This window comes from Maniola jurtina, chromosome 21 (assembly GCF_905333055.1).
Source record: "Maniola jurtina chromosome 21, ilManJurt1.1, whole genome shotgun sequence".
Lineage (NCBI taxonomy): Eukaryota > Metazoa > Arthropoda > Insecta > Lepidoptera > Nymphalidae > Maniola > Maniola jurtina.
This window is the reverse complement of record NC_060049.1, coordinates 9,082,707-9,154,795: the sequence shown is the minus strand read 5'-3', so window position 1 is coordinate 9,154,795 and position 72,089 is coordinate 9,082,707. Positions and strand designations below refer to the sequence as shown.

At 36.4% G+C, this 72,089-nt stretch overlaps 1 long non-coding RNA gene across 1 annotated transcript; it reads left to right on the top strand.

Annotated features, from left to right (window-relative positions):
- Positions 1 to 28,550: 28,550 nt before the first annotated feature.
- Positions 28,551 to 49,022, top strand: LOC123876176. The gene is made up of 3 exons (XR_006798276.1): positions 28,551 to 28,564; positions 34,445 to 34,449; positions 48,961 to 49,022. It is a non-coding gene; the product is annotated as an uncharacterized LOC123876176 (long non-coding RNA).
- Positions 49,023 to 72,089: the final 23,067 nt, after the last annotated feature.

The following is a 72,089-nucleotide window of genomic DNA, read 5'->3' as shown; positions in this document are numbered from 1 at the left end:
CCCCCGACCAAAAAAGAGGGGTGTTATAAGTTTGATGTATGTATCTGTGTATCTGTCTGTGGCATAGTAGCTCCTAAACTAATGAAACGATTTTTATTTAGTTTTTTTTGTTTGAAAGGTGGCTTGATCGAGAGTGTTCTTAGCTATAATCCAAGAAAATCAGTTCAGCCGTGTGAAAGTTATCAGCCCTTTTCTATTTATTACTGTAACCTTCTCTTTGCGAGGGTGTTATAAATTTTTAATTTATTTATATTCGTCTTTATTTACAAATACTATAAATACAATTACAAAACAAAAGTGTCATCCAAATTACTGTAACAAGGCAGGGTGCCCAGAACGCTGGCTGCGTTACCTCGTTGAATGGCCAGACTAATTTGCTGACCGAGGTAACTGCTAGACCTCCGGTCACCCGTGGACTCCACAAGACGGGATGACAGGTCCTTAAAAAAGGACCTGGCATCCTCGAAGCTTCGATTTAATAATAAATTTTCTTAATGCTTATTGTTATTAGCACCGAAACAAGTCAATCTACAATTTCCCCACATTTACTTTCTAAATTGTTAATACTGTAAGTTCACACCAAGTAGAAAGTTTGATTTACCTGAAAAAGAAAAAAAATTACATTATTTTCTTAACATAACTTTCCCGCATTTTCTATTGTATTTTTAGTGCAGATGTAGACCTTACAATGCCTAATTGAAATTAAGCATTGTAAGGTCCACATCTCCTAAGGATGCTCATGTGTCGGGGCGAAACGTACGTCGAGTGGTTTGTCTGATGTAGCGGATTATAGCAAACTAGCTGATGCCCGCGACTTCCTTCGTGGGAAAATCCCGTGGGAACTCTTTGATTTTCCGGGATAAAAAGTAGCCTATGTGCTAATGCAGGGTATAATCTGTCTCCATTCTAAACAGCCCAATCCGTCCAATAGTTTTTGCGTGAAGGAGTGACAAACATACACACACACACACACATACACACAAACTTTCGCCTTTATTATTGGTTCCGCAGCGAAAAACGCGCCGTGTATAGCAGCCCTAACAGATACAATATCTTACAATAGCCCCTTGAGAGAGCCCGCGCTGCGATATTGCGAGCTACGACGAGAAATCTCTTTACAACGCTGAAAGCGGCGACGTCGTTCCAAAACATTGTGGTAAATAATATAATTAAATCGTACTAAAAAGTCTTTTCAGTAACATTACTAAATCCTAATAATATTAAAAATATGAAAATATGTTACACCGGCTTCCCATGGTGCGTGATAGTGCGGACGGACGCGGACCAGCCCGCACCGACGCACCATCGAAAGAGAATCATCCGTGGTAGCGCAGACAAGTCGTCCTCGGCATCCGAGCCGTGTGCGCGGTGCGTGGCTGTCCGTGATCGTTGGTCGTGCGTGATAATCCGCAGAATCACGCACCGTGGGAAACCGGCGTAACTGTTATCTTTCCACGCTGATTTTGACGTGGTATAGAAATAGCGTCCTGGCGACGGGACTAAACTACTTTTACTCGTAATTCCGGAAAATCAAAGTTCCCGCGGGATTTTAAAGATCTAAATCCAGTGCACAGTACAATAGTAATATAGTATAGTTTTATAGTTATATAGTACAATTTCGTCGATTGAAATTATACTATGGTTTTGCGACTTTGAAGGCCCTCTTAGAGTTGAAGTCTTTATTAAATTAATATCATCAGAATTGAAGATATCTACCTATATCGCATGCTTTCTCTCTAATAATTTTTGGAATAATCTTTTTCAGAGAACTGAGATTTTTGTTACTGTACGACTGTAACATTAAAAAGTCTCTTGCTTAGAAAAGATAGATTTACCTCCTGTAATCTATTCCAATCTGGAAAGTCTTACTAATACAAGAGTCTGGGCAATTCTAAGACTTTAAGTTTACCTTTGGGAATCGCAAACCATGTCACAAAAGTATATTTCCAAAGATAAAGACATTTTTAGTATAGACTGACCATCCTAACCGTTAGAGAAGCAAAAACATTGAACGATAGCACCAAAGGTCTCTTGGATCTTTAAGCCATAACATTTCAGAGGGTTAGATTATACTAGCGATATGTCGCACTACAAATAGTTGCACTATAAATCGTTGATGTTTGGTAAAATAGCTAGGTAACTCATTCATATAACATATGTATATATTTAATATGATATTTTAAAAATATCAACTACTCGTCGAAACCAATCCCATGAATTTTGGTTCATTAAACTTAGGCGTAGGATACTGCGTAACGCACTATACGGTGTAGAATGGAGTCAAAGCGTAGCGTCTTTTTAATAACAACTAAATTTTTTTGAGATTTTTTTGCATGTTGAGAACGCGAATCATTAGATTAGCGCTGCTTGGTTTCGATTGATTTCTTTAGTGGCATGCGTTATACTAATAGCTTTTAATGAGAGCTCAGGAGCAAGACAAAACGTTTCGCAACAAAAAGTCTTTAGTGTGATCCAAAGCTAACTATGAAAGGACGGCCAGAAATTGCCTAAAATAACACATTTCCCTATTCTATATCTTGGATCCCTTCTGATATCCCTTAAAGGATCTTTCCTAACCAAAAGGGAACATACATATGCAAAGGATTTGTAGGTCTGTGATGTTTCATTTTATGATAATATCGAGAGGACTGCGGTTTGGTTATCTGTCGGTTTGTTTCAATAGTAACCCTTTAAGGCTGGGTTCACATTTACATGTAGGCAAATTAATGTACCTCGCTATGTAATAGTCGGGGATTCGCTTAACCAAAGGGAAAATGCTTGTAGAATACGAGCTGATGCTCGCGACTTCATCTGCGTGGATTTGTTAAAAATGCTCTAGAAACTCTTTGATTTTCCGGGATAAAGTAGGCTATGTCACTCTCCAGGACTTTGCTACGTGATTTGAGAACAAACGAACAAACATACACATCACCAGGCTATCTGCTATCACCGCTTAAGTACAGCCACCGATGATCAGTATCACATCACACTGATATCATAAAGGCGAAAGTTGTGTGTAAGTGCGTGTGTGTGTATGTTTGTTACTCCTTCACGCAAAAACTACTGGCGGATTGGGCTGAAATTTAGAATGGAGATAGATTATACCCTGGATTAGCACATAGGCTACTTTTTATCCCGGAAAATCAAAGAGTTCCCACGGGATTTTTGAAAAATCTACATCTACGCGAATGAAGTCGCGGGCATCAGCTAGTGATAAAATATAAGACTAACTTGGTGCCTACTATTAGACCACTCATCTCATAGTCTATAGGTACTAATATTATAAAAAGGTAAAGTTTGTAAGTTTGTTTGTTTGGGGTAATCTCTGGAACTACTGAATCGATTTTGAAAATTCTTTCACCAGTGGAAAGCTACATTATTCCTGAGTGACATAAATTTCCTAAGAAAATTATAATAAGTTACCCGTGCGAAGCTGGGGCGGATTGCTGGTAATCAAATAAAGTTCGAAAAATTCGGTTACTTAAATTCAATTTAGAAAAAAAAGCCAATCCAAAAATGCCTCACGATTTTATTAAGTAACCAGTCGCTTTGTTTTAAGAGAGCTCGGAGAGGGCTGAGAGGGCTTTTGAGATCGAACTCTGAGATCCGTGAATTGGTCCCCGTTTAATTAAACGTTTTGGGAGAAAACGACATTTTTAAGATTTCCTTAATCATTTCGCTAAGAGCCGCTGTGTGATTACTTTTCGATTTATTGGTAGATTTATTATCTATGGATTAAAATGTGGAAACTGTAGTCTAGTCTTGAAGTAAATCTAGCCAACAATTGCCTGGTTACAGCGATAAGGCTGCCTTTGCATGCTACTACTTAATTTTTACTATGATGCTCGTAACTTCATCCGCATTGGAATTAGGTTTTTAAAATCCTATGCAAACTTTTTGGATTGTCCGGGACAGAAATCTGGAAAACCACAGACATAGATATTAGTTTCTAGAATTTGTCTGCAAAATTTCATGGACTTTGGTTGCTTAATATTCAAATGAAATTGGAACTACGATTGTATGAAACGAGTGACGGAGAGAACCCTCTTAAGTAATTAGAATATTTTATTTAGAAAAACAACAATGTTGCATGCAAAAATGTATTCAAAAGATCCATATCCTATCTAGATGGGATGCAGGTTTTGTACTAAACGTCATAACTTTGGACGTTATCTTAAATTTAATTTTGGCTTTTACTAGATATTGCGGCTGGCGAATTAGTATGCATGAGAGGGGTAGGGACAAATTAACAATAAAGAGCAGTTAGTGCTTATAAAAGGAAATATATGCCCTTTCAGCGTAATGGCTCGTTTTAGGGCATTAACCATTTTTTTTAATAAGTGCCTACCTAGTTTGTTTAACCACAGTCTTTAATGAAACAGTTGCTTTTGTAATTTATTTTATTTATTTAAACCTTTTTATGGCTTAATACTATGACAAAGAATAAAATACATGATAGATTTAAAAGCAAACGGCGATCTTATTACTACAGGTCTCTCTCTTACAGGCAACCCATACCTACTTGAGAACTTATAGAACTGTAAGACGGACACTGGATAGTCGCAATGCAACTATAGGACATCTAGGTCCATTGCTGGACCTAGATGTCTTATAAGAACTTCCACACGCTACGGCCTAAACCCAGAAACTCCAAGCATAGCTCTATCTAGCATGATTTTAGGCCAACGGGAGTACCCTATAGGTTTTCTTGACAGACACGACAGACGGACAGACGGACAGACAGACAGATGAAAAGACGAACAGACGGACAGACGGACGGACGGACAGACGGACAGACAACAAAGTAATCCAATAAGGGTTCCGTTTTTCCTTTTGAGGAACCCTAAAAACGATTTCCAAATTAATTACTTTAATTATTTTAATTTTTCATTATTTTAATTTTAAATTTTAATATTAATTTTAATTTACGTAATTTAATTTAATTTGTATAAAATTATGGATACAATTTATTACTGTCTGAAATAAAATATTTTTATTTATTTATTTATTTAAATTGTATCTTTAACTTGTACTCTATCAGTGTACCATCTAATAAAGTGAACACTAAAAACGTCCTCATTCATTCATTCAGAAAGTGCAGAAAAGGTACCGAAATGAACGTTGAATTATATAAAAATCCATGAAAGGCTATGAAAAGCTTGTTATCGTTAGAATCGCGACAATAAGTGCAAAGCGAGTGCGGCCCAAACAAAGTGCTCCGACGTAATTTGGCAGACGCGATAGCGACGTGACCTATCGCGCTTAATAAACCTGTGCAGTTTGGACCTTGGTCCAACTTAGGAGAGCCAAATTAATATTCATCCATATATTTATTCTTTCATGACCAACCCATTTCTGTCCCACTACTGATTACGGGTCTCCCCTCAGAATGAGAAGGGTTTAGGCCATAGTCTGCCACGCTGGCCCAATGCGGATTGGTAGACTTAACACACCTTTGAGAACATGGAGAACTCTCAGGCATGCAGGTTTCCTCACGATGTTTTCGTTCACCGTTAAAGCAAGTGATATTTAATTGCTTAAAACGTACATAACTGAAAAGTTAGTGGTGAGCCTTCGGGATCGAACCCCCGATCTCCGATTAGGAGGCGGACATTCTAACCACTAGGCTATCACATTTATTCTTTGGTAAGGAGACAATCCTCATGGACGTTAATAGACATGCACGAATATGGTCTTGGATTGAAGACTGTAGTAACAAAATAATGTCATGTTTGCTAAAGCGGTAATTTTTTGGGTTAGAATTTATTATTAAAGAGAATGATTAAATAAAAAATCATGATTTTTATTTATCATTAACATAATAAATTATTTATTACGTATTAATTATTTATATAGTCACGGAATACGGAAGTTGCAAAAAAAGAGTCACTATTTAAGATGCTAGAAGATCCAATATTCTTCTGTAAATTAATTAAACACAGGTGAACAGTCCAAAGAGCAGCTCTACGATTTATTTTAACTTTATTCAGTAAGTATGAAGTGTGTTCAATATAAAAAAACTAAATTAAAATCGGTTCATTCGTTTAGGCGCTACGATGCCACAGACAGATACAAAGACACACAGATACACAGATACACACGTCAAACTTATAACACCCCTCTTTTTGGGTCGGGGGTTAAAAACCATTGTCGCTATCTCTTGTAACTCAGTACACCGCGATACTTACAAGCCTTCTTAACACTTTCAATTTCAATCAATATCGAAGTTCGTGCGGGCACATATTATTATACGATAATCATTTGTTGGTTAGACTTAAAAATAAATTGTATAGCTCTGGGTTATACAATATACACGTTTTTGGTGATATGCAATAGAGAATATTTCACTTTTTACTTATTATGAGAGAGAAAAAGTGTGAGAAAAGTCATCATAATCTTCTTAAGACTGTCATTGCCGGCCCACTACTGAGCTTGGGTCCATCTTAGAATGAAAAGGACCAAGCCCTTATTACATTACACTGGCTCTATCAGATATGCAGGTTTCTTCGTGATGTTTTCCTTCACAGTTAAAACATTAAGTAATACTAGCTGATGCCCACAACAACTTCCTCTGCGTGGATTTAGATTTTTAGGAATCCCGTGGGAACTCTTTGATTTAATCCGGGATAAAAATGATGCCTATGTCCTTCCCAGGAATGTAAGCTTTCTCTGTACCAAATTTCATCAAAATCAGTTAAAATATTGGGCCGTGAAAAGCTAGCAGACAGACACACAAACAGACACACTTTCGCATTTATAATATTAAGTAAAATATGACAGACAGACGGACACAGTATGGATTAATATGGATATATTGGTATCAACTCCGATAAGTAAGAGGTGAGGGTGAGTAGGATTGAACAAGCTATAATAATAGCACTCATAATAATTTACGAAAGAAAGGTACAATATTATGAATTCCGAGTCCTTATAAAATATTATCATTATTTAAAGTGGAATTATTTCGAACAACTCCCTATAATGCCGGATCAGAACATAGCGCACTTATCTTCTAGGGCGGATTAGTTTAATCCTTACTGACGTCCGGAGAGTATTCTCGGATCCACGGGATATTCATTTCCGAAATTCAAATTTCACTTACTTTTATTCTTATTCATAGTAATATCACAAAATACTGTACTATTAGGTACTACGCAGTAATCCACACTGGTATTATAACAAGTGTAAATTATAAATTTATAACACCCCCGACAAGTGAAGGTTACAGTAATTAGAAAAGAGCTGATAACTTTCAAACGGCTGAACCGATTTTCTCGGGTTATAGCTAAGACACTCTCGATCAAGCCACCTTTCAAATAAAAAAAATTTAAATTAAAATCGGTTCATTAGTTTAGGAGCTACGATGCCACAGACAGATACACAGATACACACGTCAAACTTATAACACCGCTCTTTTTGGGTCGGGGGTTAATAAATGCGAAAATGTGTCTGTCCGTCTGTTAGCAGACCGCTTTTCACCGCCCATCTGTTTAACTGATTCTGATATTTGGTGCAGAGTTAGCTTACATTATTGTATATTTCATATAGGAGATATTGGTTCGCTGAAAAAATATATCCTAAAAGGTTAACCGTTACCACTTAGCAACTACCCGCTATTTTTGTTCTAACTCATAGGGGTGGTGATAAAAGTTTACGACTGCAATAAAAGTACTACACTTAGATGAAGTGGTGTGCGTGATAGAAATTTAGCTGTATTGCGTTTGATATAAGAGCTTTTGATGTGGTGAAATAAGAGAAATCTTCAGTTTTTTTCATCTTTTTATATAAAAGCTAGCGATTGCCCGTGGCTTCGTTCTCACAGCGCCCGAATTTTGAGAATTCTAGTCCTATTTCTGGTCTACATTATACAGGGACTTTAATGTTGCTGTATCGTGTTTGATATAATAGCTTTTGATGAAGAGAAATAAGAGAAATTTTCAGTTATTTTCATCTTCTTTTATAAAAGCTAGCGACTGCCTCTGGCTTCGCTCCCATAGCGAATTTCAAAAATCTGATCCTATTTTTGTCTGCATTATGCTGCGGCTACAATAAGGTTAACGTCAATGCCCAACAACGCCATAATTATCGCGATAATCAACGCGTTAAACTGAGTGGTCACACTTGAACGTCTAATGCCAATTGAATTAGGGTTAGGGCGTCTAACGCCAAACGGCATTGTGAATGCCGTTGTTCGTTGATCGTAGCTACATCTACGTTTAGCTTTTCAGGTCTAAGTGTTTGGGCTGGGAGATGATAATGATGGGAATCAGTGAGAAAGTGGTGAAAGCTAGGCCTTTTCTTTTTATGTATGAGATCATGAGATTAATGCTTGCGCGTTCGAATTCTATGCGTTTACGCATCGTTCATCCGATATCCGTTCCTGCTACATTTAGCCATAGTCCATCACGCTGGTTAAGTGCGAATTGGTAGACTCCACTCACCTTTTGAGAACAATAGTAGGCATACAGGTTCCCTCACGATGTTTTCCTTCATCGTTGAAGCAAGTGATATTTTAAATGCTTAAAGAGAACGTTACCACTAAAAGTTAGAGGTACGTGTCCGGGATCGGACTCTCGATTTGAACTGTACTGTTGTAATCTCAGTCAGTTAGTATTTCCCTTTACGTAAGTACATATAAATAATTTTCACAAAAAGCCGTGTAGAAAACGGATGTACAATTCACGAAGAACGCACGAAACATCTCAAAATACGTGAATGAAATTCCTCAGAAGACCGAAACCCTATAAAGTTTCCCGTCTTCACACAATGGGGAGGTCAGTTGCTCTCAAATTGGTCGATTCATAGCGTGAATGGCAAAATCAGGACACAAACCCGTTTATTTACTACAATGTGCATATTTACCTACTGTATTATATACCTATACCTAAGTCCTGAGCATCTTTCTAGTTTATATTTCTGGTTCGATCTCTGACTTTAGTCTCAGCTGAAAATCAGTGCTTTCGTAGCTCTGTAATCTATATTTATCTATACTTAGTAAATAAAATTGAAGTGTCTGTCTGCAATTTCGAAATAACTAAACAATATTAAACTTATGTATGCCTACATACACCGAAGTCTCCAAGATTTTTGAACCGATTTGCATAGTTTTTTTAAAATCGATAGAAAAGCTTTGCGACATTGTCTTATAAAGAATTTGGATTCCAACTCCTCAATCCTGATGCTGCAGGGGTCCGGTCGGTTATAATTTGATATTGGAGATATTTTTCTCCTAGGTTAGTGAAGTCTGCCAATCCGCACTGGGCCAGCGTAGCAGACTATGGCCTAAGTCTTTCTCATTCATTGACTCGCGCTGGGGTGAGTATGACGATTATAACGTCGACGAAGTCGCGAGCAACTACTAGTACATGAATAAGAATAGTCGGAGTTATGTGCGTTTTAAGTAATCAATATCTATTATCACTTTATTTATGGAGAAGGAAAACATCGCGAGGAAACTTTCATGTCTGAGAGATCCTATAATGTTCTCTAAGGTGTGTAAAGTATGCCGATGTATGAAGTATGCAAGCGGAGTGGACCATAACTAAATCCTTTCTCATTCTGAGAGGAGACTTGTGCTTAGTAGTAGATCGGCGATAGTCGTAACTTGTAATGACGATGAGTATCTATCTACCTCTCATCTTAAACGAGAAAAATCAATATAAGGCTTCCTTTTACGAGCATCGTAAAACAAGTAATAAATTGTTGCAATACGCTCTTATTAGGAGGATCATCAAACAAACATAATAAAAATATTATATATTTGTACATCGCGTATAGGTATTGTAACTACATAATACATTTTTAACCCCCGACCCAATAAGAGGGGTGTTATAAGTTTGACGTGTGTATCTGTCTGTGACATCGTAGTTCCTAAACTAATGAACCGATTTTAATTTAGTTTTTTTTTTGTTTGAAAGGTGGCTTGATCGAGAGTGTTCCTAGCTATAATCGAAGAAAATCGGTTCAGCCGTTTGAAAGTTATCAGCTCTTTTCTAGTTACTGTAACCTTCACTTGTCGGGGGTGTTATAAATTTTTAATTTACACTTGTAAGTAGGTATGTTTAACGCATCAACTTGGGCTATCTAAGCCCTAAACATAATATGCCCTAGACACAGATACTAATACTAACTAATTTACACTTGTAATATTTGTTTTTGAACTCAAATTGTGCGTTACCTATACCTAATGTTCTTATAGGTCTGGAATGAACCATTTTGTATCTTTAATTACAGTAAAAACTTATAAAATTAACTGCAACAGATTACAGTAGTGTAGTTTAGTGTAATAATGTTAACATTGTAGTCTAGAATCCGGTGCAGTTTTACGACAGTCGCTTTATGGCCTTCGACAGTCTACGGTTTACTACCATCAGGTGTGCGAAGTGGTGTCGCTGAAATACCGTGGCAGTTAACTATATTAAGGTGCATGAGACGGGACTGACCGAAAAATTGATATTTAATTTGGTTTCTCGCAATTTGTAAACTAATCCGACAAAATATCATTTTCACAGGAATACATAAAAATCTTTACTTGAAATTACTAAAGAACCGGCCAAGTGCGAGTCAGACTCGCGCACTGAGGGTTCCGTACTCGGGTACTTTTCCAACATTTTGCACGATAAATCAAAAACTATTATACGTAAAAATAAATAAAAATCTGTTTTAGAATGTACAGGGAAAGCCCTTTCATATGATACCCCACTTGGTATAGTTATCTTACTTTGAAAATTTAAACAAATTTTAATTTTTTCTAAAGATGTACCACACACAAAACGGTTTTCGGATCTTTTCCTGTACTTGTGCTATAAGACCTACCTACCTGCCAAATTTCATGATTCTAGGTCAACGGGAAGTATCTTATAGGTTATTTTGACAGACACGACGCGGGACGGATGGACAGACAGACGGACGGACGGACAGGCAGACAACAAAAGTGATCCTAAAAAAGTTCAATTTTTCCTTTTGAGGTACAAACCCTTAAAAAAATTGCCTTATTTAACTCGAACCCAGAACCTCCTGATTCACAGCTAAATAAGTTAACCACTAGACCACCGAGGTAGTTAAATAAAGCGTATTCATCATCAGAGTGCAGTTTTATGTCAGTTAGTTTATGAGCTGAGACACTCAACATTTTACTAGCGGATGCGACAGACGGGAAAGACTGAAAAGTGCTGTTTTATTTTAACTGTCTTCTCTTGTTATTTGTCTGTTATGTTAACTTGCTACTCTTTTGTAGTTAGGTACATCACTAATTCATATTACATAATATGTAAAATGTGTTTGTTTAGTGGTTTCTTGGTTTGTCCTTCAATCACGCCGCAACGGAGTAACGGATATCTAAACATGATTTTCTCCATGGATGTAATAAACACCTGAAAAGTGAAATAGGCTTTCACGGACTTTTTGTCTATGTACCATTTCTAACCCCGACCCAAAAAGAGGGGCGTTATAAGTTTGACGTGTGTATCTGTGTATCTGTCTGTGGCATCGTAGCTCCTAAACTAATGAACCGATTTTAATTTAGTTTTTTTGTTTGAAAGGTGGCTTGATCGAGAGTGTTCACGGCTATAATCCAAGAAAATCGGTTCAGCCGTTTGAAAGTTATCAACTCTTTTCTAGTTACTGTAACCTTCACTTGTCGGGGGTGTTATAAATTTTTAATTTACACTTGTTTTTAAATCGGTTAAGCGGATGGACAGTGCAAAGATAATATACTTTTACGCATTTATAATATTAAAGTATGGATTTAACTGTTTATCACCCAATAAATATGTAGGTACTTATACCTAATCTCAAAGTCACAACTTCAACGCAAACTTGCGTTAAGGCTTGAGTCTTATCTAAGAACAACTGAGAATTTATTGCCGCCTCCACGGCAGCTAGAGACCTGGTAAAAGACAAAGCGTAGTGGCAACGATGAGCGATATTAGCAGCTTCTCAAAGCGTCACATCCAATGTCTAAACAGTTGGCGTTAGTTGGCATTACATAAATAGAACTTGAACAGTGAATGATTTATTGATGTATTTGGTAATACGAAATAAGGATTAGGTACAGGCTGAGAGGTCTATTCCGTCGGATATTGGGTCGTTATTTTATATTTAACGGCCTATTTGTAAGAGAAGTTTAACACAATACTTTTTTTTTGCGCACAAATCATCTTAGTGCAATAATTTTTGAAAATTATGTTTTAGACTAGTATGTGTAGGTACTTTACGCATCTATACTACATACATACGTTGTGTACGCTACATTTATAAGCAACTTTGCAAACCCTATTTTTATAACGTAGAAAAGATTTTGTCTTGCGTAGCTGCTGTTGCGTCTTCGCGTTGTGTCTACCCAAGCCTTTATTGTACGCCTTTGTGTACAGCAGTTAATTTAAGTTGCGTTTGTTTCGACAGATAAAGAGTTTCCAAAACTTGTGCTCCGCTGAATTTAATTTGCTTTTCGGTACGGATTACTGGAGTTAGGGAGTTAACAGGGCTCTCTCCGTCACTCGTTTCATACAATCGTAGGTCCAATTTCATTTAAATATTAAGCAACCAAAGTCCATGAAATTTTGCAGACATATTCTAGAAACTAATATCTGTGTCTGTGGTGTTTTAGATTTTTCTAAAAATATGTAGTTGTGTAAAAATATGTGTGTTGTTTTCTAAAAATTACAGGGGCTCAAAGATTTGTATGAAAACTTTTAAGACCGCGTAACTTTGAAACCGAATATTTTAACAGAAATCTGGAAAACCACAGACATAGATATTAGTTTCTAGAATATGTCTGCAAAATTTCATGGACTTTGGTTGCTTAATATTCAAATGAAATTGGAACTACGATTGTATGAAGCGAGTGACGGAGAGAGCCCTCTTAAGAAGTCCGCTCTTACGGATGATTTGGTTTCCCTCTGAATAATTCGATAAACTCTTTAATGGTGATTACTGATCAGGTTTAATATTTATTAAGTAATTTATTATAATTCATAACTCTGAAAAGGTGATAATTTGATGTGTGTATCTGCGTATCTGTCAGTGGCATCATAGCTCCTAAACTAATGAACCGATTTTAATTTTATTTTTTTTGTTTGAAAGGTACCTTGATCGAGAGTGTTCTTAGCTATAATCCAAGAAAATAGGTTCAGCGGTTTGAAAGTTACCAGCTCTTTTCTAGTTATTACTGTAACCTTCACTTGTCGGGGGTGTTATAAATTAATTTACACTTGTATAATAAAAACATGATCACAGAAGCTGCAAAACGCGTCTCTCACAGGCCCGAATCTTGCTTAATAAGTTAAGGAATTGTTCAACAATTGCTCGCTAGTCATATGCTAAAACTTGGGAATTGTGGCGCCGAAACAACAAATGCACGCCAACAACTTCTTGTTCTTAAGAGCGTGTTTCACAATTTCAAACAGAAGTTTTGTTCGTCTTAGAATACGAGGTTTTCACGACGTAGTGGTGCAAATGCTTCTTAAATTATACTATCTGACGCCCGCGACTTCGTCCGTGTGGATTTAGGTTGAAATCCCGTAGGAACTCTTTGGTTTTCTGGGATAAATAGTAGCCTATGTGCTAATCCAGGATATTATCTATATCCATTCCGAATTTCAGCCAAATCCGTCCGGTGGTTTTTGCGTGAAGGAGTAACAAACATACACACACACACAGACACACAAACTGTCGCCTTTATAATATTATATATGTGATTAGTGTGAAGTGTGACTAGTACCTACTAGTCGATGCCCGCATCTTATGACTAAATATGGCATTCTAAGAGCAATAAGGGATAATTAATAAGGGAAATAGGCTGCCCAATAACAAAACATTGGTGGCCACGTCCGGGCGACTAGAGTTGCCACGGTAGGCTACTTTATTTGTATACTTTGTTCTAATATTACTTACATAATTATAATGAATTATTGTGATTAGCACAGTAACTTTATTTATGGACTGTTTTTAACCCCCGTCCCAAAAAGAGGGGTATTATAAGTTTGACGTGTGTATCTGTATGTGGCATCGTAGCTCCTAAACTAATAAACCAATTTTAATTTAGTTTTTTTTTGTTTGAAAGGTGGCTTGATCGAGAGTGTTCTTAGCTTTAATCCAAGAAAATCGGTTATTCTGTCTGCCCTCTCTTTGGGTTTTAAAAAAATGAAAGTCTAGTAATTTTTAATGTCAAACAGTGTCACATCTAAACACAATTTAGTTCTGACGTCATACAATTTTAAGCAGCCGGGCAAGTCAAGGTTAACGTTTAGCTAACAAAAGCCTCCCTAGAGAGTAGGATAGTAATGTAGGTAGTAGCGGCCGATGACGTAATGGACTTTTAATTAGATCATTTAGGAATAACCGCAAGTGTACGGTTTGTTATAAATGTGGGTACAGTAAGACAAAATGTCACATCACACTAAAATTATAAAGGCCAAAGTTTGTGTGTATGTATGTGTGTATGTGTGTGTGTGTATTTTTGTTACTCCTTCACGCAAAATCTACTGAACGGATCGGGCTGAGGAATGGAGATAGATTCTACCCTGGATTAGCACTTATGCTACTTTTCATCCCGGAAAATCAAAGAGTTCCTACGGGATTTTAAAAAACCTACATCCACGCGAACGAAGTCGCGGGCATCAGCTAGTTAAAATATAGATACTTAATGACTTTGAAGTGGCAATAATAATGTCCTATCTCGATTTTACTTTATGCTATTTCGTACTCCGTAGTGTCACAGTTCACGACAGAGCTGATGTACTCTAGTGAGGTTTCACGTACACTTCACTGGCAAGCGTATACAATTACTATTTAGCTGAAGAAAGCAAGTTTTTAACCCCCGACCCAATAAAAGGGGTGTTATAAGTTTGACGTGTGTATCTGTGTATCTGTCTGTGGCATCGTAGCTCCTAAACTAATGAACCGATTTCAATTTTTTTTTTGTTTAAAAGGTTGCTTGATCGAGAGTGTTCTTAGCTATAATCCAAGAAAATCGGTTCAGCCGCTTGAAAGTTATCAGTTCTTTTCTAGTTACTGTAACCTTAACTTGTCGGGGTAGTTATAAATTTTGATGACGGACGGACGGACGGACGGACGGACGGACAGACAGACAGACAACAAAGTGATTCTACAGGGTGTTTGGTAATTAGTATATAATGACGACACGTACCCATGCTACTTTGATCTGATAAATACAATGCTGAAGTAAAATGACGATATAAAATTATAAAAATTTCCATACAAAATTTTAATTTTTTCTATGACCAAGTTTTCATGGCCCTAATGTGCCCTAACTCGCTGAGATCTTTAGATAGGCCTCGGCCTATCCCAGATGGCCAACGATCTCAGTGAGTTAGGGCACGTTAGGATCATGAAAACTTTGACATAATTTTTTTTTTTAAATTTTGTATGGAAATTTTTATAATTTTATTTCGTCATTATACTTCAGCATTGTATTTATCAGATCAAAGTAGCATGGGTACGTGTCGTCATTATATACTAATTATCAAACACCCGTTTTTTCCTTTTGAGGTACGGAACCCTAACAACATCGATACGTTGCGCGTTGCTCCATTGTGACGTGATTGAATGACAAACCAACAAACAAACAGACTTTCGCATTCATGGGAGCAGTGATGTGTAATCTTTACGGTTAACTAATGCTAGTTACAGTCTTTACCGCCAAGTTACAGCAATCATCATTAACATAAACTTGCGACTATCCATCACTGTCTCAATGTGTTAAGAGGGGTCTCTCCGTCACTCGCTCCATACAAACGTGGTTCCAATTTCATTTGAATATTAAGCAACCAAAGACCAAAGTCCTATTCTAGAAACTAATATCTAGGCTTGTGGTTTTCCAGATTTCCGTTAAAATATTCGGTTTCAAAGTTACGCGGTCTTAAAAATTCACATACAAATCTTTGAGCCCCTATTAAAACTACACATTTTTAGAAAAATCTAAAACACCACAGGCACAGATATTAGTTTCTAGAATATGTCCACAAAATTTCATGGACTTTGCTTAATATTCAAATGAAATCGGAACTACGATTGTATGGAGTAAGTGACGGAGAGGGCCCTGTTAAGTCACTCGCTCACGCAACTTGTCAGCGTCTGCGGCGACCAACTTGCGTGTACAACTCAGTTATCTCAAATGAGATAATTACGTCCATTAAGTCCTCCTTAATGTGTTTTGTACAAGAATAATGAAGTCTTTACTAGCATTTCACGGAACTAATTTTGTTGACACTTGAATTTACAGAGCTGAGTCAAAATGTGAATCAGAAACAATAAATATATCTTATTTAACATTAGTCTAAGAAATGACGAGCTTCACCCAAATTATGTTAACAAAATGAAAAGCATCTTTTAATAATCATCCTACTAATATTACGAAATAACTTCAGATAAGCATACTTTGACTTTACGTAGACATAAAACGAGACAGATTTATGTCGATCACATAAGTCTTTCTCATTTTTAACCCCCGACCCAAAAAGAGGGGTGTTATAAGTTTGACGTGTGTATATGTATGTGGCATCGTAGCTCCTAAACTAATAAACGGATTTTAATTTAGTTTTTTTTTGTTTGAAAGGTAGCTTAATCGAGAGTGTTCTTAGCTATAATCCAAGAAAATCGGTTCAGCCGTTTGAAAGTTATCAGCTTTTTTAACCCCCGACCCAAAAAGAGGGGTGTTATAAGTTTGACGTGTGTATCTGTGTATCTGTGTGTCTGTGTATCTGTGTATCTGTGTATCTGTGTATCTGTGTATCTGTCTGTGGCATCGTAGCGCCTAAACGAATGAACCGATTTTAATTTAGTTTTTTTTGTTTGAAAGGTGGCTTGATCGAGAGTGTTCTTAGCTATAATCCAAAAAAATTGGTTCAGCCGTTTAAGAGTTATCAGCTCTTTTCTAGTTTTCTTGTTGAAAAGAAGGTTAGATAACCTTTAGGTTCTTAATATTATGTCAATTGACAAATGTCAAGCTGTCAAGATGGACGTTGCCTAAATACATAATTATTTATTTGAAAATGATGTTTTGGAAAACTCAAATACTTTGGATCGTCGGGGGTGTTATAAATTTTATAATTTACACTTGTTCTAGTTACTGTAACCTTCACTTGTCGGGGGTGTTATACATTCTTAATTTACACTTGTAATTGTCTTAAGTCTGAGGAAAACCAAAATTAGGCTCAATAGATTACAGCCTTCGCTTAAGAAACTACACAGAAACTAGAACTTAACAAGAAATAACAAAGCCTTTGTTATATATAATACGAAATACATATTTGTAACAATTTACTCAGTTCGCGAATCACCCAGAATTGTCGTAATGCAGATACTTAGGTAGTACTAAGCAAACTAAGCCGCGTAAACCGCTTTATCCCGGGTAAAGATGGCGGCAAATATTTATTTTCTACTCCAAGCGATATTCACTACGCCCTACAATAAATTTCTAGATTCAATCTTTTACTGCTTTGTTTTACTGGACGTTTATGTTAGAGAAAGTGGAGCTCTAAAGTACAATAACTTTCTTTGTATTAGAAATTATTGAACGAATTTCTATCATTTTGCGGCTTTGCCTTTGAAAGTGGGCGGGCGGTATCTAATGCACGCAAGTGTAAATTAAAAAATAAGAAAAGTGCTGATAACTTTCAAACGGCTGAACCGATTTTCTTGGATTATAGCTAAGAACACTCTCGATCAAGCCACATTTCAAACAAAAAAAAAACTAAATTAAAATCGGTTCATTAGTTTAGGAGCTATGATGCTACAGACAGATACACAGATACACACGTCAAACTTATAACACACCTCTTTTTGGGTTGGGGGTTAAAAATGTTTATGATAGCGCTGCCATACGCACACGACTATTTTTCAGACTTCCATACCCGACGAATGCCATATTACTAAGCCTCCGCTGTACGTTAGTCGGTCAATCCGTCTGTCTCTCATGGACTGTATCTCGTGAACTGAAATAAGAAGAGAGTTGAAATTTTCTCAAAATGTGAATATATTCCATTGCCGCTTTTTTGCGATACAGCCCATTGACAGACACACAGACGGACGGACAGCGGAGGCTTAGTAATGGGGTCCAGTTTTCACCTTTCAGGTACTAAACCCTAAAAAGAATAACTTTTTGACTCCTATAATGTTTTCTGAGAAGCTACGCTCGCTAAAGATACACTTGTTGTTAGCGTGTGTACAGAAAACTCATAACTCACCGACATGAAATCATAATCTAGTTTGTTATAGCCAACATTTTACTTATGTTTCAATGTTTTCATCAAGTAAACTAACTTTTATATAAGTTATCCTGATAGCTTAATATGAGCTATTACAAGTAGGTCACGTGTGCCCCTCGAAATAAACCAATGTTATACAAGTGTAAATCAAAAATTTATAACATCCCCGACAAGTGAAGGTTACAGTGACAAGAAAAGAGCTGATAACTTTCAAACGGCTGAACCGATTTCCTTGGATTATAGCTAAGAACACTCTCGATCAAGCCACCTTTCAAAAAAAAAACTAAATTAAAATCGGTTCTTTAGTTTAGGAGCTACGATGCCGCAGACAGATACACAGGTACACGATACGTCACGATGTATCTTTAGTAAACACTAGCTGATGCCCGCGACTTCGTTCGCGTGGATGTAGGTTTTTTAAAATTCCCGTGGGAACTCTTTAATTTTCCGGGATAAAAAGTAGCCTATGTGCTAATCCAGGGTCCATCCTAAATCTATCTCCATTCTAAACAGCCCAATCCGTCCAGTAGTTTTTGCGTGAAGGAGTAACAAACATACACACACACACACACACACATACAAACTTTCTCCTTTATGATATTAGTGTGATGCTTTTCAACTTCTAACCTACTGCCTCAAAAGCATAGATACAATTTCTATTACGTACGTGAAAAAAAAAGAACTGTTTACAACGCATAAAAATCATTGACTACGACGAGCACTTATTCCGTCAAGGTAAATAAAACTCTATTTCAATGGAGTAAAATTGATTTTTATTCGCACTTAAATCTAGGCTACTTTCTCCACAACAAAGTAATGCCAATGTCAGCTTGTATTTTCTTCGTCATTATAACATTATACAATCCGTTATGCGAACGTTGCGCAATCGCCGGCACGTGGAATCGATACGCGAATCGATTACTTTTATTCGATTTTTATCGTCTTCTTTTACGCGACACGCGTAATCGATTTTGGATTTGCAAAGCTAATAAATGTTATGGTGTTGATTAACATTTGTATTTAGAATATTAGTAGGGTAATATTGTGTGTTCTAGCTCAAGTCTCTAGATGACGCGGCGCGCCAGCGCGCCGGATCTATAAGACTTAAGCTAGAACACACAATATTTTCACAATAGATATCAGTTACAAGAGAATGATCAGGTTATTGTTACTAACTCATGTAGAAAGATGATTCAATGGTTGATTTAGCACATTCTTAAGTGATGCAACTAGTTACGATACTGAGTTGGAATATTTTATAGAAATTCTATTCTTAAGCATCGATTAGATTATTTAGAATAATTTATATTTTGTACTGGAACCCTTAAGAACCTACCTAATGCAATTAATGTAGCACTCATCTCAAATTTATGTTAAGCGGAGGTTCAGTTTAAGATGGGAGCATGTTAAAGCGGAACAGGTATGTCAGTTTATTAATATAAGTAATTAGTAACCACACTCCTTTATCGTAAAGTAAAAATTCAAGTGTTGCGGTATAAAGGTTCAAACACGATCGTTCAATTATTCAATCATTCATTTATTCATTTATTCAAGTATTCAACTCATGGTAAGTGGTGTGTCAGTTTAAGATGGAAGCATACTAAACCAGAACAGGTACGTTTGTCAGTTTATTAATATAAGTATAATTAGTGACCACACTCCCTTACCGAACATTCAAGTGTTGCGGTATAAAGGTTCAAAGACAATCGATCAATCATTCAATCATTCATTCATTCATTTATTCGAGTATTCAACTCATGGTAAGTGGTGTGTCAGTTTAAGATGGAAGCATACTAAACCGGAACAGGTACGTTTGTCAGTTTATTAATATAAGTATAGTTAGTAACCACACTCCCTTATCGAAAATTCAAGTGTTGCGGTATAAAGGTTCAAAGACGATCGTTCAATCATTCATTCATTCATTTATTCAAGTATTCAAAACATGGTAAGTGGTGTGTCAGTTTAGGATGGAAAGCATGCTATGCCGGAACAGGTAAGTATGTCGGTATATAAGTATCAATAATAATAATAATTACTAACCACACTCTTATAATAGAAGGTTAAAATTCAAGTGTTGTAGTATTAAGGTTCATCCAATTCATTCATTCATTCTAGTGTTATGGTATCCCACTAAAGCAAGTGTCCGAGTCAGAGGTGCATGCCCGGGATCGAACCCCTGCCCGACTTATAACCGGAGGCAGCGGACGTCTTAATCACTATGCTATCATGACTCATAGAGTAGATCGAGTTCGGTTGATAGACCTACTATTCCATAAAATACTTACATTAACACCTTTCTACCTAACTATTTTTGCCGATAAAATCATATTTCATATAAGTAAGTATAAGTACTTTTTATTCTCTAAATGGACGATAATTTTTATAAAATTATTATTAATCGATCCGCTTTTGGTAAGTAACTAATGAAATATTATATTGTATTTTGGCATTACACTATTTCAACTGCTGTAAACATTACCTACATAGTGCATAATATGCATACTTATCTAATGTAGAAATACAGAACAGACGCCATAAGTGTTAAAAAATAATATCAAAGTAGGTATAGTCGGGATACATCATGTGTTAACTAAAAGTGATTCTTTTTCGGTGTCTAATGACTCGTATTGCAGGATTGCATATTTGCAGTTAGCTTCCTAATAGGGAATCCTAAACATGCATGCGGCATCTTATGTATGTGTGTAATAATGAGATCTTTGAATGTCATTCTAATTACTTTTATGTTTAAGAGTCATTATTCTATGCAAATACTATGAACTTTTGACTTTATTGATTGACTATTAGAAGAACCTAAATTCTGTAAGCACTGTTTTCACTACGCATTTCTTTTGTGAGCACTTCAACGAGCAAACGTTTACTTAATTCACTTAAAAAATCATTTTTTAAATTTCAAAAAGCAGTTGTTTAGCTTCAGTATGTATGTATTTTTTTTATTTTTTTTTTATTTTTTACATATTTTAATGAAAGAGTTGTTGCATCTACAGAGAAATAATATTTTTTTTTTTAATATTAACTTCTTACCTAATAGTATTTTAAAAAGTTACATTAAGTACATACATGTTTAAATTTCATTTCACCAAAAAATCTTTAATTGTTTCAGAACTAGATAATAGTATGATGTAACAACATTAAAAAAATGTTTTTTCTATAACAGGGCTTCGAACTTTAGTAATAATCCTTTTAATTCGGATGACGAATTACCTATAACTTCAAATTCAACTTCAAAGAGTAAATCACTCAATAAATTGAAGAAATCAAAAAAGCGGCAGTCAGATTCAGAATCTGAACCGGAACCACCTGTAAAGCGTAAGAAAGCGCTTCAAAAAAAGCCTGTCAAGGCTGCACGTCCTTCATGGGAGTCTGAGGTGAGTTATTACACTTTATTTTTACTGTAAATATAATATTATTACAATTATTTTCAAGAAATATTAGAATTCTGACTGAATATAAGCATCAACTAAACCCTTTAAGAAGATATTAATGGTTTTTTTACATCATTATATTTAATTATTTAATTATTAGTTAATATTAGCTTAGCACGTTTGAATATGGAGCCTAAGGTCTCAAGTTCGATTCTTGAGCTGGATCAAATAAATTGTTAGCTTTAGGGAAGGTTTCGCAACTCAACTCTGGGTTGTTGAATTTATTGATGGAAACCTATAAACAGTTTATTAATAAACATTTTATTAACTGAGTTAATATTTTTTAATAACTAAAAATATTATTTTTGTCTTTTCAGTACGAAGAAGAAGTGGTGCAAAAGCTTGAACCACTTAAAAATTTTATCACCAAGAAAATAGCATCAGGGTATTCTACACAGCGAAAACCAGAGAAATTAATAACGGAAGGCGATTATTACTTAGAACTCCGCATCTATAACGCTGCTGAAGCATCAAAGATAAGCCCGGGTAATCGATGGCGTCACGCCCTTTTTACTTATAAGTCATGTATGGATACCAACTCAGAAATTTGGCAGGCAACGAATCGCTTGGTCGCTGCTGCTAAGGAAGATTTTAAAGGGGTTAAACCTACACTATACCCAGCATGAAAATTTTAACTGCATTTTACTAACTTCAAATAATAAGTACTCTTACTTAGTATAATCTCATAATGACTTTTTGTGATATTTGTAATATAACAGTGCCAAAATACTTTTCACACAAGAAAAGTTATATTCATAAGTCTAATTGTTTACTTCGCACAGAATTCGATAATGTTCAAATAATTGGAACTGCTTTTAAGAACAGAATACTAAGCTATCGTGTATGTCCATCAAAAAAATTTTTGTTACCTGAGCAATTTTTATCTGAAGTTGTAAATACGATATGTAATTTAGTAAAAAGAAGTCTTGAGAAACATAATGCTCTTAAAATAAATTTTGAATTATTTGCGACTTTTACTTTGCCAAAAAATAATGAAAAATCTTTGAAGTCGTTTAATACTAAATATGTACAAATTTTTCAATCCACAAACATAAAAAATATATATTTAGAGTGTGTAAAAAGCCTGCTTAACAAATTATCAGAGTTTGAACATTCAGAATCAGGCTGGTCTTTTGACTCTTTGAATAATTTAGAAGTAAACATTAATAAATACAATCCTTTAAGGACAGGCTCCTATATTCCACTACCAATAAAAATTCTGAAAACTAGATCTTGTGTAAATATTAAAAATAGTGATGATAAGTGTTTTCTGTGGAGTATATTAGCACATATGTATCCCACCAATAAAAACTTTAATAGAGTATCTTCATATCCTCATTATTCAAAAGTTTTAAAAATAGATGGTATGTCGTTTCCACCATCTTTTGAGGATATCACATTATTTGAAAAAAATAATTCTGACATAAGTGTTAATATATACAGTTTAGAAAAAAATGGTGATATTAACGGACCTCTGTACAAAACCAGCAAGCGTAAACTTGTTCATGTTAATTTGCTTTACATTACTAAAAACAATAAAAGACATTTTTGTTTGATAAGAAACTTTGAACGGTTGGTTCATAGTCAACTTACTAAAAATAAGTCTAAAATTTTTTTATGTGAGGAGTGCTTCATTTATTTCAATTCAGAAGAAAAATTATGCAAACATAATTGTGCTAGAATTAAAACTGTTCTTCCAGAGAAAAATAGTAAATTATATTTTGATAATTATGAAAGAACTCAAAGAATACCAATTGTGATTTATGGTGATTTTGAAAGTTTATTAAGAGAATATTCTGATAAAAGTAAATCTGGGCATACTGAAACCATACAGGTTCATGAAGCCACATCTTTCGCGTACTATATTTGTTGTGAATCTAAACCTGAACTTAATGAACTGGTTTCATACATAGGAGCTAACTGTGCTCAAAAATTTGTAGAAACAATTTCAAATGATGTCAAACGATTACATGCAATTTTGTTAGAAAATAATCCCATGAAACTACTTACTGAAACTGAAAAGAAATGTTTTCATAATGCAAAAGTTTGCTGTATATGTAAACAAAAATTTACATCCACAGATAAAATTGTGGCAGATCATGATCATTTTACAGGGGAATATAGAGGCGCGGCTCACAACATTTGCAAGTTGAGTGCAAAGAAATGTCCTTTTATACCTATTATATTTCATAATTTAAGTAATTACGATTGCCATCTTTTTATTAAAGAGTTAGCGAGTATTAACGGTCGTATAAATATTATTCCGAAAAATAAAGAAAAATACATATCGTTCACAAAATTTATATCAGTTGATTCAAAAACTGCTGCTCAACTGAAATTCATCGATTCTTTTAATTTTCTCAGTTGTAGCTTAGATAAATTAGCTAGATCTTTACATCAAGACGACTTCGTAAACTTGCGTAGGTATTACAGTGATCAGTATTTATTTGATTTGATTTGCAGAAAGGGTGTGTACTGCTATGATTATATAGACTCTTTAAAACGTTACGATGAAACTGAGTTACCAAAACGAAAACATTTTTTTAATAAACTTACTTCAGAACTTATTTCGGAAGAAGATTATAAACATGCATTGAAAGTTTGGAAAACTTTTAAAATAAAAAATTTAGGCGAATATACAGATTTATATTTAAAATGTGATGTACTATTACTAGCAGATAGTTTTGAAAAATTCAGGAAAATTAGCTTAGCAACCTATTGCTTAGATCCGTGCTATTATGTTTCTTCACCTTCTTTAAGTTGGGATGCAATGCTTTTGCATACCAATGTAAAATTAGACCTTATAACTGATGTGGAGATGTATCAAATGATTGAAAAAGGTATACGAGGTGGTCTAGCTCAGTGTTCATTAAGATATGCTAAAGCTAACAATAAATATATGTCTGACTATGATATCAACAAATCAAGTAGCTTTTTGGTATATTTAGACTGTGTGAACCTGTATGGTTATGTAATGATGATGAAACTTCCTACAAGTAATTTTAAATTTTTGAACAAAGACCAAATTGAGACTTTTGAAATTGATTCTATTACTGTTGACAGTAACATTGGGTATATACTTGAAGTAGATCTTAGTTATCCATCTGAAATACATGACGCTCACTCAGATTTACCATTTGCTGCTGAAAAATTTACACCTTTTGGTCATAGAAATGCCAAGCTTATTGCAAATTTATACGACAAATGTTCCTATGTTATTCACTATATCCATTTAAAAGAATGTCTTAAAAACGGTCTAAAATTGTTAAAAATTCATAGAATTCTATCATTTGAACAAAAAGAATTTTTGAAACCATATATTGAATTGAATACCTCTTTGAGGCAAAAAGCAGAGTCTGAATTTGAAAAAGACTTTTTCAAAAAACAAAATAATGCTATTTTTGGTAAAACCATAGAAAATAAAAGAAAACAAGTAAATGTAAAACTTGTTAATACATGGACAGATAAGAATAATAAGACAAACAGGATTATTGGAGCAGAAAAGTATGTAAGTGCGCCTAACTTTAAATGTTTGTCGATATTTACAGATAATTTGGTAGCAATCCAATTAGAACAAACGAAATTAATTTTGGATAGACCAATTTATGTGGGGTTTACTGTTTTAGAGTTAGCTAAAACACATTTATATAACTTTCACTATTCTATAATGAAACCATTATATAAAGAAAATATTGAACTTTGTTATACTGATACTGATAGCTTACTATATCGCATATATACTGATGATTTTTATTCAGACATGAAAAAGAATATTAAGTTTTTCGATACCAGCAATTTTAGCGATAAAAATGTTTACAATATCCCTCAAGCAAATATGAAAATTCCGGGGTTTTTTAAAGATGAGATGGGTGGAGATGTTATTGTTGAATTTGTTGGCTTACGAGCAAAATTGTATTGTATTGAATCACAAAAAATGTCTATTAAAAAGGCAAAAGGAGTGACAACATCTGTTACCAAAAGGTTGGATATAGATAAATACAAAAATGTGTTATACTACAATCAATCAGTCAGAAAGAATATGTGTGTTATTAGATCTAAAAATCATAATGTATATACCCAAAAAATTAATAAGTTAGTTTTAAATAGTGAAGATGATAAAAGACAAATTTTAAAGAAGCAATTTAAAACGTTGCCGTGGGGGCACTACAGTACAATTTTTTAGTTGTTAATTTGTACTAGATTTTATGTTATTCATTACTGTGCAATTTTGATTGTTCATGTATGCATGCAAATATTGAAATAAATATTTACTACTCATCATCACTGACATTTTATTATTTTACCTTTCAGTTTTTTATTTTTATATTTATCGAGATCAATAACTTGAGTTATAGTGATATCATAGCAGGTGATAATGTTTGCTTACTGACCTTTACGTTTGTTTATATAGACCTTCAATTTCAACATTATATCCTTATCACCTTGGTCAAGAAATGAAAATGCAGTAAGCAAACATTAAGCAAAATTAAAAAAACCTTTACATTTAAGGGAATCGAACCCTTGAAATATTTGAAAAAACTTGATTGTACTACCTAATATTTACATGGAATACGTTAATATTATTAGGTACTTAGTACAATCATAATGTTTTCAATTAATAATTTAAAATTTAAAAAAACAATTTTATTCTTTAAACCACGTTTATTTCATAAATAATGAATTCATGCTACAGCTCCTTACTCTAAAAAACACTATTTTTATAAACAAAAAATATGATGATATTTAAAAATAAGCAAATTACATTTCAACAATAGTTCACATTTATATGGAGTGAGTAATTTTTGACATTATTTTACCTATCAAATTTTCTGTAGCATCCATAACTTCATCGTAATTATCCTTGACTACATACTGTGCACTAACACTAGGAGTATCACCATTTATATTTTCATCTTGTTCTCCTCCATTTAGTCCATAAATATTTATTTTTATTAAATGAAGCCGTCTTCCAGTTGCTTTGCGAATAACATAGGATGTTGATGTAGAAGTCGGGGGTGAAACAGGCTTCAATAGTGATAAACTGCATTTTTTCTTTTTTTTCATCTCCTTACTAGATGCTTGAACTGGTTCTGCTGCTTGTTTTTGAGCTAAATCCTCGCAAAGTCTCTGAAATTCAGTTTCCGCGAACCCGTTTACATCTTGTGCGTAGTAAAAAGGATTTGTTAGATTTTCGTTGGGTAAGATAGGAGTCGACATAATTCTGAAACAAAAAGAAAAATAATTAATAAATAACGGTAAAAAAATACATGCTTTATTAAAAGTCAGCACATTGTTATAAAATAATTATAATAACTTACCAAGTAAAATACTCGATATTTATTATGATAAAATTATGAGCGCGGCTACTGTTTTCTTCGGGAGCTGTAGCAGGAATGAAGCTTTAATAAATAATAATTAATCTAATACTGTCTTGCGATCTAAAACGATGTAATTTGAGCAAAACGAAAACATAATGCTTTAGTGACACAGCATCACATTCCAAGTTTTTCCCGAGAGCTGTAACAGGAATGAACATGCATCGATAGTAAAATCTTATATAATCTTGTATTCTCAAATGGGTAATTTGAGCAAAGTGAAAACAAATCTTTAGTGATACAGCAACGCATTCCGAGTTTACACGTGTATGGTGTCATTTCTTTAAATTGGTTATTAACATTATGTTACATTTTAGTTATAAAATTATATAGAATATAATGTGAAGACTTTATAACAGGATTTTATCTTTTTTAACAGAAAACACAATGAAGTTGATCAAACAACCAGTAACATTGGAAATTAACAATTTAAATATAGAAGCGTCATCAATCCAAAAAAGGCATAGTTTGCTGTTGCCCGATACGATTCGCTGTATAATATGTGGACCGTCAAATTGTGGCAAAACAAACACAATGTTAAGCTTATTACTACATCAAAATGGTCTCAAGTTTCAAAATGTTTACCTATATTCTAAAACAACATTTCAACCAAAATATTGTTTTTTGAATAAAGTTTTAAGCATGGTTCCAGCTGTTAAGCTCTTTACCTTCAAAGATGATAAAGAGGTTATTCCTCCTACTGAAGCCTTGAAAAATTCTGTATTTATTTTTGATGATGTTACTTGCGAGAACCAAGTAAATATCCGAGATTATTTTTCAATGGGTAGACATAAGAACATCGACTGTTTTTATTTGACTCAAACATATTCTAAGATACCAAAACAATTAATTCGAGATAACGTAAATTTTTTAATAATTTTTAAACAAGATGATATAAATTTGAAACACATCTATAACGAACATGTCAATTCTGACATGACTTGGTCAGACTTCAAAAAATTATGTTCAGATATATGGAAAGATCCATACACATGTTTAATAATTAACAAAGATTGTGAATTAAACAACGGTAGATATAGAAAATCTTTCGACGTTTTTGTAAAATTTTGAATGAAATTATTTAAACAGATTGTAATTTAAAATTAGTTTCATTTTAATTTTTACTACATAGTTCAATGGTTGTGTAAAATAATTAAAAAAAGAAATGGAAACAAGTTTGAAAAAAGAGTTAATTAAATCAGTAAAGGCTATTAAAAGTAAAGTAAAAAGATTACGTGATGAAGATGAAGAGTTAGAACTGAGGCGGAAAAAAATATTTAAACCACTGTCTGATCCTTTGAAAGCAATTGTTACACTAAGTAAATATGCTACAAACAAATCTTATCACGAAACTAATTGTAACAACGCAAGTGTTGGAAATAATCAATCGCCTGAAATTCCAAATATAAACTCAAAACAAGATGGTGATATTGAAATTACTTACAACGATAATAACTTTGAAGAAAATCCGAAAAAACAAGAGGAAATGTCTGAACCTTTGGAATTTCTAAATGATGAAGTCAATATTTCCGAAACACTGGCAGACAATGATCTGTTTGGCGAGCAAAGCAATGTATCTATACCATTTGGTATACGTCGCATTAACAAAAAATTGATGATAGGCAATACCCCCGTCAAATTTTCAACTGTAGATGATATGTCTTCAAACAAATTAACGTTTATTACTATTGATGATAAAAGTTATGAACTAACTGCTGGTTTAATAGAACTTTTATTAAGAAATAAACCAAACTTGAATAAAGTAACTGAAAGTGATAAAATCACATATAAAGATATCTTAATTAGTACTAGTGCTCATAAAAGAGATTACAATCCTGCTAATCAAATTAAAGGTGACAAAGGAAAAAAATATTCTCAAATCATCAAACCATTATTTTATGAAAAGGATATGTGTGAAACAAACAAATTAAAGTACGGTGGTAGGCTACCAGTTTTAAAGAAATACAAAACTGATACTGATCTCATCTATTGGGATGATCCTAATGAGTTAATTGAAAGATTAAGATTGATTATTGCGTCCAGAGACGCTGGCAACACTAATCATGATAATGAAATTCTTTCGATTATTGAAGAGTTAAAAGAAGCGGGTATAATAAAAGAATAAAAGAAAGCACATTTATGGAGTGTGTTCAGTATTGATAAGCAGGTTGAACATGAAAGTTGATAAGTTTGGACATCATGTTAATAAGATGCGAAGAATGAAAGGAGTGTTATTAGAATGCGCTTTGAAGTGTACAAACAATAATTTGGATGCTCAGCATAAAAGAGTAAAAAATCTTGCGCAACCGGTAGATTCTAACGATTGTGTTACAAAAGAATACGTTGATGTTTTGGCAGACAATCTTTCAAAAAAAATATCATCAATTAATCAGTTTATTACAGAAATAAATATTAAAGTAAGTAATTTGATCGAAATCACCGAGGCTAGTAAAGTAAAACATGAGCAAAAACAGCGTCGTAAATGAAATACATAAAAATGCAAGAGTAAACTTTCCTCGTCGACATGTTGTCATGAGAGATATAGACGATTTATGGCAAGCTGACTTGATTGATATGAAATCTCTTTCGAAACAAAATTCAGGTTATAAATATATTTTAGTTATAATTGATACATTCTCAAAATATGCTTGGGCATTTCCACTAAAGTTTAAAAATAAAGATCAGGTCTCTAAAGCGTTTGAATCTATATTAAAGAAAGGACGTATTCCAAAAAACCTTCAAACTGATTTTGGAACTGAGTTTTACAACGAAAATTTTAAAACGATAGTCAAAAAATTTAACATCAATCATTATTCTACATATTCCACTAAAAAAGCTTCTATAGTTGAAAGACTTATAAGAACTTTAAAAAATAAAATGTATAAACAATTCAGTTTCCAAGGAAACTACACTTGGATTAAAGGTGTGCTAGAAGAAATAGTTGAAAATTATAACACCTCTAAACACAGAACGATCGGTTTATCTCCTAACGAAGTTAATGAAAATAATAAGAAACTTATACTTCAAAGATTTAATGTAGGAAAACAGTTAAAAATCCTTAAGAAGAGAAATTTAAAAGTTGGAGATTTTGTGCGGATTAGTAAGTATAAAGGTGTTTTTGAAAAAGGTTACACTCCTAATTGGTCCACCGAAATATTCCGTATTAAAAAAGTACAGAAAACGAATCCTGTTACTTACCTTATAGAAGATGCTAAACATCAGCCAATTTTGGGCTCATTTTATGCAGAAGAACTTCAAAAAACAGAAAATCCTAATGTCTATCTTATTGAAAAAGTTTTAAAAAGAAAAGGAAACAAGATATTTGTAAAGTGGTTAGGATTTCCATCGAGTGAAAATAGTTGGATAGATAGAACGAATATTTTATAACTAACTTGTTCCCAATTTATTTATTGTTATTTAAGTGATAGTATAGTTATTTTACATTCATTGTAATAAAAGTAATGAAAGAGAGCAGTATTCTCAATTGGTTTATAAATCATTTACCATTTGAACTTCATCTACCTGGATATAATTACTGTGGTGCTGGTACAAAATTGTATAAAAGGCTTGCACGGGGAGATCAAGGTGTAAATAAATTGGATGAATATTGTAAACAACACGATATTGCATACGACTTGTCAACTTCATTAAGTGATCGTCATAAGGCTGATAAAATATTGATGAAAAGGGCTAAGCAACGTGCTTTAGCATCTGATGCAACTTTGGGAGAAAAGATAGCAGCAAATTTAGTTAATAAAGCTATGATAGCTAAATTGTATACCGGGTCGGGACTGACTAGTAAAGCCAACAATTCTAAAACAGTGTCGCCAAAAAAATCCGCTTCAGGCACTGGTTTGAAAAAACACTTTAAACATGTTGTTGCTCATGCAAAAAAGCATGTGCAAAAAATGAAACCCAAATGTAAGAAAATGGCTATAGAATTAGCCATAGCAGCGGCTAAAGAATTGACTAAAGACTCGTCAATAAAACTTCCTCGAATTATACCAATTCCAAAAACTGGTGGAGTACTTCCTTTGATACCTATTTTTGCCGGATTATCTGCTGCGGGTAGCTTAGCTGGTGGTGCTGCAGGAATCGCTAAAGTTATAAATGATTTGAAAGACGCTAAAAAACGTTTTACAGAATTAAAGAGGCATCATGAAAAAATGGAAACCCTCCATATAGGCAAAGGTTTACATATCAAACCGCATAGAGGTAGTTTAGGAATTTACATTTCAAATGAAAAAAACTAAGAGAAAGGCTACCCAAACGAGCGCTCACCAATATCGACATCATCAACCATTCGCAAGACATTCCTTACTTTCGAGGGGTGTTTATGAGAGATGAGATGCCAAAACATCCTTTTCGAAAAGAATGTGGTATAGTTAATTTGGATAGCTCCAATAATCCTGGCTCTCATTGGGTAGCCTATGCAAAAGTAAATAATGAAATTCAATACTTTGACAGCTATGGAAATTTAAAACCACCTAAAGAGTTAATTCAATATTTAGGAACTGGTATGAGTTATAATTACAAAAATTTTCAAGGTAGTCATCCTTATAACTGCGGTCATCTATGTATAAAGTTTTTAAGAAGTTTTTGGAATACACAAAATAAAATGTATAAATAGTTCAGTAAAATCAGTAAATTTTTAGTTTACGATCATGTCTGTAACAATCACTATTACCGGGCACAAATCTGTGTTGGAATCATTTTTTCAACCTCCTCTTATTCTCGATGGTGAATATGAATGCGGTTTATTATATTTTTCTGCTCTGAACTCAATACCAAACATAAATCATAGCAATAACATATTTGCATATGGTGATGAATGTAAATATTTAAAAATTCCATATGGTACTTATGATTTATATGACATAAGAGAATATCTTGCGAGTAAGTTAGACAACTGTGAAATTGAAATAAAACCAAATAATAATACTTTAACATGCTCGCTTTTTTGTTCCAAAACTGTACATTTTGACGTAGAAAACAGTTTAGGACGCTTACTTGGTTTCCCAAATGTAAAACTTGAAGCAAATAAATGGCATGAGTCTGTTAATCCAGTTAACATTCTTCCCTTGTCTGTCATCAGGATCGAATGTGATCTTATATTCGGATCATTTAATAATGGGTTTGCATCACATATTATTCATGAATTTATTCCTAACGTTCCTCCAGGATATCGATATATAGAAATTCCAAAAAATATTATTTATCTTCCTGTTAATAAGAGTAATATATCATCCATAACTGTTAAAATCATTGACGAAAACGGTAACAATATTGATTTTAGAGAAGAAAATATCCAACTGAGACTTCATTTACGTAGAGCAAAATGATAGTGTTTAATAAAACACTTGGATATGAGGTGAAAAGAATCAATCATTTGCCTGCTACTAAAGCGCGTACACGTATTAAAGCAAATCGTAATATTGTAACAAAAAGAAACAAAGATTTTCTCCGATCACTCGGATTCAAAGTATGAATATTCTAAATATTAATAACACCCCAGTATTCGATAATTCTATCGAAAGTTATGAGATCCACACGTACAATCCATACAATAACAGCTTTAAAGAAAATGATGAAATTCGCATTCCAATACATCAGCAAGACATATACATATTACCATGTAATAGTTCAATTTATGTTGAAGGCTTTGCCACAGTGACTGGAAAAGATCAATCGGGGAAAGAAATAAAGAAACCTGTAAATTTTACTAATAACCCTGTTATGTTTCTATTTCAAGACATTAGGTATGAAATGAACGGTATTGAAATAGATCGCGTAAGAAACCCTGGAATAACCACAACATTAAAATCATACATATCGATGAATGAGGGGGATAGCAAAGTCGCAGCATTGTGGGGTTGGCAAATGGATGGTTTTAAAATGACAGAGGGATATTTTAATGCTGTTATACCATTGAATAAAATAATGGGATTTGCCGAGGATTATAATAAAATTATTATAAACTGTAAACATGAACTTATTCTGAATAGAAGTAATAGTAATTTAAATAGTGTAACAATTCACAAGGATGATAATATACATATAGAAGTACGAACAATTCAGTGGCGTGTGCCGCATATAAAAGTTTCGGATCGTGAAAGACTCTCACTACTTAAGTATTTAGAAAAAGACAAACCTATTCAAATAGCATTCAGAAATTGGGATTTATATGAATATCCTTTACTTCCTAAAACTACAAAACATTCGTGGTCAATTAAAACTACTTCTCAACTTGAAAAGCCTCGATATGTTATTTTTGGTCTACAAACTAATAGGAAAAACAGTAAGACTAATGATAGTTCTATATTTGATCATTGCAAATTAACAAATGTAACACTGTTTTTAAATTCACAATATTACCCATACGATTCACTTAATTTGAAATTTGATGAAAATAAATACAGTATATTATACGAAATGTACACTCAATTTCGTCAGTCTTATTATAATCTTCCTGTTGACCCGTTGTTTGATCTGATCACATTTAAAGAAAAGGCACCACTGTTTGTAATTGACTGTTCAAGACAAAACGAGAATTTAAAGACAGGACCTGTAGACGTACGTTTGGAAATTGAAAGTTCGCAAGAAATCCCGGATAAAACATCAGCATATTGTCTTATAATAAACGATCGCCTCTTTGAATATAAACCCTTAAGTAATATTGTCCGCAAGTTGTCATGAATGTCATCATTGATGTACAAGGATTCAAGACGGATTCCAATGAGTTTATAGTAAAAGAAATAGCTATATTATGTAATAACCATATCCAGACTTATTTAATCAAGCCACCATACCCATTTTATAATTTAACGAAAACGGAAAGAAAACAAGTTTGTTGGATAGAAAGAAACAGAGGAATACATTGGAAAGAAGGTTTTATTTCATACTTAAACTACAAAGGATATGTAAACATTAATAATTATTTAAATAATAAACGTGTTTATGCTAAAGGTGTAGAAAAAGTGCAGTGGATATCGAAAATGTTTGGTTGCGATAGTGTTTATAATTTGGAAGATAAATCTTGCCCTAGCTTATTAAGTTTGTATGAACAATACGAAACGAATAGTGATGTGTTTAGTTGTTTATACCATCCTTCAATATGTGCATTAAAAAACGTGCTTGTTTTAAGAAAATGGTGTCTCGATAATAAAATTTTCTAATAAATATATATCTAGTAGTTTTTATTTACTTTCCTTTTGTTAAGGGTTGATTAGTAATATAAGTATGACTAGCAAAGTATAGTCAATATTTTTATTAGTTGTTGATTAATACGACTTTAGTTTATTCATGTACATGGTCTAAGAAAGTCATTCCTTTTCAAAAACTCAAAGTAATCATCATAATTATAAGCAAATAAAAATGATATTAAAAGTTAATGATTTAGTTGACGTTGTTATTGTAAAATGGAATTTGTGTGGGCTGCATCATGTACATATATTAAACTATAAGGAATACGATGGTATTCTGATATCAACGATCTCAAAGAAATCCAACATTTATTATAAAGGTCTTAAAGTTTCCGCACGCGTATTAAGAATAAATAATAAGTATGTTGACTTGATACCATCAGCTGATTAATGTGTAACTAAAACCGTCTGATTTTCATAAATAACCTTATAAAACTGAGTCATTAGGATTTATCTGAAATTGACACATTAAAAGTAATTTGTTGAACGATTTAAAAAAACCATTACTTATATAAATCCAAATAATTCTAAAATGAGATGTCAATAGTGATAAGTAGGCTATCCAAGAATAATATCACCATTGAATCATCTTCGAGGAGTTTGTGACAACCTGATCATTCTCTTGTTACTGATTATATTTAACATCGATCGTGAAATTGGAAGTTGTAGCTCACGTCTATACGATGCGCGGCGCGGCGCAGCTACACCGCTAGACGCGCCGCGCTTTATCTAGAGACGTGAGCTACAACTCCCAATTTTACCCTACTAATATTATAGACAGACTTTGGATTTGATAAACAATATCAAAACCTATAAATGTCTGATAGTCTAATGGTTAAGACGTTGGCCTTCTACTCGGGTGGTCGGGGGGTTCGATCGCGACCGTGCTAAGACCGTTTCATTTGCCGTGAAAAGCTAACAGACAGACAGACAGACATACTTTCGCATTATAATAATTATAATATTAGAATGGATACCTACCTACTATGATGTATTTATAATTTATTTTATATGAAAAAAGAAACAATGACAACAAAATGTTTTCAAGGTTAAAAAAAGGTAAAGTAAGTAAACCTTTTACAACCATTCCCCATGGACATAATGGTGTAAAAACACCAAAATTGTAATAATAATTGAGCTAAAAATGTCACGCGATGACTCCTTGATGGTGTTGTTTTCACTTTCATGGTTTTCCAAATTATATGCCTGGGCGGTAATTTAAGTTTTGTAACTTTATTTTTTGTTGCCTATGTGAGTCAGAAAATAATTATCCAGCTAAGGTACGGTTTATACAGGTGCGGCCGGAAAAACCGGTCAACTGCGAGTCGGTCTCGTACACCGAGGGTTCCGTACCATTGCACTCGTACAAGATAATCACTATGTACTTTTAAACTTTTAATTCGCATGCCGGCCATTTTGATATTCGTCATCTTGATGATGAGCCGTTCCAAGCTAGATCGCTTCCATCTTAGACAACATCATCACTAACCACCTGGTGAGATCGCAATCAAGGCCTAATTTATAAAAGACTTAGGAATTTTCAAGAAGCCTAAATCTACGCGGACAAAGTTGCAAGGATAATCTAGTCTAAAAATATATGAACGGAAAAGCAGGCTGACTAATTGACAGATCTAGGTTCAAACTACTGAATGGTTTGAGCTGAAATTTTGCATGCAGGTAGCTATTATGACGTAGACTTCCGCTAATAAAAAAAAAACGGCCAAGTGCGAGTCAGACTCGCGCACTGAGGGTTCCGTACGCGGGTGTATTTTCCAACATTTTGCACGATAAATCAAAAACTATCATACGTAAAAATAAATAAAAATCTGTTTTAGAATGTCTACGTAAAGCCCTTTTATATATGATACCCCACTTGGTATAGTTATCTTACTTTGAATATTGAAACACATTTTAATTTTTTCAAATAATGTAACCACAAATTCGCGGTTTTCAGATTTATTCCTGTACTTGTGCTATAAGACCTATCTACCTGCCAAATATCATGATTCTAGGTCAACGGGAAGTACCCTATAGGTTTCTTGACAGACAGACAGATAGACAGACAGACAACAAAGTGATCCTATAAGGGTTCCGTTTTTCCTTTTGAGGTACGGAACCCTGAAAATTTGAGAATTCAACCCCTAAGGGGGTAAAATAGAGGTTTGAAAGTAGTCCACGCGGACGACGTCGCGGGTACTATAAGCAAGAAGTAATATATTTGATTGAAGTTAAAAGGGAGTAGATAAAAGCGATATACTCGTGCGACCCTTACGTGATTTTCCTACAAAAAGGCGACTTCGGTGAACTACTGTTGCTGTCAGAGAGTTTGTCTATTCGTGTTCTGGGACCCATAGAACATAAAGCCTTGTTTACACCTTGCAAGTCAATTCTACACAATATCAAGTACTAAATGTCAGTAAACAGTACTGAATCATAGAATGTAAATAGGAAAAGCAGTTTAAGAGCGATTACGCACTCATTCGATCCAAATCCGTGAAAATACGGATATGAAAAACTCGGACCGAATTCGGATATTGCTTACGCACTAGTCCGATCTCTGATCCAAATCCGTTGATATCTTTGACATATCTACGTCATATTATGTTATGTCCGATTTGAATGCGAGGCACATCCGAGACGGATCCTCACGGATGACGGAAAGAAATCGGATGATGGAAGTCGGATCTAGTGCGTAAGCTACCATACAAATACATAATTCTATGACTACTTCGGAACGTATTTTCGGAGGCTCGGATCGGATGAGTGCGTAACCACTCTAATGACTTGAAAAGTGTGTAAGTAAACTATAAGAGTTCAGTTTGGAGTTAAAGAATAGTCAATTTTCACGTGATTTTTAACCCCCGACCCAAAAAGAGGAGTGTTATGTTCTGAAGGATTTAAAAACTGTTTTCGTTTTCTTAACATGTCGTCATAAAAGTTGCGTAGATAAATCAAGATTGCAACTGAATCTAATTTTTTTTATTTACAGTGGAAAATCAGCTTTAACTGTCTTTGAATAAAATGTGTGGAAGCAGAGACTCGGGCTTATCTTAGTTGAACAAGTGTAAATTAAAAATTTATAACACCCCCGACAAGTGAAGGTAACAGTAACTAGAAAAGAGCTGATAACTTTCAAACGGCTGAACCGATTTTCTTGGATTATAGCTAAGAACACTCTCGATCAAGCCACCGTTCAAACAAATAAACTAAATTAAAATCAGTTCATTAGTTTAGGAGCTACGATGCCACACACAGATACACACGTCAAACTTATAACACCCCTCTTTTTGGGTCGGGGGTTAATAAAAACAGTCCAACTATTCGCTTAGTGTAAACAGAGCCTAAGGGTCAAATAGCAACTTGTTCTTTTGTAACTAGAAGTATTATTAGAATTTCACTTTATCGGAAAAAGTTTCGGGTAAAGTTGTAAGTGAAAGAATTTCGGTACTATGTTGTATGAAAATAGTCATGTTATGGTAACTTCATTATATGATTGAAACATATTTTTAACCCCCGACCCAAAAGGAGGGGTGTTATAAGTTTGACGTGTGTATCTGTGTATCTGTCTGTGGCATCGTAACTCCTAAACTAATGAACCGATTTTAATTTAGTATTTTTTTGCTTGAAAGGTGGCTTGATTGAGAATGTTCTTAGCCATAATCCAAGAAAATCGGTTCAGTCGTTTGAAAGTTGTCAGCTCTTTTCTAGTTACTGTAACCTTCACTTGTGGGGGGTGTTATAAATTTTTAATTTACACTTGTGTATATACTAAGATGGTTTTCCGATCAAAAGTAGTCCTTTTGGTATTAGATTTTAGTTAGATACCTATAATTAGTGATAAAAACCGGGATAGATGGTTTAACGTGCTCTCAGATTTCGTTTCCTCCAAGGCACGGAGGAAACCAAAAGGCCAAATCAAGATTTCCAAAGTCGGTCACCCATCCAGTTACAGACTTGGGTTATAGCTTTGCTTAACAATTCGTTTGATATACGTTATCACAACTAGACCACACGTCCCTCACATAAGATTGTTGGTTGAATGGATGTGGTAATACCCTTATTTTGTACATCTAAGTAAACATAGCGTGGAATCAACAGTGACTTTTGATGATTACAGTGAATAGCCTCCGATCAAAGATACTTCAGAAACGTTAGATAAATCTTAATTCCGGAGCAGTTACGACTGACGAGTCTTAAATTTAAATTCGAATTCAATTATGTTCCAATTTTGAATCAAGATAACGTAATCATCTGCCAATCAGCATTCAGAATTCATGTCTGGTAATGTAATGGTAGGGTCTCATATGGAACTAGGTAGCTAAGTAATTTACTAGGGTTAGAACGCAATGGAATGCTCGAGTCTATTGCCTATTCGAATTGATATTAGATGCGATAGTGTACATGGTTTGGAATGATTATGATAATGAACCAGCGTAGTATGCAGTCAATTCAAACGCGCGAAAATTAAGTGGTAGTGAGAGCTTTTGATAATACCTTAATGAACATTAAACTGGCATTACAATGCAACCAAACATGGTAGGTATACTGTGAATTATTTTGGGAACTAAAAGGCGTTACTCTTTCTACGCATAAGTCGAAAAAAGGTAATATTATTAGATTGGAGAATTTTACCTACTGCGGAAAAACAGAGATTTGTATACCTAAGTTACGTGTACATCAATAGATTGAACAAAAAACCTGACTAACTGACTGACTCATACTCAGTTAGACGGAGTCAGTTAGTTAGAAGGAGACCTAGAAATCTGAAATTTTGCACAACGGTTCCATTTATAATTTAGACAAGAAATAAGGTCGGACTTTTCAAAATTCCTACAGGATAAGTAGTAAAGAGGATATTTGTCGAGCAAAGCCACAGGCGGTCGTTAGTATTTACTAAATAAGTATATTTTAGTTAGGCTAGAAAAGTTAGTTCAAACAATACTAACTTAAATAGCATCTCGATGCAATAAATATCATTGACAAATACTATAAAATATTGCAAAAATATATTCCATGTAACGTTTTTGTGATTTATTCCAGCAAAATATTATAGACCGAACTTCGAAATGGCACAGTGCCAGATTCAAAAGCGTTAGCATTAAACCGAATGCTCGCTATCAATTATCAGTAACAATTGATCGTTAGAATTCGTTTTATGTGGACTCGGCATAATGTCATAAACCACACGGCAATTAGGAGTCACGTACCAAATCGCAAAAACAATTGAACGAAACAAAATGGCAAAAAGCGGTCAAATGCGAGTTGGACTAGCCCACCAAGAGTTCCGTACAATTACTAGCACACAAAGTAATTATTATACTTAACACTATTTACTTTTTGACCCCTGATGTGACCCCTTTCCATCACACATCACATTTCACACTAATATTATACATAAAGGCGAAAGTTTGTGTGTATGTATATGTGTATGTGTGTGTGTATGTTTGTTGCTCCTTCACGCAAAAACTAATAGACAGATTTGGCTGAAAATTGGAATGGAGATAGATAATATTCTGAATTAGGGCATAGGCTATTTTTTATTCCGAAAAATGATAGAGTTCCCACGGGATTTTGAAAACCCTTAATCCACGCGTATGCGGACGCGGAAGTCGCGGGCAACAGCTAGTTAATCATATAATGGTAGCAGTTTTCTTGGGATGAAATGGGTCCATAGGAAAACCAGAGAACCGACATAGCTCAACGGGTTGAGAAACTCTGTGGCAATGGGCAGGGCAGTTCGTAAAACCGATAGACGTTGGGGTCCCAAGGTGTTGGAATGGCGACTTCGCAGTGATGACAGACCCCAAGGCGAACAGAAAACATCAAACGAGAAACAGGGAGCCGCTGGATTCAGGCGGCGCAAGACGACCGTGGCGTGTGAAAATCCCTACAAGAGACCTATGTCCAGCCGTGGACCTCTATCGATTGACGATGATGGGTTCCTATACATCCTTCCGCAAATAGGTTTGTTGATTTTTCCAAGTAACTGCAAGCCCTGAGTGGCTTTTCCGATCCTTGTACATAATTACTGGAGGTCAGGTCCCTCGCGTCCCTCTTAATTGAGGGATGGCCTTTATCTACGCTTTTACATATGCAATGTGTCCCAAAGCTGATAAAGTGCTCATTAATCCACTTATTGCTTTTATTTTCGGGGACAAATGAGATCGCTTTCCCGTTTTTTGTTTCATTAATTATTTACCAAGTTATTGTTATTTATGGTGATAGCGACGTTGGCCTCCATTAGGGGGGGTCCGGGATTCGATCGACCAAATTTCTCTCATGCAGGCAGGCCCGTCTCATGCCCCTTAACGGTGAAGGAAAACATCGGTGAGGAAACGAACGATGGGCTGATGATGATGATGATTTGTGCGACGATTACCAAATTGTATTCTGGGGTCATTTCGTGTTTGTCAAACAAACTATTCCTGAGCTCAAATGTTATATCAGATAAAAATTCCACGAAGATATACAAGCCAAGCCATACTTTTTAATCAAGATGTAGGGTTTGTAGAGTCAGGGGTTATAAGTAGAGGTATTTGTTATTTATTGTTATAAATGTGATGCAGTCAAGAACACTTAAGTTACTTTGGACTTGGGGCAGGCCCCATGGGCAGAACACATCGAAGTTCAGCTAGATGTTTGGCTCAACTAGAGATCTCATAACTTTTTAACAGTGATGAACTTGTGAGTCTTAGCAACCAAACATGAAATGTTTTTGCTGGAATTATCTTATTTAGGCAACGATCACAGAAAAAAAGTATTTAGGTCTTATTTGACAGAATCAACACCTTGTATTTATTATAAAGAGGATTGTATTCACATGACAGAGTTTTTTTTTTAGCAAAAAATCACCTCGTTTAATTAACACCTACTCTTGTGGCAAGAAACGGCCAAAAAAATATTCATGAAACAAAATATTTAAGTATTCTAACAAAAAAAAATGTTTACGTAAGTTCCGATTATCAAAATTCCGTACAACAAGTAGAGGTGAACGAACTACGCGAAAATTTTAAAGCATTTCCGAAGAAGTCGACTTACGTTCATGGTAAACTATTAAATACACTTTATGGCGTTGGTCATAAAAGTTATTTTAGCTTGGCAGTTGGTTTACGGTGTACGTATTTAAGTTTGCGTGAAAATAAACAGTCTTGATCCTTGAACCGAGATGATCAAAGATATGGAAGTCAATGCCTTTTTTGGGTAAACACGTGGCCTGCTCGAGCGTTAGCCTCGTGACTATTTGTTTGAAGAATGGATTGGTCACTTCATCTGTTCGTGGAATTGAAAAAAGGTTTCTGTTCGTCATGTAACCAGTATGTATGCACTCTTTCATCATCATCATTCATCAGTATCAACCGACAGAGGTGCACTGTTGGACATAGGGACTTCCAAACGAAACGGTCTTGCGCCGCCGGAATCCAGCAGCTCCCTGCGACTCGTTTGATGACCTAAGTACTTGCTCGTTTGGTTGCTAAGACGTGAGTAAAACTTACAGCGAGCAAACGAGCAGGCGGGTCACTTGGTGTTAAGTGATTACCGCCGCCCAAGAACCTTTCCAGCACCAGAGGTACCGCCGATGCGTTGCCGGCCTTTCAGGAATTTGTTGGTCCGCCCCTTGAATAACCCCATGCTGTAATCCAGTGGGAACACCGCCGATGGGAGTTGATTCCACAGTTGCACGTGCGTGGAATAAAGGATCTGGCCCAACGCCCAAAGGATCTGCCAGATCCTTTAAAGGTGCCCACGCACTTGAACTGCACTGCAGCGGAACTGCGCGCAGTTCCGCTGCAGTGCAGTTAGAGTGCGTGGGTACCTTTATCCGCGCCCTTTTCTGTTGTTATTATACGGTGTAGGACGTAGGTATATAACAATTCTCTCTCGACTTCAATTACCATCCGTGAATACGTATAACGTGCGCCAAAATACCTGGAAACAAGGAAACGACTCATTAATATTCATTATATTGCCAAAACATTACAACCTTGCCTTATATTCATGTAATATTCATTCATTATATTGCTAAAAGATTACAAGCTTGCGATTTATTCATGTACATAATATTGTTACCTACACAATTATTCATTTGGTTCGCTAAATGTGCCTAAGTCAAATTAAATCAAAGAAAATCATAATCAGCTCGGTATTGTGTACCTAATATTAGTTAACAATACCAATATTATAAATGCGAAAGTGTGTCTGTCTGTCTGCTAGCTATTCACGGCCCATCCGATTAACCTATTTCGTCGAAATTAGGCACAGAGATACTAGCATCCCGGAAGGCAATGGGCTACATTTTTCTCGGGAAATCAAAGAGTTCCCTTGAGATTTCTAAAAAACCAAAATCCACGCGGACGAAGTCACGGGCATGATATATTTATTACCTATTTGTTTAAACAAGTGTAAATTAAAAATTTATAACACCCCCGACAAGTAAAGGTTACAGTAACTAGAAAAGAGCTGATAACTTTCAAACGGCTGAACCGATTTTCTTGGATTATAACTTAGAACACTCTCGATCAAGCCATCTTTCAAACAAAAAAAAAAACTATATTAAAATCGGTTCATTAGTTTAGGAGCTACGATGCCACAGACAGATACACAGATACACACGTCAAACTTAAAACACCCCTCTTTTTGTGTCGGGGGTTAAAAAAGAAATGACTGACTGACATATCAACGCGCCACTGATCTCGACTGTAGAACACAGAATTCAGAACAGATAATTACAGAAGTGGTAAAAGAGTATGATCTTGTTGCCACTAGCCACGCAGATGACTAGCGAAGCATTACTGCGCGTTATATTAAAAACAGACTTATTCCTACCGCGTTAAATTTTAATTTACTTTGCTTTGGATGCTAGAAATAACTAGGCCACAACATCTAATCAGGTGACTCGAGTCGCTTCTCATTTTAGCGTTCATATTTTTAAGACTTTCCTGTACATCCAATTACGTGATAATAAATTGGATGGAGCGGCAAAGACGAGAAGAAAACTTCGTTAGCGCACATCATACACACAAACGCCTATTAATAATACAGGAAAATGAATGCTCCTCCCTCAGATATAAACGCTAAATTGCCTTGATGAATTTTAAACGCGTTCTCAACTGTATGATGAGAGCGAAACGTTAAAGAATTTTACATACAATAATGGTGGGAGTGAATTCAATTTTGTTATATGCCCTATTGAATAAAGTTGCTACGAATTTATGCGAAGAATATAAATTAGTCTAAATAAGCAGAAAGCGCTAGCAGAAATAACTGAAACTGGTAAGCTGCGAAAGAATGCTTCTCATATCGAGAGCAGGTAGGTATATTTTTTGTGCCGTTTGCCATGGAGAGCTGGTTACCCTGGCCATGGACTCTTAATGCTAGATGGATCTATCTAATTAACTCTCACAACAAGTGTAAATTAATTTATAACACCCCCGACAAGTGAATGTTACAGTAACTAGAAAGGAGGTGATAACTTTCAAACGGTTGAACCGATTTTCTTCGATTATAGCTAGGAACACTCTCGATCAAGCCACCTTTCAAACAAAAAAAACCAAATTAAAATCGGTTCATTAGTTTAGGAGCTACGATGCCACAGACAGCTGATACACAGATACACACGTCAAACTTATAACACCCCTCTTTTTGGGTCGGGGGTTAAAAACATGACGAACGCACTGATGGAACGAACCTCATTAGATGGATAGTGCTGGGTAAGCAAGACAAGAGAAAATGCAAGAGGCAGCGCATTTTACAATCGCTCATAAAGGTGCCCACGCACTCGAACTGAACTGCAGCTGAACTGCGCGTCGCGGCGGCTGGAGAGAATATCGTGAGGGGCGCTGCCGCGACGCGCAGTTTAGCTGCAGTTCAGTTCGAGTGCGTGGGCACCTTAAGGGTGCAATATCCCATGACACATCATGAGTTTTCATAAAGTTATCTCTTTTATCCCATCGGTTTTCGTATTTAAAAATTTCAAAAGGTCTTTAAGTTTATTGTATCAATCACTTTATCGATTCAATCTACATAGTTTATACTTACTTGTAGTTTATATGCAATCATCGACGGAATATTTTCGATCGCTATTTCTGTCTACACGCGTAGAGATTCGTAATAGCCTGGAATAGTTGATTTTCTAATGTTTTCTTTACTATTTTCGGCTAAGGTCGACTCTTGTAGTGCTATATTTGGAGCGTTAAATGGGTAATAGGTAAGATAATTATTATAGTCTTCTACCTAAATGGAACGCCCTTTCCAAAAAGGATACGTATAGGAATATCCTTACTTGTAGGTATTATAAAATTAAATCTTGAAACGAAAGTCGGTGATTTAGGCTTCGCAGTGCGCACGTTTAATTTATTTGTATTGCCAAAAATCGGCCAAGTGCGAGTCAGACTGGCGCACTGAGGGTTCCGAACTCGGGTATTTTTCCGACATTTAGCACGATAAATCAAAACTATTATGCATAAAAATAAAAATAAATCTGTTTTAGAATTAACAGGAACGCAAAATGTCGGAAAAATACACGAGTACGGAACCCTCGGTGCGCGAGTCTGACTCGCCTATGGCCGGGGTTTTATTTTTCGCAATGTAACCACAAATCCACAGTTTTCAGATTTTTTTCTTTACTTGTGCTATAAAACCTACATTTATCTGCCAAATTCATGGTTCTAGTAGGTCAACGTGAAGTACCCTATAGGTTTTCTTGACAGCCACGACAGACATCGTAGGTACATCTTATACGATGGTACGGAACCCTTCGTGCGCGAGTCTAACTCGCACTTGACCGATTTTTTTTCTCTACACAACATACCTATGAAAGTCTAAGGGAACGTCTTAAGAAATCATTCAATAATTTAAATCCACGCAGACGGATAGCGGGTAAAACTAATCGAAAATGTTAATACAATAACTTCAATTATACTTTGATAGATTTTTAGGCCCGAGTTTTTTGGGCCGACCGGGGTTTTAAAACAATCAAATTAATTAAGTCGGTAGGTAGGTACGTATTGTATAATTATTTCAAGTTAACTTTCGTGTTTCCAAAGGAGTTCAAAGCACTGATTTCAATATTTAACAATAGCAATCATCTGTCGCATACAAATACATGTCGTGACGCACGGGTGTCGTTACTGACTGTGTAACTGACTCACGATTATTTGTAGTTTGTACCAATTAATTGATATACCAGACATGTGCAAGTGTAAATTAAAAATTCATAACACCCCCGACAAGTGAAGGTTACAGTAACTAGAAAGGAGCTGATAACTTTCAAACGGCTGAACTGATTTTCTTGGATTATAGCTAAGAACACTCTCGTTCAAGCCACCTTTCAAACAAAAAAACTAAATTAAAATCGGTCTATTTGTTTAGGAGATACGATGCCACAGACAGATACACAGATACACAGTCAAACTTTTAACACCCCTCTTATTGGGTCGGGGGTTAAAAATGGTTCTTCTTTGTTTACCATTGTGGGGGCCTCCACATACAGACACTAGCTGCTGACATAGATCTAATTCATACGAAATACAAATACTAGCAGCGAGGTCTTTTCGTTTGCCCTGGCCCAGGCCTGGGGTACGGGCCTCCATGCCCGGTTGTGGAGCGGGGAAACACGCTTCCCCAATACTGAACACGGTTCTCCTTTCAGAATGAGAAGGGTTGAGGTATAGTCCACCACGCTGGTCAAGTGTGGATTGGCAGACTTTACACAACTTTGAGAACATTATGCAGAACAGGGATGCAGGTTTCCTCGCAATGCTTTCCTTCATCGTTAAAACAAGCGATATTTAATTGCTTAAAACGCACCTAATAACATTAGCTTCTCCTTTCAGTAAAGGTTGCCTGGTAGAGATTGCTCTAAGCAATAAGGCCGCCTTTGCACACAATTGTTTTTTTCTGTTTTCTTCTTTCTATGTAGTGTTCCTTTACATGTGTTTTTGTGTGCAATAAAGACTTCTATCCATCTATATATTTATCTAATTCCGAAAAGCTAGAGGTTCCCGGGATCCTTGGATGAAATCGATTACCCGATGTCTCGAATTACTCACGTCACGTCTCACCACTCACATCACTATGGATGAATGGATGGATGGATGGATGGATGGATGGATGGATGGATGGTGGATGGCTCTCGTCTTAACCACTGAGCTGTAACCATTTGGAGATTAGGTATGATAAATCTCTGTTATAAATGACGTTGTAAAACACAGCAACACAGTATCCGACGTATTCCTAAACTTCATCGCACGTGGCGCAGTGCTCAAGCACATAAAGAGAGCAAAAAGCGGAACTTTGCTACACATTAATCATCTGTACAGATGTCGGCAGACTTGCACGCTGAAACTGTAGTGTACTTACTCATATGTGCTCGAACACACTATGGTATTTTTTCTTTGCCATAACATGAAGTACATAAATATACAAGCTGTGGTAGCCTAGTGGTTAGAACGTCCGCCTCCTAATCGCCTCCTAAACCACTAACTTTTCAGTTAGTGCGTTTTAAGCAATTAAATATCACTTGCTGCCTGAGCGTTCTCCATGTTCTGAAAGGTCTTATTTGTTCATTGGTCTCTCTTTCTGCTCATGTGGTAATGAGTTCGAATCTCAGATCGGCCAAAAGTAATATTTACTAGATGACGCCCGCGACTTCGTTCGCGTGGATACAGTTATGTTTAAAAATCCCGCGGTAACCATGGATTTTTACGGGATAAAAAGAAGCCTGTGTGTTAATCCAAGATATAATCTATCTGCGTTCCAAATTACAGCGAAATCCGTCCAGTAGTATTGGTGTGAAAGAGTAACAAACATACACAAACACACGCACATGACTATGAGAGTGAGGGAATGGAGAGAGCACCTGGGTTTTCGTACACGCTTGTGCACTATGATGGAAGATCACGTCGGGGCAGGGACAGTTAAAAATTTGCTAGTGGTTCAACATAAGTTCAAGGTTTAGGGTTCACTGTTTAGGGTCGCGGTGAGAAAAATCATTGAAGATTACCAGCCCCTGATAGGAGATAGCATTATGAAGAGAAGGTCTAATTTGTCTTTGGTCCTGGTTTCGTGGTAAAACGCCGCTTGGAAACCGATGAGGCGTATAAGTTTAATTAAACTGCTATAACCGCTTCCCAGTTAACCCAATTATATATTACCCAATGAAAAAACTCGTGAAAATAATAGAAAATACAATATCCGTCATGTTCCCAAGGCGCCAGCTTACGATATTAATATTATGTGATATTCAGATATTCACGGATATTCACAATCGGAACACTTTGATATATTCAATCGCAATTCGACAAGACAGCGCGAGTAAATATCGCAGATATAGGCGCCAAAAAAGGTTTTCTATCTCCATATTTTAAATGTTCTATTGTGAGTAGGGTGACCAAGCGGGCAGGAAAGGAAGTTACTAGGGAAACATTAAAGAAATCTATTTAGTTTGTATGGTATGTAACTATGTAACAATACATTACGTTGCCAGAACCAGTATGTGGATTTTCTTGATTGGAAAAAAAAGATTAACAAAATGCATCGACACACGTAGCGCAAAATAGTTTGGGTGTCATGCAATTTAAAGTGTGAAATATATATTTTTAACGTTGCACTCTTAAAATATTTTTGATGTACGATAAAGAAGTATCTCTAAGAATAAAATAAACTGTTTTGGTAGATTTGGTAGTTATGTTGGTAGGTTACCAGTGGTAAATTATTTTGACGATTCAAAAGCACTTGTAAAGGTTATTTGAATAAAAATCTATTCTATTCTAAAACTTTTAAATCGATCTAAACTAAATGTTGGAAAAATTTAGATTCAGTATGTATAATATTACGTTCATCCATTATATATATTTTAAGCCATTCAAATACTGCATCCTTACCAAATTCAGTCTAAGTTTAGGGATTTCTCAGGATGTCTTTCAATACACTATGTGGAAAATTCAGCACAGAAATTTCATATATGGGTACCATTTAAATTGTATCCCATAGTAGGTATTTCTGCTTTACAAATATATCCTGACTTTTCTTATAACTACGTTACCCTAGTTGAAGGCCTCAATCTTTGATGTTCAAGGAAAAAGGTCGAACAAAGGTGAGATAAAGTAATGTTCCCGGCGAGAAATGGATTGTAGACTTTTTGTTACTTTTGTCGTACTTTCTGCCGTTTAAAGTAATTTGTAACTTCACCAGGTAAGGTGCTGAGCCTACTGCCAGAGGTCTATAGTTATGACTAGATTTTAATGTTCTATGTATATTGTATATGGAGGAGATCCGCAGGAGAACCAAGGTCACTGACATAGCCCAAACTATTAGCAAGCTGAAGTGGCAGTGGGCAGGCCATGCCTGTCGTAGAGGTGATGGCCGTTGGAGCCGAAAGTCTTGAGTGGAGACCGCGTTTAAGCAAGCGTAGTATGGAACGCCTTCCAGCAGGATGGACCTACGATATAAAGCGGCTGGCGGGAAGTGGCTGGATGAGGAAGGCTGAGGACCGGGTGTGGTGGCGCTCTTTAGGGAAGGCCTATGTCCAACAGTGGCCGTCCACAGGCTGATGATGATGATGATGTATAATCAAAATTGAGAATCAAAAGCGAACAAAACACTAGTGTTAGGTGTAATTGTACAAAATTGTATTTTATAGGAGGGGCAAAAATCTGAATGAAAGCTGTTGAAACTTTAACGTGAATGATTTTGATTGATATTACCAACTTCGGAGTCAATTTTAGAACAGTTTTAGACCGTTTTGATTAGAAATGAATTCAGATTTGTATTTAGTGATCAATATTACGTACTTTGGGTTCAAGTTAATCAGTTTTAGGCTGTTTTGGTTGGGAATGATTTCAAAAAGGTATTTTGATCGTAACTTTTTGACAAACCAGAACGCTAGATCGTTGGCAGTGAAATCTACGCCATAAAGTTTGTAACTCGCCCCAGGTAAATTATTGTGAAAAGGTTTTGCGGTATGTTATGCTTTTCAGGCTTAGGTCCGGAACGTTTTTTTTTTCTCTTACTTCAACCCTTTTCAAGATCTAGTGTTCTCTTGATCGACTTTCAAGGACTTCAACACTTAGATATCTGGTAGACGATTTACAATTTATTCCGTTTTTAACCGACTTCCAAAAAGGTGGTTCTGTTGGTTTGTACCTATTCAAAATTCAAATGAGAGCCAAACTATGTTATGTATAGAAGCAGTTGTTATTTGGCGAAAATCATGATATACAAGGAACCAAAAGCTATCCCACGCCCTCCCACGGTTGAAAATGCAGGAAAAGCCAGTCACCAAGCAAGCAATACGCACCACCACCACGCGGGTTATAGCTTAGCTTATGGTTTCTTGTATGTCAAACTTAGTTTGTTTGCTTGCGTCGAATAAACTCCGCTTAAAATTTAAAAAACTTATTTCGTCTTTACCGCGCAGCGATAAATGAAGGCGTAATAAACCCCCAAATCATATTTTTATCTTTATGATACAATTACTTTGATAACCTTCAGAGGTGTACGCCCCTGAACTTTCAAGGACGGTGAGAAGTCGCGAATTATATTGAAGCTATTTTAAAACGACTAGATTTAAACAGAGAGATTTCTATATAAAAAACCGACCAAGTGCGAGTCGGACTCGCGCACCGAGGGTTCCGTACTCGGGTATTTTTTCCGACATTTTGCACGATAAATCAAAAACTATTATGCACAAAAATAAATAAAAATCTGTTTTAGAATGTACAGGTAAAGCCCCTTCATTTGATATCACACTTGGTATAGTTATCTTACTTTTAAAACACATTTTAATTTTTTTTTTTAAATTATGTTACCACTTTACGGTTATATACGGCTATAGGTTTTCTTAACAGACACGACAGACGGACGGACAGACAGACAACAAAGTGATCCTATAAGGGTTCCGTTTTTCCTTTTGAGGTACGGAACCGTAATAAAAGTACATAAAGTTTAGTTTGAGCTATCAAGAAAAACGCTGCACCTCAATTCCACTCCACTGTGTGGGTGTGCGTTGTACCTTACTGCTTTACAAACAAAAACAAACGTTTAGATCATTGATAAAAAGCATAGTAATACGGCCAAGGCATCTTACGAGGTCCTCACTCCTCAATGGGGAAGATTTGACTCGGTGCCAAGTATTCGTTTACTACGAATTGTCAACCGCATAGCCGCTCTTTATTTATTTTTGCATTACTCACGAGATAGTAGGATACACACTGACGTTGTGGTAGAGCAACATGATCCATGCTAATATTATAAATGCGAAAGTGTGTCTGTCTGTCTGTCTGTCTGCTGACTTTTCACGGCTCAACAGTTTAACCGATATACATATAAGAAATTGGTTCAGAGGTACCTACTCGTAGCTTGCGTCCCAGAAAAGACATAATATAAATAACTTTTTATCCCGGAAAAGGATTTTAAAAAACCTTAATCTAATATATAATAGTAAAATAAAGTGTGGCTAGAATTCAATTTACGGTACAGTATCTGGCAAATAAGATTTCACATTGAACTTTAAAAACAGATAATCGTCAATTTTGGTTTCATAGAACAATGTCATTGTCATTGAAACTCCAAATTGAAATTGAATTGAATCAGCCGTGAAAACCAAAAAAATAAATATTATTATCATAGAAGAATCTTCTTACTTAGATACTGAGAAAATAGTAAACTTAAACTAGGTAAACTGTTTCTCATATTACATCATTAGTTTCAATTAACGAGACGACAAAATCGTTAAAAAAATCAGAAACAAAATGCGCATTTACTGTCTAACAAAAAATTAATAATAATAACAAATCTTTTTTGTTAGCCAATGTTGAAGACAGTATGTCTCAGTATCTATGGAATTTGTCTTCATTTATTTGTAGTGCAAATTGATGTTCGTCAACAGATTAGGCCCATTTGGGTTTTTATTGATACTAGAGCGAAACTGGAGCGTTTCTTATTACTAGTATGTTTGCCTTTTTGACGTGACAACGTCTTATAACTCGATAGAGCCGGCTGCACGCACGAAAAAACATGACTCATGCGGCGTTACCTCGCTCTGAGGCGTTCCATGTAAGTGCAAGCGAGAGCGCGGAACGAGCGACAAAGAAGCACAATCGGCCTTTGTTGTCACGTTCAACTATCGTCAGTAAACCGACTTTACAGACAACCAATTTTTTTTTTTGTTTACATTTTGTAGTGTAGGTATGTCCACAGACCACAACCTTCGGATTCTGACAGAAGACACGTACTCAGTAGTGGCACAGTTCACGACAGTGACGTCGAGGCTTCAATGTCACTGCACAGTACATTTGACGCTAGGTAGCATATGAATCGCCCTCCCCTTTTTTTCTTTGATTTCACCTAATATCTGATACTAGCCGATGCCCGCGACTTCGCCCGCGTGAATTTAGGTTTTCTGAAATCTCGTGGGAACTCTTTGATTTTCCGGGATAAAAAGTAAAAATGTGTGAATCCAGGGCATAATCTATCTCCATTCTAAATTTCAGCCAAATCCGTTCAGTAGTTTTTGCGTGAAGGAGTAACAAACATACACACACACACACACATACATTTTTTAGTGTGATATCGTCGATTCCGTATCAAACCGAGAGTTCCCACACTCTCGTTCACTCTGACTACATGCTCATATTGCAGATATAAAACATTATTACTAACCTACCTATCCCAGAAAATTGACAGATTAATACCGTGTAAGTAAAGCCTCAATAGCTCAACGGTTATAAGGAGCGGACTGAAATCCGACAGGTCGACGGTTCAAACCGCACCCTTTGCACTATTGTCGCACCTACTCCTAGCACAAGCTTTACGCTTAGTTGGAGGGGAAAGGGGAATGTAAGTCATGATTAAAATGACTTAGGTATATTCTTTTATAAAAAAAAAAAAATTTAGTGAAGAGTTGATGAAGAGTTTCTATACAAACTTTTATGGATCGGAGCGTTTTCTGTGTTAAGGATGTCAACATTACATTGTCACGTCCTATTTTACATGTAATTAGGTTATGAATATTTAATAAAATTATGATCGGCAACAGCCCTAATGCGATAAACTGTTTACATTTAAGAACAATGGCCAATAATAATTAACCCGGTAAGGTGGGCGTTATTATAACCCGGTTGTTTCCGATTGTTATGTACAGTTATGACGAAAAGGGATAAAAAATGGTAATAAACGGTATTACCATTGACTGGAGATTTGAGTGGGCGGCGGGAGTTTGTTCCAATATCATTTTTAGGGTTCCGTACCCCAAATGTTAAATCGGATCCCTTATAGTTTGTAGTAGTCACTTTGTTGTCTGTCTATCTGTCCATCTGTCTTGTCTGTCAAGAAAACCTATAGGGTACTTCCCGTTGACCTAGAAACATGAAAGGCAGGCAGGTAGGTCTTAATAGCAGAAGTAAAGGGAAAAATCTGAAAACCGTGAATTTGTGGTTACATCACAAAGATAAAAAAAAATATTTAAATGTGTTGTGTGTAGTGTGTCAACAACAATTTTGGTGTTTTGTACAGGATAGCTTGTATCTCAGAGTCTGACATAAGCTACTTTTTATCCCGAAAAGTCAAAAAGTTTCCACGGGATTTAAAAAAAATAAGTCGATGTGTGTCCGCGGGCATCATTAATAATTTACAGACAAGTGTAAATTAAAAATTTATAACACCCCCGACAAGTAAAGGTTACAGTAACTAGAAAAGGGCTGATAACTTTCAAACGGCTGAACCGATTTTCTTGGATTATAGCTAATGACACTCTCGATTAAGCCACCTTTCAAACAAAAAAAACTAAATTAAAATTGGTTCATTAGTTTAGGAGCTACGATGCCACAGACAGATGCACAGATACACAGATACACGCGTCAAACTTATAACACCCCTCTTTTTGGGTCGGGGGTTAAAAATACAATATATCCTTGTTAATCAAGTAATCGAACACATAATTAAACGACTTGTTTTTGTTAAACCAATAACTCATCCTTGTAATATAACCGTCAAGTAATCTATTTTTAACTTTAACCGTAATTTATTCCTTGAATATACACTGCATAAAGATGTCACCACCGTTATATAGGCCAACAATGTTTGTTATTCCGGTGTTTGCAAGGCCCTCTTAACTGTATAAATGCCCTTTCATACTGACAAACGCTGCGCGCTGTGCAAATTCAGAACGCTTGACATAAAACGTGTGTAAATAATAAGATGTCTAATTTTAATGTTTGCATTACACAGTAACAACTTGATTCGCAGAGTACAAAATTAAAATGGTTTACCATTACTGCATTCAATATTATGTAACATTTTACTGTAAAATAAAAATTACGAGAAAGTTCTACATAGTAGGATATAACTCAAAATTTAAAAAACAAATACCTCTATACGAAAATTAGAAAAGAGCTGATAACTTTTAAACGGCTGAACCAATTTTCTTCGATTATAGCTAAGAACACTCTCGATCAAGCCACCTTTCAAACAAAAAAAACTAAATTAAAATCGGTTCATTCGTTTAGGAGCTACGATACCACAGACAGACTACAGATACACACGTCAAACTTATAACACCCCTCATTTTGGGTCGGGGGTTAAAAACTACAGTACTGAAGAAAATGTGACAAGAGATTCACTGAGAGAATTTTTCTGACATTCCCTTAGATTTTCTTCTTTCAGAAGAGTTTCAAAAGGGACAGTCTTTTCCTTTCCCGTTTTCTTAAGGAATTTCGCGGTTTTCCTATTTGATAGGTAAGGTTCTTCCTTTTGAAAATCTATACCTTTTACAAGTCCTTTCATATACGAGTAAGTACCTGTCTGTTAAACTTTTATTATGAGCCTTGTGTAAAATAGAATGTATTTTATTTATCAACTTGGCCCTCATCAGGTGTAATTTAATTTGAATATTGCAGCAGAGCTTTTAGAAGTCTTTTGACTCATATCAGGCGACCTAATTACTTACCTACCTACTGCACTCATTATACAATGTGAGCATTATATTTAATTTCGCTTATTCCAGCATACTAAGAATTTGACTACTACGAAAAAACTGTACGGCACGCACATATCATAACTTTACTGACTGCCGCCAGTCTTACTTGGAATTTTGTGACAGTCATACTAGGAGGACAGAATTTAGTAAAGAACACCTTTATATTACAAGTGTACATTAAAAATTTATAACACCCCCGACAAATGAAGGTTACAGTAATAACTAGAAAAGAGCTGATAACTTTCAAACGGCTGAACCGATTTTCTTGGATTATAGCTAAGAACACTCTCGATCAAGCCACCTTTCAAACAAAAACAAACTAAATTAAAATCGGTTTATTAGTTTAGGAGCTACGATGCCACAGACAGATACACACCTCAAACTTATAACACCCCTCTTTTTGGGTCGGGGGTTAAAAAACGCGACGTTTAGCATAGTTAGTGCGATAGAGCTCTGAGTCGAGGTTTGACTAAGGCGATATCAGGCGACCTAATTACTTACACTTGCCTTCTGGTACAAGTATAATGAAGCATAACCTAGGATTCCATTATATTTAGAATAATCACTATAAGAACAATCATACACAGCGCATAATAAGTAAAACACTGATTTTATAAAGTCGAGAGTCTTCTTGGTAGTCATAATAGTAGGTATGTAAAGAATGATTAGTGCAATGGTGAGCGCTGTGGTCTTATAAGTAGTAGGTCCTAGGTTCAATTCCTGGCACGGGCAATTATGGGTTTAAAAAAAAATTTAATTGTCTCTGATAGGAGGCTTCGGCCGTGGCTAGTTACCGTACTACCTGCAAAGTAGTGCCACCAAGTAATTTAGCCGATGCCGAGTAGAAACCGATCAGGGATATGGGTCTAATAGTCTGCTGTACCACTCCCAAGTTAGACCGCTTCCATCTTTGACTGCATCATCACTTACCACCAGGCGAGATCACAGTCAATAAAATAATATATGATTTTGAAATTCAGCAAACGCCATTGTTCTTTTTTTTTTTTTTTCATAAAAGCGTGACGTTTCATGTAGTTAAGTGTGACAAAGCTCTAATCTAGGGTTTGACTCATATCAGGCGACCTAATTACTTACAATTACCTACTCGTACCTACCGCATGGAGTATTTCAACTAGGTACAGCGTGTGCATTTTATATGAATTATATTTAATTTCAAAGCTTTAACATTAACAGGTCACGGCTTTAGAAGTTACGTGTAATGTAATTACTATATGAAAGAAAGTACTTACAATTTTTATTTCATTTATATAATAAATTATTCAACCTGTTATAAAAATTTACTTACATCCATAGTACTGATACGAGCATCTATTATTATGAATGCGACAATATGTATGTTTGTCCATTTATTTGTCTGTCTGCCTGTCTGTTACCTTTTTGCGACTCAACCATTGAACTGTAGTATCTTTATGATATTAATAACTTGTATCGTTATGATATTATAGCTACGCGTATATATATCTTATATCTATAGGATAATTTTAAATTAAGAAAATGATGAAAATTTTAAAGTTAGTCTGACTTCTAGGTGGTGGTCAAAACAGCTTGTTAACCATAGAAACAGTTAACCCCATTTGAATGAAACATACTTTGAATTTGAACTAATAGACCTTTCAAATAATCGTGGTATACTTGTAACTCTCCAGCCCTTATTAGTATTACACTCAAGGGCCGTATTACCACACAATCGAATCGACGGTTTCCAGATCTGAACCTAGTTATCCTAATTGACAGGTAGGTACAGCTTTACACTTTGGCTAGACAACATTTCACAGTTATGTCAACATACTTGTATACATAATAATATGCAAAATGATTGTTACATTGAAATCAGCAAGGTGATTCATGTCTATTAAGGCAATAAGGCCTAACTCTTGTGTAATACACTAGTTAGTAACTAACTTTTAACTGGTTTCCCTAACGCGCTTTCCAGCGCTGTCTATAGTCTATTCTGATATCCTCTAATATTATATGGAACTAGAGGATGCCCGCGACTTCATCCGCGTGGATTTAGGTATTTAAAGATCCCGTGGGAACTGTTTGATTTTCCGGGATAAAAAGTTGCCTATGTCAATTACAGGGATGCAAGCTACCTCGGTACCAAATATACAATTATTTAGGAATCCCGTGGGAACTGTTTGTTTTTCCAGGATAAAAAGTAGCCTATGTCCTTCCCCAGAATTTATCCTAAGTCTGTACAAAATTTCACTAAAATCGGTTCAGCGGTTGAGCCGTGAAAGCGTAGCAGACAGACAGACAGATAGACAGACAGACAGACAGACACACTTTCACATTTATAATATTAAGTATGGATCTTCTATTGATTACCTCGCTACTTTTCTCTATTGATCAGGAAAAAATTTACCAAATTGGTCCTGAAACCTGTTAACCTGAAGAAATCAGTGCAATACATGAAAAAAAAAATAAGAACCTCTTCCTTTTAATCGCCTATACAGAATAAAGTGAAAAACTTGTATGTGTGTATGTATTTTTAGGGTTCCGTACCTCAAAAGGAAAAACGGAACCCTTATAGGATCACTTTGTTGTCTGTCTGTCTTTCCGTCTGTCCGTCCGTCTGTCTAGGGTACTTTCCGTTGACCTAGAATCATGAAATTTGGCAGGTAGGTAGGTCTTATAGCAATAGTACAGGAGTTAATCTGAAAACCGCGAACCAGACCTACTTAGGTACAAGATTTACTGAAAGTTAAGTTGATTAAGTAAATGAAGTTCGCTATCTCTCAACCATAAAGGAGGGAAGATGGGTGCAAGTCGCCAGTCATGGTACTCGATCACATCTCACCTAACAGGCTGTCGGCGGTAACTACGTAATTTTTTCCTTGAGCTTCCTTCTTTGTGTGTAGTCTAAGTTATAAAAGAGAGCGAAAATTTTCTCTTCTGAAATAATTATGATCGAGCGTTAAGTGAAATTTGTTTAAGGTTCAACTAAAAAACTAGAAGGGATATCTCTTTATTAAATACAGCAAAATGACATCAAAATAAAAAGATAAATTACTCGAAAGTAAAAAAAATATAAGCTTTTAATTTCAGATGCGTTTTCGTAACAAGATTATTCAAATAAGCAAAAAATGAATCGTTTCTTAAATAGAAATGCACGATTTGCGTTGGTATTTTAGCTGTAACTTTGAAAAATGATAATTTTGACACATTGCAAAATAATCTCGTTACATTTATTGATGTTGTTTGAAATAAAAGTATGCTATTCTCGGATAAAATAATATCATCATCATGATCAACTGATAAACGTCGACTGCTGGCAACAGTTAGGGCATGTAGTTCAAAATACCGGTAGCTATATATATTGTACGATCAAGGGACGAAGTCCTATTCTATTGCTCCCTTTTTGTTCTCAAAACTTTAAGGACCCTTACAACTTTGGAGTACCTACTGGATATATTATCCAGTTCTTATGCCGCTGCTTATTGACGTGACAACGTCTTATAATTCGATAGAGCCAGCTGCACGCTTGAAAAAACATGACTCATGCGGCGTTACCTCGCTCTGAGGCGTTCCATGTAAGGCTTGAAGTGCAAGCGAGAGCGTTGTCACGTTCAACTATCGTCAGTAAACCGACTTTACAGACAACCGTTTCTTTTTACTTGGTTATGCTTAGGATTCATTGAATTTAAATTCATCTAACCGCTGTCACTTATGACTTGCTACCGAACCTTTCCCATAGTTAGATCCCGCTGCCCGCCACCGTTTGTGACTTGGGTTTTTCCTCAGGAATCGCTGCGTAAATTATTTCTTTATGCGAGGAACGTAAATATCTGTTGTAATTTCGCGATAAGCCGCCGCGTGGCGCGTCGAGATACGCCGTATGACGGGGGGCAGGTTATTTATAACTTAGCCATTATTTATCATTATCACATTAGGGATGTCTTCGAGTCAACGCTTTTCGGTTTTGAGTGAAGTGCCTCGTTTTTAACCCTCGACCCAAAAAGAGGGATATAAGTTTGACGTGTGTATCTGTTATCTGTCTGTGGCATCGTAGCTCTTAAACGAATGAACCGATTTTAATTTAGTTTTTTTTTTGTTTGAAAGGTGGCTTGATCGAGTGTTCTTAGCTATAATCGAAGAAAATTGGTCCAGCCGTTTAAAAATTATCAGCTCTTATTTAGTTTTCTTATAGAGGTTTTTGTGTCGGAGGTTTTTTATGTTTTTTTAATTTTTAGTTATGAATATAACTCCTCCATACAATTGAACCCCAATATATTATTAAAATAGATGATTCACTCGACTTCATCCGCGTGGATTTAGGTTTTTAAAAATCCCGTGGGAGCTGTTTGATTTTCCGGGATAAAAAGTTGCCTATGTCAATTTTCAGGAAGCTAACTCTGTAGTCAAATTTCATTTAAATCGGTTCAACTGTTGAACCGTAAAAAGCTAGCAGACAGACGGATAGACAGACACTTTCGCATTTATAATATTAGGTGATAATATTAGTATGGATTATCACATCATATAACTTTATCACTTTTTGGTTCTGATTGCCTCGTTTTGAATTTAACCCTCTATACAACCATATTGTGGTTATCTTAATAATGTTATAGTAAGCGATGATAGCATCTGCTAATCAAATATATCATTTGGATTAGAAACGAGGAAGCAAATCGCTTCTTAAATCTATTTTGTGACAGAGGCATACAATTTTCAGACAACACACCTTCGTAATTAGTAATATTGAATGGATACATATAATGAGGTCACCCAGTCACCTTGGGTAAAATACGCAACCGTAGCTCCGCAAAAGTTATGACTACCACAGCTAATTACTCCCTCATTATGGTACATTGTAATTTGTATTCTAAGTATTGGTGTTAATGTCTATTTTGCAATTGTGGCGCACAAACGAGATTTTTTTCTGCTCCGTGTATTTTGCTGATTGACATCTTTTTTCGGGCTTGAAGGTCGCTTTTGTTACTCGCATTTATGTTAATCGTTTAATAGTACCTTTTTTAAAAGCTCTTTGTTAATTACTAGCTTTTGTCCATGACTTTGTCCGTGTGTTTTAGAGTCTATAAGTAGAATTTGGGTATGATAGAGAAAATTAATTATTATTTATTATAAACGTCAGTTAAGTACCTAATAGTGTGCTTTTTAGTAAGCTATTACACTGATTACCATTAAATTGCTGTTACCAGCTGAGGAATTCCATTCTCCAATCTCAGAAACTACGTAGGTATTCATCAAATCGTTTTACATGAAAACTATCTATCCGTTCAACCTTTGTAAAAAAAAAGAATTGGCGAAATCTGCTCTTGAAAATTTCACTTTCAGAAAAAAAAAGAGAAGAAGGATTGCTTATTTTCTTGAAAAATCTTCAGAGCCCAGTAAAGAAAAATAGTGACTTTTTAGGTAGGTAGGCTACATACTTACTACATAAGTGTAAATTAAAAATTTATAAACCCCCGACAACTAGAAAAGAGCTGATAACTTGACTCATGCGGCGTTACCTCGCTCTGAGGCGTTCCATGTAAGGCTTGAAGTGCAAGCGAGAGCGTTGTCACGTTCAACTATCGTCAGTAAACCGACTTTACAGACAACCGTTTCTTTTTACTTGGTTATGCTTAGGATTCATTGAATTTAAATTCATCTAACCGCTGTCACTTATGACTTGCTACCGAACCTTTCCCATAGTTAGATCCCGCTGCCCGCCACCGTTTGTGACTTGGGTTTTTCCTCAGGAATCGCTGCGTAAATTATTTCTTTATGCGAGGAACGTAAATATCTGTTGTAATTTCGCGATAAGCCGCCGCGTGGCGCGTCGAGATACGCCGTATGACGGGGGGCAGGTTATTTATAACTTAGCCATTATTTATCATTATCACATTAGGGATGTCTTCGAGTCAACGCTTTTCGGTTTTGAGTGAAGTGCCTCGTTTTTAACCCTCGACCCAAAAAGAGGGATATAAGTTTGACGTGTGTATCTGTTATCTGTCTGTGGCATCGTAGCTCTTAAACGAATGAACCGATTTTAATTTAGTTTTTTTTTTGTTTGAAAGGTGGCTTGATCGAGTGTTCTTAGCTATAATCGAAGAAAATTGGTCCAGCCGTTTAAAAATTATCAGCTCTTATTTAGTTTTCTTATAGAGGTTTTTGTGTCGGAGGTTTTTTATGTTTTTTTAATTTTTAGTTATGAATATAACTCCTCCATACAATTGAACCCCAATATATTATTAAAATAGATGATTCACTCGACTTCATCCGCGTGGATTTAGGTTTTTAAAAATCCCGTGGGAGCTGTTTGATTTTCCGGGATAAAAAGTTGCCTATGTCAATTTTCAGGAAGCTAACTCTGTAGTCAAATTTCATTTAAATCGGTTCAACTGTTGAACCGTAAAAAGCTAGCAGACAGACGGATAGACAGACACTTTCGCATTTATAATATTAGGTGATAATATTAGTATGGATTATCACATCATATAACTTTATCACTTTTTGGTTCTGATTGCCTCGTTTTGAATTTAACCCTCTATACAACCATATTGTGGTTATCTTAATAATGTTATAGTAAGCGATGATAGCATCTGCTAATCAAATATATCATTTGGATTAGAAACGAGGAAGCAAATCGCTTCTTAAATCTATTTTGTGACAGAGGCATACAATTTTCAGACAACACACCTTCGTAATTAGTAATATTGAATGGATACATATAATGAGGTCACCCAGTCACCTTGGGTAAAATACGCAACCGTAGCTCCGCAAAAGTTATGACTACCACAGCTAATTACTCCCTCATTATGGTACATTGTAATTTGTATTCTAAGTATTGGTGTTAATGTCTATTTTGCAATTGTGGCGCACAAACGAGATTTTTTTCTGCTCCGTGTATTTTGCTGTTTGACATCTTTTTTCGGGCTTGAAGGTCGCTTTTGTTACTCGCATTTATGTTAATCGTTTAATAGTACCTTTTTTAAAAGCTCTTTGTTAATTACTAGCTTTTGTCCATGACTTTGTCCGTGTGTTTTAGAGCCTATAAGTAGAATTTGGGTATGATAGAGAAAATTAATTATTATTTATTATAAACGTCAGTTAAGTACCTAATAGTGTGCTTTTTAGTAAGCTATTACACTGATTACCATTAAATTGCTGTTACCAGCTGAGGAATTCCATTCTCCAATCTCAGAAACTACGTAGGTATTCATCAAATCGTTTTACATGAAAACTATCTATCCGTTCAACCTTTGTAAAAAAAAAGAATTGGCGAAATCTGCTCTTGAAAATTTCACTTTCAGAAAAAAAAAGAGAAGAAGGATTGCTTATTTTCTTGAAAAATCTTCAGAGCCCAGTAAAGAAAAATAGTGACTTTTTAGGTAGGTAGGCTACATACTTACTACATAAGTGTAAATTAAAAATTTATAAACCCCCGACAACTAGAAAAGAGCTGATAACTTTCAAATGGCTGAACCGATTTTCTTGGATTATAGCTAAGAACACTCTCCATAAAGCCACATTTCAAACAAACAAAAAAAACTAAATTAAAATCGGTTCATTAGTTTAGGGGCTACGATGCCACAGACAGATACACACGTCAAACTTATAACACCCCTCTTTTTGGGCTGGGGGTAAAAAATGACTCAATCGATTTTATCACAAATTACCATAATACGGGTTCCGGAGTACCTACTGCTGACATTGGAACGGCTTTGCAAGGACGTTGATAACATTAATTAACAATTAGCTATTTATCAAGGTAATTAAACATGTCAATCAATGTTTTGGCTTACTAGTTTTTAACCCCCGACCCAAAAAGAGGGGTGTTATAAGTTTGATGTTTGTATCTGTCCATCTGTATATCTGTCTGTGGCATCGTAGCTCTTAAACGAATGGACCGATTTTAATTTAGTTTTTTTTTGTTTGAAAGGTTGCTTGATCGAGAGTGTTCTTAGCTATAATTGAAGAAAATCGGTTCAGCCGTTTGAAAGTTATCAGCTCTTTTCTAGTTACTGTAACCTTCACTTGTCGGAGGTGTTATAAATTTTTAATGCCCCGCTCTACCCTAGTCCAATAATATTCTTAAGAATGTTTTCATACAAATTAACCCATAAAATTCCTCCACACCAAAACACCGCGGGCTATTAATAAAAAGAAAAAGTAACAGCGCGTCTGTCTGTGTTTATATCGGGTTTGTTCCGAGAAAAGCAGCTGTGGACGATTCAGGGTCGCTAGGTTGTTGACTTTCACGTGAACTTCAGGGTTTTGTATGACTTCTATAACCTGTCTCGTTGGTTTCTCTCGTCTACGTAAAATCTTTCTCTTGTTTTATTAGTATTTTTTTAATATTACAATAAAACTTAAAGCTAGCCTTATCTAATTACTATACAAATCATGCCCGCGTGGAATGGTGCCAAGAATACTGGCTGCATTTCCGCGTTGGACAGCCAGGCTGATCCGTTGCGCAAAAAATGAGCCAGCCCTTTTGTCACCCGATGAGGCTATTAAACGCGGTGAAATGTTGTTGAAAATCGTGATCTCCATTAATTACAAGGTTGGTTACGCACTCATCCGATCAGAGTCCGTAGCTTTTATACTAGACTAGATGATGTCCGTGACTTCGTCCGCGGTTTTTTAAAAATCCTATGGGAGCTCTTTGATTTTCCGGGATAAAAATTTGAAGTCCGTTCCCGAAACGTACTGCTAAATTTCATCAAAATCGGTTAAACTGTTGGACCGTGAAAAGCTAGCAGACAGACAGACAGACACACTTTCGCATTTATAATATTAGTATGGAGTATAGTATAGCTTACGCACTCGATCCGACTTCCGTCATCCGAGTTCCATTCGTCATCCGTGAGAATTCGGATGTGCCTCGGTTTCAAATCGGACATATTATTATGACGTAGATATGTCAAAGATACCGAATAGCTTGGATTTGGATCGGAGATCGGATTTGTGCGTAAGTAATGTGCACGACGAACCGCGCTCCGATGCAAGACCGGTGAAATAACTACAGGAGCGAGCAGAAAGGCGCTCTCGACCAATCAGGAGCGAGCATTCTAAGATTGAAAATTATGTGCACGACGGAGCCGCGTTCCGCTGCAAGACTGGCGAAGTAACTACATGAGCGAGCAGAAAAGCGCTCTCGACCAATCAGGAGCGAGCATCCTAGGGTGAAAATTAGCTTTAACTTATGTTTTTATCTTATAAGAATTTGGCAAATTAATAAAGAATACATTAATTTAAAGTATAAGTATAGGTAGATAACTAAGAAAACTATGTAAAACCAATAATAAATAGAATCTAGGTCTAGTATTTGCGGAAATATAACTCGATATAGTTATTAAGGAAAAATGTAAATAACTTAGAAAGTATTGAATAATTGTAAATGTTTTTTGTTTATACGAATAAAGATTAGCGCGATCCCTAATCTGGGAAAAAACAGTACACCTAGGTTTTAGGCAAAAGGCTAAAACCTAGGACTTAAGGTTGTATAATTTCTTTAATCCATTACCCGTAGATTAAATAGAAAACAGAGAAATAATATGTTGTAAACGATTCATTTGATCATGATCTAGCCTTTTAAAACCAAAGACTGCAAATATAAGAAGTAAAGACCTAGGAAATCTAGATTCAAACAGTAGAATTAATTTATGAAATTATTTAGTAAAGTAACATATGTAGAACATTTATTATAGGTAGTCTAGATAAATCTGGACGTCTAGCATACCAAATTGTACTTGTAACATGCATACTTTCGCTGCAGCCGCGTCTCGCGAAATGAATGCGGGGACCTGGCGCGGGTAATATTTATAGCCTCGGTGGTGCGGGGCAGGGTCATATAAATATGCAAAATCCGAAATTCCGCCGTTATTCGGAAAATAGACGTCGCAGAGTAAGCATGCATGATTCTAGGCATTGTAAATAAACTAGACTAAGTATTAGTTAAGGAATCAACATAATATGTAAATAGAAAATGGGAAAAATAAAGGCTTAACCACAGAGGGGGTGAGGCAGCGAATATTCTAGATAATTGGACAAAAATATATATAAACGCGGGGGTGTCTCGACTGGACATTCCACTGATCACCGAACACGAGTCAGCGACAAGAAAATCGGAAAACTGGGAAAATCGCTGCCTCACTACGCCTGGCTGGAGACTGCAGAAGAACAACATAACGCATTTTCAATGCACCCGCGCACATTTTCTGGTCCTTCGAACCGGATTAAGGAAAATTCTACAGAACCAAGTGCGGGTCATCGAAAATCAAGAAAATGCCTACAACGCGGTCTCAAGCCAACGCGTCGGAAAATATTGTTCCAGTCAGTGAGAATCATCCCGGCGGTGTGAGAAGTACCACTTCAAGACCTACTGCCACCAGCGGTGTGAGGGACTCCGTCTCAAGACCTACTGCTGCATCAAGCCGCGACACGTCAGCGGCCACATCGGAGAGTGCAGAACGCACCACAACCTCCGAGGGTACAGATCGTACCACCACAAGTGGATCAACCACGTCCACGGAAAATTCCACGGAAAACACGACATCTTCTAACGTCACGGCAAAACCAACGAGAGACTCCGGGCGCGCCAAGCCGACGAAGTCACATCGCTCCGGGTCAAGAAAGCTGAAAGAAGCTGAATTGAAGGAAAAACTGGCCGCCCTGAAGTTAGAAGAGATCCGAGCATCTATCGCTCTCGCTCAAGCACAATTGGAAAAGCATCACGCTGCCGCTACGGACGAAGAGGACCTGGCGTCAGCATCGGAAAATGAAGATGAAGGAAAAGAGGAACGTTCTAGCCACGTTCAAGAATGGCTGGAGGGAAAATCAGAAAAGGTGAACAATGAAGGACGAGGACAGGGCGCTCGCAGTCGACACGACGACGGGAAATGCGAACACCGGGAAGAAGAAAACCGGCCTGCGCGTCAGCCACTCAACGTGGATGTTACCTCACTGGCAACAGCTCTCAGTCAAGCAGTACGGACGACGAGAGACGCACCGAAGTACCTCCAGGAGCTGCCGGTGTTCAATGGGCAATCCGGTAGTTGGCTAACGTTTCGCGCTGCTTATGAAGAAACCAAGGGGTTATTTTCAAAAACGGAAAATGTATCAAGACTGCGCCGCAGCGTCAAGGGGGCGGCGCATGAAGCTATCAGCAGTCTACTCATCAGCTCACCAGATCCCAAGAATATCATGGAAGCTCTGGAAAGAAGATTTGGGAGACCTGATGCATTGGCAATAAGCGAAATACAGAAAATAAAATCGCTTGGAAAATTAAGTGATAGCCCACGTGACCTATGTATATTTGCAAACAAAGTATCGAATATAATAGCTACATTGGAAGCCTTGAAGAAAATTCAATATATGTACAATCCAGAGTTGGTGAAGGCCACGATAGAAAAATTAACGCCGATTTTACGAAAAGCGTGGTATGACTATGCTGCGAAGGAAAAGGAGGACATTCCTGATTTGAAGAAACTCGCAACATTTTTAAATGAAGAGGCGGACAAGTGCGGAGCGTACGCGCAACCTGAAGACATCTCAGGGTATAATGAGAGGTATACGAAGAAGAGGATCGAGCATACCTACTCCACGAAAGAGCAGAATACCAAGAAGGAACAATGTCCTGTTTGCAAATTAGACCACCAGTTACCCGAGTGCAAATGCTTCCGTGACGTCAACACGAACGAACGCTGGGAAATTGTAAAGAAGCATCGTATCTGTTTCCTATGTCTAAGAAGCCCGCATCGTCGGTCTACGTGCAGGGCCAAGAAGTGTGGTCACGACGGCTGCAGTATGTCGCATCATCGACTTCTCCATCACAAGAAAAGAGAGGCTTCACCGTCGCCGTCATCGCCGGTCGTCGCTGAAGTCACGTCTACGGTGGAAATCGTGAAAAACGCCAGCAATAGAAGCCGACAAGCATACTTGAAGATTGCACCGGTCACGCTGACGGGACCCACCGGTGCCCGCGTCGATACCTACGCCCTTATGGACGACGGCAGCACTATCACGTTGATCGACGAGAACCTGGCGGAAATATTGGAGCTCGACGGGCCGCGGGATCCTATGTGGGTGCAAGGCCTTAATGAAACAGTGAGGCACGAAAACAGCCGACGCGTCGACATCAAGATACGAGGACGGTTCAATGAAGAAGAGTTTACGTTACGAAACGCCCGCACAGTACAACGCCTTATGTTTACGAAACAGAATATCGAACAAAGAGAACTAAGGGACTGCGTCCACCTACAGGAAATTGAAGATAAATTGATATACAAGAACGCGAGCCCGAAGATACTTATCGGTCAAGATAACTGGGAGTTATTGTTGGCATTGGAGATCCGTACCGGTCGTCGAGATCAACCGGTAGCTTCAAATACACGACTAGGATGGGTTCTACACGGATGTCGCACGTCATATCACGAGGACGTCGCCTTCTGTGGTCACATTATACTCAAGGAACAAGATAACAAAATGGAAAATATGAGGAAGGAGTTCTTCGACATGGAAGCTCTCGGTATCAGTCCCAGAAGACAGAAGAGTGATCCAGAGGAACGCGCGATGAAAATTCAAAAGGAAAATAGTAGAAGATTGCCCGATGGCCGCTTCGAAACTTCGTTGCTATGGAAACAAGATGACTTCGTTGTACCTAACAACTACGATGACGCCTTCAAGCGATTGAAGACTTTAGAAAAAAAGTTAGACCGCGATCCGGTTCTCAAGGAAAAATACGACGCAACGAAAAGAAAACGTACGAAACCGAATCCCATAGAAGATCCTAGCTGGACAAGGGGCCAAAAAATCGAAAAGGACTCAAGTACGAGTGTGAAAAGAAGAGAAAAAAGAAAATTCGCGCATTTGGAATCAGATTACGTTCTAAAAGCGGAAAAACTATGGGTGCGAGAAGTGCAAGCACAATCATACGCGAGTGAAAGAGAACGCATCATACGGGGAAACGCCCCCGGCCCACGTGACAAGCTCGCAAGTCTGAGTGTTTACCTGGAAAATGATGGGCTAATTCGTCTACGGGGAAGAATCAAAGCGACTACGGAAATCACCATGGAAACGGTCAACCCTGCTCTGCTAGATGGAAAACATAAATATACAAAAATGTATATACAATATGTACACGAAAAAATGCATCACGGCGGCGTCGAGTTGACTGTGAACGAGTTACGACAACGATACTGGATCACGCGAATACGACCTACCGTGGAAAGTGTTATAAGGAGCTGTCCGATATGCAAATTAAGAAAAGCGAAGCCGATGACACCGTCGATGGGGGACCTACCACCGGCGCGACTCACAGCATCTGGCGGACGAGTTTTGGAGACGTTGGGTGAAGGAGTACCTTCCCCAGCTACAACAGCGGCGGGAGCCCTACCATACCGGCTCTCACCCCAAAGTCGGCGATCTAGTCATCATCTGCGATCCAAACCTACCCAGGAACGTATGGCCACGAGGACGAGTATCTCGAGTATATCCAGGGCCGGACGACGAAGTACGCGTCGTGGACGTGACGACGAGCAACGGGCACGTGCTGAAAAGACCAAGCAAGAGGATCGTCGTGCTACCAGTATTAGAGCCGCATGCTGCGACCGGCGGGAGAAATGTGCACGACGAACCGCGCTCCGATGCAAGACCGGTGAAATAACTACAGGAGCGAGCAGAAAGGCGCTCTCGACCAATCAGGAGCGAGCATTCTAAGATTGAAAATTATGTGCACGACGGAGCCGCGTTCCGCTGCAAGACTGGCGAAGTAACTACATGAGCGAGCAGAAAAGCGCTCTCGACCAATCAGGAGCGAGCATCCTAGGGTGAAAATTAGCTTTAACTTATGTTTTTATCTTATAAGAATTTGGCAAATTAATAAAGAATACATTAATTTAAAGTATAAGTATAGGTAGATAACTAAGAAAACTATGTAAAACCAATAATAAATAGAATCTAGGTCTAGTATTTGCGGAAATATAACTCGATATAGTTATTAAGGAAAAATGTAAATAACTTAGAAAGTATTGAATAATTGTAAATGTTTTTTGTTTATACGAATAAAGATTAGCGCGATCCCTAATCTGGGAAAAAACAGTACACCTAGGTTTTAGGCAAAAGGCTAAAACCTAGGACTTAAGGTTGTATAATTTCTTTAATCCATTACCCGTAGATTAAATAGAAAACAGAGAAATAATATGTTGTAAACGATTCATTTGATCATGATCTAGCCTTTTAAAACCAAAGACTGCAAATATAAGAAGTAAAGACCTAGGAAATCTAGATTCAAACAGTAGAATTAATTTATGAAATTATTTAGTAAAGTAACATATGTAGAACATTTATTATAGGTAGTCTAGATAAATCTGGACGTCTAGCATACCAAATTGTACTTGTAACATGCATACTTTCGCTGCAGCCGCGTCTCGCGAAATGAATGCGGGGACCTGGCGCGGGTAATATTTATAGCCTCGGTGGTGCGGGGCAGGGTCATATAAATATGCAAAATCCGAAATTCCGCCGTTATTCGGAAAATAGACGTCGCAGAGTAAGCATGCATGATTCTAGGCATTGTAAATAAACTAGACTAAGTATTAGTTAAGGAATCAACATAATATGTAAATAGAAAATGGGAAAAATAAAGGCTTAACCACAGAGGGGGTGAGGCAGCGAATATTCTAGATAATTGGACAAAAATATATATAAACGCGGGGGTGTCTCGACTGGACATTCCACTGATCACCGAACACGAGTCAGCGACAAGAAAATCGGAAAACTGGGAAAATCGCTGCCTCACTACGCCTGGCTGGAGACTGCAGAACGACGTAGCGCATTTTTATTGCACCTCGGGGTTGGGGGCGAGGTTCGATACCCTAGGAAAGCTACCCCCCACAAGTAATATCGGAATTCGGTCCGAGTTTTTTGACGGATTCGTATCGGATGAGTGCGAAATCGCTCTAAGTGCTGAAGACCACAGGATTTACACAAGAACAGATTTACGTACAAATCTTTAAGCTCGTGTAACTGTGTGTATTTGTGTGTGTGTGTGTAGTTTACTCGTTTCTAATACGTACTGCTAGAATATCGTATGCCCTACCAGGTTCCGTCTATCCCACTAGCGTGGTTTTGGGATATGTATGTTGTTGCGTGGTGGTGGCCCTCAAAGCACAAGCTTTGGTGGCTGGCTTTTCCTGCATGTTTAGCAGTGGGAGGGCGGGCGGTGCATATCGCATGCTACGTGCTGCACCATACAGATTTGTCTGGTTTAGCGGATTGTAGTAAATTGAGCTGTTTGTTCCTTGTGTATCATGGACTTCTGTAAAGTAGCGCTTTATACAAAAGAACCAAACTAAGTTTGTATGGAGAGCGCTGCGGCCTGCGGACTTCTCATAATAAGACGATGATAAATGAGATCATTGCCGTGGTCATCGTGACCGGTCGGTGTCACTTTGAATTGTCTTAGGGTTCCGCACCTCAAAAGGAAAAACGAAAAACAAAGGAAAACCTTAAAGGATCACTTTGTTGTCTGTCTGTCCGTCTATCCGTCTGTTCGTCTGTCCGTCTATCCCTCTGTCGTGTCTGTGAAGAAAACCTATAGGGTACTTCCCGTTGACCTAGAATCATGAAATTTGATATGTCGATAGATATTATAGCACAAGTAAAGGAAAAATCCGAAACCCGTGAATTTGTGGTTACATCACAAAAAAAATCATTACAATGTGTTCATGAAGAAATAACTAGTATTTTCAATTTTCAAAGTTAGATGACTAACCAAATGGGGTATCATATGAAAGGGTTTTACATGTAGCTACTTACATTCTAAAACAGATTTTTATTTATTTTTATGCATACATACTTAATAGTTTTTGATTTCTTGTGCAAAATATCGGAAAAAATATTCGAGTACGGAACCCTCGGTGCGTGAGTCTGACTCGTCCTTGGCCGGGTTTTTTTTTCATATTTTGATATCATTACCATAAATCTTGTCACGCGTTTTCAATTTCGAAGATAAATGATTTCGCTTTATTTATATTCAATTTACATGTTTTTCTTTATGTACGTGTATACATATATTATGTTATGTGCATAACGTATCCGGGCGACCGATTTCATCGACCTCCATTTATTTTTAAGTGCTTTTCGTATTCATTCCAGGTTTTTTATACGCGTTCTATTTTTAAAATCTTTCATATATTTGGAGATTTCTCTGGCGCAGTGGTGAACGTCGCGGTCTGTGGGAGGGCCTGGTTTCGATTTCCGTCAGAGGTCATTTTGTATAATAACTATTAGACGATGCCAGCGACATAGCCCGCTTGGATTTTTAGAGTTCTGTACCTCAAAAGAAACCCGTACATATAGAATCACTTCGTGGTCTGTCTGTCTGTCTATCTGTCCGTCTGCCTGCCCGCCCTAAATCTATAATGGTCATTATTTTAGACTAGCCGATGCCCGCGACTTCGCCCGCGTGGATTTAGGTTTTTTGAAATCCCGCGGGAACTCTTTGATTTTCCGGGACAAAAAGTAGCCTATGTGCTAATCCAGGATATTATCTATCTCCATTCTCAATTTCAGCCAAATCCATCTAGTAGTTTTTGCGTGAAGGAGTAACAAACATACACACACACACACACACACACACACACACACACACACACACACACACACACACATACAAACTTTCGCCTTTATAATATTAGTGTGATTTAGGGCGGGCAGGAAAAAACAGGACCAAGACTACAGAGGCAAACAGGACAAGGACTAAAGACAGGTAATATTAAACATTTTAAAAACAGACTGTATATCTACCTAATAAGAATGAAAATAAATAAGTACATAATACATTATGATTGTCTGTACCTACCAATATCTGCGTCAAACAGAGACTGTAAGATTTTTGCACCTGTTCACATATTTACTTATTCAAAGTGTTAAAGTTAAGTTTATTCACCTAGCATGTGTTAGTAATAAAGTCTATACAGACTTCAAAACTCCATTTTACACACTCATTACAATAATCCTCCAGTCTGTGTAATAAATTAGAAATACATAGTTATGTACATACATAAATATATTAGGTACATACGTAGCTAAAATAATTAGCAAGCTAAACTAGCAAAGGGCAGGTCATGTCTATCGCAAGACCGACGGCCGATGGGGCTGATAAGTTCTGGAGTGGAGACCACGTACAGATAAACGACGTCCAGCCCGCTGGACCGATGACCTGAAGAAGGTGGCGGGAAGCGGGTGGATGAGGATGAAATATGGTCCTTCGCCTTCCTCATTCACCCGCTCCGTGCTAACAACTTGCTAATCCTTTGAGCTAAATCGGTCACTTTTGTTCATGAACTACGAATTTTCTCGTTCTGGATTTATCCCTGAAAAGGATCATCTATGTTTGATCTAGCAAATAGCAAAACAAATCTACTGATGTCACCCCCAATCCACTTAATTGAGACCTAACTACTACTCAGAATCGCTCCACAAAAAACAAAAAGAAAGCGAACGCTCTGACCCTACCACAATAAAAACTGCTTGAAACCATCCGGGCTAAAATTATAGTGCCGATGTACTTACAGGCACGACATATCAAACAATATTCACAAATGTCAACCCAACTGCTTTAATCTTAAAGTACAATTTCCAATAAGGATACCCATTCAACAAAGTCCTTTTCCATACTAACTAGGACCGCCATTCAACGCTGATGAATCCAAAAAAAGTTATAAATATTCAACAACTTCAAAGCAAATTTCTACTGTAAATTATGTTAAACAAGGTTCAAATTCGAATGTAGGTTGTAGAATCCAAAAGTACAAGTCCACACAACCTGGATAATGCCCTTTGTTGGTCGTGTAAATTTCTCGAATTTCAACCCATTGACGATCAGGATATCGTTG